The sequence below is a fragment of the Triticum aestivum genome, chromosome 4B, assembly GCF_018294505.1.
Source record: "Triticum aestivum cultivar Chinese Spring chromosome 4B, IWGSC CS RefSeq v2.1, whole genome shotgun sequence".
NCBI classification, from domain to species: domain Eukaryota; kingdom Viridiplantae; phylum Streptophyta; class Magnoliopsida; order Poales; family Poaceae; genus Triticum; species Triticum aestivum.
This window is the reverse complement of record NC_057804.1, coordinates 552,608,488-552,680,576: the sequence shown is the minus strand read 5'-3', so window position 1 is coordinate 552,680,576 and position 72,089 is coordinate 552,608,488. Positions and strand designations below refer to the sequence as shown.

Sequence of the window (72,089 nt, the reverse complement as noted above, 5' to 3'; positions counted from 1 at the left end):
GGAGGGAGAGGGTAGAGGTTCCCGAGACATTGAACGGTCAATGATGCATCCTCAATTACATGCAGAGGGAATTAATTGGAGAAGCAGAATAGAGCCAGCACGATGTGAATGCAACAGAGTTTGGACTCTCATATAATAAAGGCACCCCAGCACTCCAATCCATCTACTCCCAAGTCTCTGCACAACACTGCTCACTCCAATCCAAGACCAAGTGACCAGAAGACACAAGCACCTAGGTGATGGACGCGAGCGGTAGTCAGCTGTGCCAAATCATCCAAGACACCGGCCTACGGCCCTGCACCGCGCAGCGTTTCCAAACGGTGCTGGCGACCACTGGCATCGTAGCCCTCGCCGACACCGGCTTCGCCTCTCGCTTGGACGACATGATGGTCAACTCCATCCGCAAGTTCACAGCCATCAAGAAGCGCGCGAACGACCTTGCAGTACTACTCGAGCCCGCGCGCCCAGGCTCCTCATTGCCTGCCACCCTCATCGGCCTCTATGATGACAAATTCTTTCAAGCCCTGGTGGCCCTGTAGGTGCCGGAGGTCGCGACGAAGAATGTGCACCTCGAGGCCGCGCTCACCACGCAGCGCCTCGCCATGCAAGAAACCGTCGACCTACACATCCACGTCTACGAGGAAATCGTCTACATAGGCCACTACAAGGCAAGCAAGGACAGAAAGACGTTGGCCTTCTTCCAGCGGCTGGAATCTTTGGACACCATTGTTCAGAAGCACATCGACATGGCCACGAAAGCCACTGCTACTTAGGCGCCGTTCAGTAGGCCGACGCCCTGAGTCGAGGAGGTGGACATCGTTGATGGATGGATCTCTTCTTCTTGCCTCATGTAACCAGCATTGCATTGCCTCGTGGCCTTAATGTTTTATTAGTATAGTACTCCCTCCGTTCCCAAATATAAGCCTTTCTAAAGATTCCAGCAAGTGACTACTACATACGGAGCAAAATGAGTGAATCTACACTCTAAACTATGTCTACATACATCTATATGTTGTATTCCATTTGAAATAGTATCTAAAAAGGCATATATTTAGAAACGGAGGGAGTATATGGTATTTTTATTCCAGTCGTAACGTTTTCACTGTGAAGTGGGGCCACAGTTGAGCAAACCCACCCTGCCCACCGGGCGTCGGCCGAGTTTCGAATTAGAAGAGAGAAACGAGGGAGGAGAGCTAGCTGTAGCACGGACGCTGTTGTCAGATGGGACTTGTGTATATAGAATAGGAGTATTGAGCACTCGTGCCTCTTTTTTTAGGGAAAAATTAGTCGTATGTCTAGTACCACTAGTTGTGTGTGTGCGACCTATAGCTGTCGTCACTTTAGGTCTCCTTTTCGAACCGTAGCTACGCTTCACAGTTCATATTTTTTCACGCATTTATCCTCCTATATGTACTCCTAGGCTATTTCCACATGCTCCCATTCGCCGACATGTGGGACATAGAGCATCTGTGTCGTAGTGCATGCATGACTCAGAGCATATGCCGGGGTACTTTACATTTCAGACCTCACGAATTACATGCAAACCCACCGCAAAAGAATAAATAAATGAATGAATTACTACATGAAACCGGATTATTTTCGTAGAAACTGGAGCACGTTCATTAAATTTTGGACAAAACACGTTTATAAAAAATGACCGGACCTAAACCAGTCTAAGGGCCTCTTTGATTTTTCTTGCAAAAAAAGGGCCTCTTTGATTCGCAGGATACTAAAAACACAGGAATGGGGAAAGTATGATGGCGATGAACCGAGACGAGGAGAAGTCTAACTCAGTTAGAGGTTAGAGTTAGATTCTAACCCTGAACTAACTCTAAACCAAAGTGGTGTATGGATGCAGGGTTAGATTGACAATAAATGCTCTTTCTCAATCATTTGACTACTTTGGACCCTATTTCCTGCTGGATTTGGTGTGTCCGGCTCTTCTGTGGCCTCCTCCCGCTCACAATTGACATAAACGAACCATCTTTACAAATCAAGCATGCAAAACATGATAATTTTTACTTTGTCCATACAAATGAGATATCCCACTTAAACATACAAGTAGTCAATCAAGCTTCACAAAAAAACAGTTCATGAAACCAAGCATGAGCTAACTCATCACGGAAGTCATTCATGATAGGGAGGGAGCCCAGAGCCCCTCACGCACCGAGGGAGGAGCTCTCCATCGTCGCTCTGGAGGAAGGCTCTGTAGAGCCCAAGCCCCGGGAACCCCTCCAACGCTGGCCCTTGCGAGTTGAGGTCGACACCTGCATGGGTAGCAGGGTCGCTTGCCGCCGACTGGGAACTTAATCTTTGGGACTCTAGAAATAATGCAAGCCTGTAACTAAAATACCTAGAAAGGTGAACTGAATCTTTGGGCCTCTAGAAATAATGCAAGCCTGAAACTGAAATACCTAGAAAGGTGAACTGAATCTTTGGGTCTCTAGAAATAATGCAAGCCTGAAATTGAAATACCTAGAAAGGTGAACTGAATCTTTGGGCCTCTAGAAAGATTTATTACCTCCTCAAGCAGCATCAAACAATTCCAGGCGTGCACCACAAATCTATGCAAAGTTTGATTAGGATCTACTTTTCCAAATTAGAATTAGCGCTAGAGCGAGCAAGATAAATGATATGGCCGTGAGATAGAGAAGGAACGAACAAACTCACCCCTCTCGCGACCTCCCTGGTAGATGCACCGCCGCCGCGCATCACAGAGGGAGAAAAACGGCTGGTGAAGGGGGAGCGAGGCGACCTTTGAAGCCCGGAGGGAGAGGGCGGCCGGAGTAGGGCGGCAGAGGCCGGAAGGAGAGGGCGGCCGGAGGAGAGAGAGGGCGAGCGGTGCTTGGGCGGGCGGCCCTATGGGGAACAGAGAGGAGTCGTACGAGAGGGGGGAGCGATCTGGTGCGCGCATGGGAGATTTTTTTTAGTTCTCTTTTAGTGGGCCCGAGCATAACTAACCTAATTAGAACCTCTCCACGGGGCTAGTTTTTTTAGCTGGGTTAGAGCAAACTAGCTCAAACTAACCCCTCTTGTTTCGATAATTTGAGGCTATTTCAACCAAAACTAGCTCTAACTCAGGGATCCAAACAAAGAGGAGTGTTACTGTACATGCTACAGTGTGGACCGTAGCACATTTTTTTATAGCCATATCACCACATTGTTTTCTACTGCTGGTTCACTGGGCTACCGTGGTTCGCACTGCTGGTTCACTAGGCTGTCGTGGTTCGCACTGCTGGTTCACTGGGCTGCCGTGGTTCGCACTCCTCCGACCTGAGTAGTAGTAGTACTAGTATATACCACATCATTCTTTGCTCCTTCTTACTACTCCGACATGTGGGAGAGCCAACATCCGGGTCGACGTGTCATGCACCAGATTAGAGCGTGGAACGGAAGGGGGGCATCACCCCGGTCGAAGCGCCAGTAATTCATGACTATAGTGAGTGGTCATATGACAAGTCTTTCCAGCTGTAACGCGCCGTAAAATCGCACAGCCCAACCTTTCCAGCAGTATGTTTGAGAATCCGCCACTCGCTCACCCTCCTCGCCTCTCTATCAAACCGCCTACCCGAAAACTGCCGCGCGTACTGCCCGGGAAAAGCCCCACCCTCAACTTTTAACTACGCGAAAATAGTTCGAGCTTGTTCATTCTATATAAATACAGTACTTACTGTATGTTTATTCACCCGTGGGGTTGTTCAATTAATGGAGGGCGGGGAGCACAAGTGAACAATATTGTAGTACTACTAGTAGTAAGTAGGAGTCGTATAGTAGTCACCTTAAATAGAGAGTTTCTTTTCTTTAATGCCACGTACACAAATTGAAACGCTTGTTGTGGAGAGAAAAAAGATAATCACTCCACTATATATGTACGCAGGGGCCTGAGCGCTTGCTTTACTAGGATTGCTCTCTTCATTCTCTCATCCTCTCCAGATATAAACAAGACAGCGGTAGCGACATTTTCTCTCTGCTCACCGCTGGTCACAGATCCGGCCGGATCCCTTCGGCCGGTGTGTGTAGATGACTAAAAGGTGCATCATTCACGCGGTCATCGCCGCCGAGGGAGGAAACCCACAGCTGCCGGAGGGGCCCGATCCTTTGCCCGTGTTGTTCTTGTCGACATAGCACCGGCTCGGGAGGTCCTCCGACCCTTCTTCCTCCCTGCCGTATTGTCCGCAGATCCAACCTGCCGCCACCGACATCCCGGCGACCCTCAGGTATAAGTTCTTCGAAAGCGGCCTTTCTCTACTACCCCATCTCCCCACATGTCTGCATGTGCATCTTTTTCTACTCCCATCAGCTCTTCCAAAGCCACCTAAATTTTTAGTATTATTAGAGGTAAAGCTACTTCATGCATTGGAATCTAGGGCTTTGTTCAAACAACGAAGAAAGGGGGAAAGTTGTAGCATGAATCTAGGACTTGATTCAAAGAGGAAATAATATGGTGAAAGTAGTAGAGACCGGATACCCAACCGGTCTCTTGGTTGAAAAGGGAAATAATGGGAAAACACATTACAAACTGGATAAGGAACAGATCTATTATTGGTTGAAAAAGGATAGAAAGTCTCAGGATTAGATTTGTTGCCCTCACATAGTAAAAGGTCTCCAGGATTAGATTTGCTGCCCTCACATAGTAAAAGGTCTCCAGGATTAGATTTGCTGCCCTCACATAGTAAAAGGTCTCCAGGATTAGATTTGCTGCCCTCACATAGTACAAGGTCTCCAGGATTAGGTTTGCTGCCCTCACATAGCATGAACAAACTCGGCATCACCACTTTATGCCTCCTTGTAGGTACATTGTGCTGATGCGTCGACTGTCGCATGTCCTTATACCAGCCTTTTGCTGTTATTACATGTAAAATGTAGCGATCACACTGTTACCTTAGGGACATGTCTAACCAGTGTTGTTGTTAATCTAATGCCTCCAGTGATAAGATGCAATTAAACAATGTTACAAATGGCACTCCTGCTGTTTTCCCCAGTATGATAAGTAAGTTGCTCCTTTACGCTGCTGAGTGTCCTGGTGTCCCCACGGTCCCATGCCCTTAAACCAACTCTTTAGCTTCTATTGATTTACTGTGTCTAGTAAACAAGAAATGCCACCATTAAAGTAATCCCATATTTGAGGAATTTCATTGTTGATCGTAATGCTTCTGGTAACATGAAGCATTGCTGACGTTTTAAAATTTCTACTGTCCTTGCGTGATTGCCATGAACATAATTAAGATGCTTCTTTTCATTTTGTATATGTTTCGTATATTCTTATTGACCAGCAACTGTTTACTTTCTATCTTTTTGTGCAGATAGGGATATCCATTTCACCTTGTTGCTATTGTGACCTTTTGGTGAACTGCACAAAACACTTTTTTTGGAATGAGTGTCTTGTGCAGTTCAACTAAAATGTCACGTGGGCAACATCTCTCAATTTTGGTGGAACTGCACAAAATAGTGATTGGAGTTTCCAAAATCTACGTCAAGTTCTGCTGGTAATCTCGTGCAACATTTTGTTAGCCTTTGCAAGATGGAGTCGTCACTGTCACCACAATGGCACTTTCTTTTAGTGGAACTGCATAAAAGGATAAGAAAATTATAGTTGCACGTTACATGAGCCAAACAGCCAACCTTAATGTTCCTCAATTTTAGTGCAACTACTAAAGAAGAACCTGCCAGCTCATGAGAGCAAGTACTTCTTGCTAGTTGAATGATGCAATCTTTGCTTCATTTCAGGTGAACTGCAGAAAAAGGCACATGAATTGAATCATGGAACTCCAGGCAGACCTCATCCTAGTGGAGCTGCAGGTTGAGTTCAAGGAGGCCACTATTAAAGCGAAATCATGCTCTCCTTGTTTGTGCTGTGCGAACAGGAATACTCACCTACAGATGTTGTGACTGTCAAGAGCATTCACCAAGTTCTTCGATTGTATGACATGGCTCGCCAAGATGGATTGAATCCCGATATTCACTTTATCAAAAGGCTCTAATGGGTTGGTTCTGAATCTTGCAAGCTGGGAATCAATGAGATGTGTAGGCATCTTTGTTGTACTTATTATTTGAATCTTATTTGTTGGTTCTGAATCTTGCAAGCTAGAAATCAATGAGATGTGTAGGCATCTTTGTTGTACTTATTATTTGGATCTTATTTGTTGGTCCTGAATCTTGCAAGCTGGGAATCAATGAGATGTGTAGGCATCTTTTTTGTACTTATTATTTGGATCTTATTTGTTGGTTCTGAATCTTGCAAGCTGGGAAACACGGCATGATGATGCAGAGGACAACAACCATAACAAGCAGTTCAAACTTGGTAGTATTATCTTTGTGAAAGTGCGACAAATGTGCTGATCGTGTGCGTCCCGAGGAAAATAATTCTAATTGTTGTGCATGTTGATCATGTGGCACTGATAGAACGAGCCAATGCATTGCTTGTTTTAAGTATAAATTTCTATTAAAGCTAATTAAATTTAAGTAAAGTGACCACTAACTCCTGTTATTACAGTACCAATACAGACCCGCTCGTGAACCGACGTGTGGCCGGAGTAGGTTTCTTAATGGAGGCGTTTGAATGCGCCGAGGGTGCATCTTCTGCCGGGCATGCAGCGGACGAGGGAGGGGTAGTAACTGTTGTCGCCTGTACACACTCAGCTTATTATTGAATCCGGTTCCCCAAGAGCTGAAAATGAACTGCTGCCACCGCCTACACACTCATTCACTCGAAGAGACTCCAATGGTGATCCAAGGGGTGAGCCTGCTGGATATGGACTTCAGCAAGGAGTTCCCCTTTGAGTTTGCCGTTCAGTCCTATGGCTGCACCAAGTTGAATGTGATGTACACCAATGATTCGGACTCGGTCAAGCTCCACCTCGCCGAGTTCAAGCAGTACCCACAGGACGAGAAAGCACAAGGTTGCAGGACTAGACCTTGTGCCCATCCATTCATCTCCTGACAGGGACCAGCGGATCACCGTCGCCCAGGTATGTGTGCGGGACGAGGTTCTCATCTACAACTTCTGTAGGGCCATCAGAGGTTCTGGAGCATTCGCCCGTTTCATCGGCAGCGTCGACTGCACCTTCGCTGTGGTGGAGAGAAGGAAGAACGCGATGATTTGGCCATCTGGTGCAACAAGCTTGTCGACATCCAGAAGCAATACAAGATCATCAGCAATGGGCAGGAGAAGGACTCTGTGGTTGACCTCGCCGAGACCATCATCGCCCCCTGATATGCCAACATGAAAGAAGACAACGATACCAAGGACCTGAACATGTGGGAGGTACCTCTAAATCTAGCCTACATAACCTACACGGCCAAGGACGCATATGCATGCTTCGACACGTACAGGCAGATCTTGGACATGAGGGCGTGTCTACTTCCCGTAACCGACGAGTACATGGACAGCCGAAGCGTCATGATCAAGTGTGCCAGGAAGGTCTAGATGTTGTACTTTATCTGTTTATAAGCACCTTTATCATCTGAGTGTTTCATGCATTAGCTATGTGTCGTAATTATCTGTTTTGTCCGAAATATTTCTTTTAAGAACCCATTAACCTGATTGCTTTTTTAGTGGCTATTTGCTTATGTATGTAACTAGTTCACTTGTCCATTAAAAAAAACTAGTTCACTCGGCTGTCGTGCTTTGAATCTCCTTCATCCCAATATATTCCCCTCCTCGGGTGGACCCAGCAGGTCTCTGAATTTTCTCCCACTTTCTTTTTCGATGTAAACTGAGTTTTCTCCCAATACTTTTCCCTAGAACCAACTCAATTGTCCCACGTCTAGCCTAAAAAATAATAATACCCGATGCATGATTAACTCATGAAATTTAAATGATATTTTATTTTGTAAGTTGAAAGTTCTTACAATATAATAATAATAATTGTTTATATATAACTGGGCAAGTTAACTCCTAGTGATTGCGTACATAAGATTGCAAAGATTTTACTGACCAATGCAGTAATAGACGTGCAATCATGTGTTTATGTTTTTATAACATTTCTCCATCTAGCCCAACATGATATCATCACCCAGCCCAGTGAGTCCGCGGATTTCGAGAAAAATGCAAATGGAATTTAAACGGGCTGCATAGATGCTACATCATTGTTTCACCTAGCCCACCAAATGGACTAAAAAACAAATGGACTGGCTGGCATGTGGGCCAGTAGGTCGAAGCCTAAGAAGGCGTTGGATTTGCATCCAACGGCCGGCATTCTTCTTCAATCTCTCGTCTTCTTCCCCCAATGCTACCGGGACCGCCTGCTCCAGCCTTCGGCGTCCAGCGGCGTTGTTTTGCGCTCCTCAGCGAAACGCTACCCCGCCGACGGCCAGGCCATCCCTCCACTCTACACCTCCTGTTATTCTATGTCGAGTGTAGGCCCACCCCGCACCCAAACCAGTCAAGTTTCCCACTCCTCTCCGTCTGCAACTCCACTGCCGCGTCTTCCCCATCTCCGGGTTGTTCCAGTCTGGGGCCCCGCCATCGTCCATCGCCTCGGTGCGCTCGGCACGGCGTGGTCAACATACGAGAGTCATCGGAAGAGGACTGTACGTGGAGAGCCTGACGGCTGGGACCCACGAGGTCCATGGTTGCACGCAAGGAAAGTTCCTCCTTATTACGCACTATACATGGACTGTACGTGGGAAGGGCTTTTGTATTTCGCGAAAAAAACGTTCCCCCTGCTGACAGGTCGGACCCACCAGCTATATCTTTGCACGCAAGGAAGTGCCTCCTTATTACACACAAAAAAATGAATACCCCCTGCTAGCTGGGACCCACCATAGTGGGTGGCTGACTTGTGGGCCTACTAAGTTGACGAGGACGAAGGGCTTTGTCAACTTAGTCAAAATGAATGATTCTAGCTCTAGTGACCGTAGGATGTCCATCCAACGGCCATAGTGCTTCTTCAACCTCTGGTATTCTTGCTCCAGCCGCCCAAAGCAGCGCCGGTCGTGCCGCGTGCTCCTGCCTCTTGTGGCCGGCTGTGATGCCGCGGAGGCCTCACCGCCCTCTACTACTCCCATCGCTGGCCCAGGGCATCCTTCTACTCACCCACACCCCCTGTTATTCTGCGGTGACGGCAGCCTCACGCCGCAGCCGAACTAGTGAACCCTCATACTCCTCTCCGCATGGGCATCCACTGCCGCGTCTTCCCCGGCTCCACGTCGTCTCCTTCCTAGGCCTCGCCGTCGTCCACCGCCTTGGTGCTCTCGGCGCAACGTGGTCAATGTGGTCAACGACCGACTTCCATCGGAAGAGTACAGTACATGGAGAGGCTGACTGTTGGGTCCACGGCCGCAGCTGGGTCCATGGCCACAACCCAATTTTTTTGTGATTTGTCAAGTAAGTCGCTTTGTCAGGCCTGTTGGGCTGCAAATCTTTCAAGACGAGGAGAGCTTCATTCGGCTGGCCGAGAAAATGGCCTATCAGTAATGAGAAATGGGTTGTACATTTTTAAAACACATCAAACCGGCAATTAGTTTCAAATATCTTTTTTTTATTTCGAGATTTTAAATTGCATTTATTTTTATGCATGGACAATTTGTTGGATTTTATATTGATATAAATTTATTTTTAAAATCATTTTGAATGTGACTCAAAATTTCGGGATTAAAAATAGTTCGGACCGCACCAAAATATGCAAAATTTCGTATAATTTTTTAACCGTGGCCACGATATGGGCTGTAATGCTAACAAAAAGAATATGGGCTCCAAAAAACCTTAAGAATTAGCAAATGGTTGTAAATTATTAGAAATAATGGTAGATGGGTTGTATGATATTTTCTATAGATTTGAGGCTTTCCTAAAAAAAAGGTTGACGCACAAGCAGTGACTGTTGGATTTCCATCCAACGGTCGTCGTGCTTCTTCAATCTCTGCTCTTCATGATCCAGCCGCTCAAACAAGCGCCAGCGGGATTGCCTGCTCCCTCCTCCCCATGGCCGGATGTGCTGCTGCGCAGGCCTCACCGCCCTAGCATACTCCCATCGCTGGCCTAGCCATCCCTCTACTCACCCGCACCTGCTGTTATTCTCCGGCGATGGCAATTGAACCAGTAAACCCTCGTACAGTCATACTCCCCTTTGCGTGGGAAACAACTGCCGAGTCTTCCCTGCCTTCGTGTCATTCCCTTCCTAGGCCTCGTCGTCGTCCACGGCCCTGGTGCTCTCGACGCATCCTGGTCAACGTGGTCAACGACCGACATGCATCTGAAGTGGACTGTACGTGGAGAGGCTGACAGCTGGATCCACGGCTGCACGCAAGGAAATGCCTCCTTATTACGCTTAAAATAATGATTCCTCCACCTGACATCTGGGACCCACTGAAAGGGCCTCTGTATTTCGTGCAAAAAACATTACCGCCGCTGACAGCTTGGACCAACCAGCTATATCTTCGCACGTAAGGATGTGCCTCCTTATTACACACACAAAAATGAATACTCCCCCTGCTAGCTGGGACCCAGTATAGTGGCAGGCTGACTTGTGGGCTGATGAGTCTCCGTCATATCTATAATTTTTTATTGTTCCATGCCAATATTCTTCAACTTTCATATACTTTTGGCAACTTTTTATACTATTTTTTGGGACTAACATATTGATCCAGTGCCCAGTGCCAGTTCTTGTTTGTTGCATGTTTTATGTTTCGCAAAAAACCAATATCAAATGGAGTAAAACGAGATAAAATTGGACGGAGAATTATTTTGGAATATTTGGGATTTTTCGGAGGAAGAATCAACGCGAAACGGGGTCCGAGGTGGCCACGAGACAGGGAGGCCCGCCCACACCCCATTGGGCGCGCCTGGCACTCTCGTGGGCCACCCGTAAGGCGGTTGATGCCCTTCTTTTGCTGCAAGAAAGCTAATTTTATGAGAAAAATCTGGGCGAATAATTCACCCCAATCGGAGTTACGGATCTCCGGATATTAAAGAAACGGTGAAGGGGTAGAATCTGAGAACACAGAAATAGAGAGATAGATCCAATCTCGGAGGGGCTCTCGCCCCTCCCACGCCATGGGAGCCAAGGACCAGGGTAAACCCTTCTCCCATCTAGGAAGAAGGTCAAGGAAGAAGAATAAGAAGGGGGGCCCTCTCCCCCTTTCTTCCGGTGGCGCCGGAACACCGCCGGGGGCCATCATCATCATCGCGATCTTCACCAACACCTCCGCCATCTTCACCAACATCTCCATCACCTTCCCCCCATCTATATTCAGCAGTCCACTCTCCCGCAACCCACTGTACCCTCTACTTGAACATGGTGCTTTATGCTTCATATTATTATCCAATGATGTGTTGCCATCCTATGATGTCTGAGTAGATTTTAGTTGTCCTACCGGTGATTGATGAATTGCTATGATTGGTTTAATTTGCTTGTGCTTATGTTGCTGTCCTATTGTGCCCTCCGTGTCGCGCAAGCGTGAGGGATTCCCGCTGTAGGGTGTCGCAATATGTTCATGATTCTTTTATGGTGGGTTGCTTGAGTGATAGAAGCATAAACCCAAGTAAGGGGATTGTTGCGTATGGGATAAAGAGGACTAGATGCTTTAATGCTATGGTTGGGTTTTACCTTAATGAATCTTTAGTAGTTGCGGATGCTTGCTAGAGTTCCAATCATAAGTGCGTATGATCCAAGAAGAGAAAGTATGTTAGCTTATGCCTCTCCCACATAAAACTTGCTATCGGTCTAGTAACGTAGTCAATTGCTTAGGGACAATTTCACAACTCCAACCACCACTTTTCCACACTCGTTATATTTACTTTATTTGCATCTTTATCTAAACAGCCCCTACTTTTTATTTACGTGCTCTTTATTATCTTGTAAACCTATCCTATCACACCTACAAAGTACTTCTAGTTTCATACTTGTTCTAGGTAAAGCGAACGTCAAGCGTGCGTAGAGTCGTATCAGTGGTCGATAGGATATAAGAGAGTATTTGTTCTACCTTTAGCTCCTCGTTGGGTTCGACACTCTTACTTATCGAAAGAGGCTACAACTATCCCATACACTTGCGGGTCATCATGGGCCTACTAAGTTGACGGGGACGGAGCGCTTTGTCAACTTAGTCAATACTCTAGTGACCGTACGATGTCCATCCAATGGCCGTAGTGTTTCTTCAACCTCTGGTCTTCGTGCTCCAGCCGCCCAGAGCAGCACTGGTCGTGCCGCATGCTCCTGCCTCCTGTGGTCGGCTGTGATACCGTGGAGGCCTCACCGCCCCCTACTACTCCCACCGCTGGCCAGGCCATCCCTCTACTCACCCACACCCCCTGTTATTCTGCGGCGATGGCAGCCTCACGCCGCAGCCGAACCAGTGAACCCTCGTACTCCTCTTCACGTGGGCATCCACTGCTGCGTCTTCCCCGGCTCCGCGTCGTCCCCTTCCTAGGCCTCGCCGTCGTCCACCGCCATGGTGCTCTCGGCGCAGCGTCGTCAATGTGGTCAACGAACGACTTTCATCGAAAGAGTACTGTGCGTGGAGAGGCTGACAGTTGGGTCCACGGCGGCCGCAAGGAAGTGCCTCCTTATTACACGCAAAATAATTATTCCTCCACCTGATAGCAGGGACCCACCAGACGGTCCACCGTATTTCACGAAAAAAACGTTTCCCCCTGGCTGCTGGGACCCACCAGCTACACCTTCGCACGCAAGGAAGTGTGTCCGGGCAAAAAAAGCGATTCGCCCCCCTGACTGCTGGGACCCACAAGCTACATCTTCGCACGCAAGGAAGTGCCTGACAGTTGGGACCCACCTGGTCGAAGCGTACGTGGCATTGTCATTCTGGTCGCGAACGTGTACGTACATACTGGTCGATGTAGAGGCACGCACGTGTCGTAGTAGAGGCGCGCACGTGTCGTAGTAGAGGCGCGCATGTAGCATGTACATGTACGTACAACGGCCAGGGTGCAAGAAAGTAAATACGACCACCTACGTACATATGGGCGGGGTCACGAACGCCTACTCGCGCATACATACGGCCAGGGCTTGTTTACATGGCTGTGTCGGAACGGAGAAACAGCATCGTCGTCGTGTTCATGGGGAGGCAACGGAATGCGTCGTGTTCATCGAGAGGCAACAGAACGCATGGGAGACAACCGGCTTGGACGGAACACGCGATGGAAACGAGGCCTAGCGTACCAGAGAACGGAGGAAACGGCCTTGTGTTCGACCAGCCATGTTCGAAACGGGATCCTATTCATCGGGAGGGGTGTGGCGTACCGCAAAATGAAGGAAACGGACCTCCTACGGTCGAAACGGGGGTCCTGTTGATTGGGAGGGGTGTGGCCTACCGCAAAACGGATGAAACGGACTTGTGTTGGAGCGCTACGGTTGAAACGAGGGTCTTGTTCATCGGGAGGGGTGTAGCGTACCGCAAAACGGGACTCCACGAGATACTGTTCATCTCCACCGTCGACCTCCTCCAGCCTCCACGGGCTACCGTCGACCTCCTCCGGCCTCCACGGGCTCCTGTTCATCCAGCCTCCACCGCGCGCTACTCCATCGGCTACTGTTCAACCACCCCTACACGGGCACCCCTCCACCGTCTATTGTTCATCCAGCCCTCCACGGGGTCTTCCTGTTCATCCAGCCCTCCACTCCACGGGGTCCTGTTCTTCCAGCCCCAACCGGCTCGATCGATCGGGGCCCTATTCATCCAGAGGCAATGCCACCTCTCACTGTTCATCCACCCCCCCCCCCCCGTCCCCGTGCAACACTCACTGTCCATCCTAGAGGCAGCATCGATTGGCTTCAGTTAGCAGCAGTAGTGAAGGAATCGCTCGATCGGGTTCAGTTAATAGCCATCAATTGATCGCTCGGGTTCAGTAACGCGTAGCCTGCAGTACAATCGCTCGGGTTCAGTTAGAGCCCAACGCCTCGCTCGGGTTTAGTTAGAGCCAAAGCCTCGCACACACACGCGTACGTGTACGAGAGAAACGCGCATTGCTCGGCCCCCGACCACCCACCGTAACCGGGAACTCCCTAAAGTTTTCCTCGCCATCGCTTCTACCATGGTTTCTTCCGTCGTGGACAGCCCAAAGAATGTCATGCAGCTGCGTCTCTGGCCCGCCCAGGACGAAAAGCCCATTTTCTATCATAGAAGTAGGAGCCCACCACATCTATGATGATACCGGGTTTTGTCACAATTATCGTCATAGAAGTGTCATAAGTATGACAGAAAAAAGTTTCATTAGGCCCAAAATGTCACGGATGTGTCTTTTTTTGTAGTGTTGGGTGGAGGAGTTACCTTCAGTGATATGGAGTATCAATACTACCCCCAACATATCTACAGGTTACACGCCTTTCTTCATGGTATACAGAGCAGAGGCGGTTCTCCCTAGTGACATCCGTCACGACTCACCCCGTGTGGTGGCTTACGTTGAAGCTGATAATGAACAAGCATGTCAGGATGCACTTGACCTGTTAGATGAGAAGTATGACCTTGTGGCAGCCCGCTCAGCGACTTACCAACAAGATCTGCGCCGTTACCACAGTCGCCGGAAGTCCAGAACCTTTCAAGAAGGTGATTTGGTGCTCCGGCTCATCCATGATCAAACTGACATGCACAAATTATTGCCACCTTGTGAAGGACCCTTTGTGGTCAGCAAGAACTTGAACAACGGGTCATACTAGCTTATCGATATTCGAGAGTACAAGGACTCGCGCAAGTCGGAGGAGGAGACCCGCCGGCCGTGGAATATTGCTCATCTTCGGCCCTACTACACTTGAGCCATCGACACTTATGATGTACAAATTTTGACAATGTATATATTATGATGATTATAATAAAGCCGGCATCCTTGATAACGCAGGGCCTTTGTCGTTTTCATCTTCAATAATGAGTCTTCTTCATCATGATTTCAAGATCACTAGGGGGCTTGATCGTATTCGAATCACAACCATTAACCCTTTTGGTCCGGCTTCCTGATTGTATTCGAATTATAGCCGTTAAAGCACTTTGATCACTTAGGGGGTTTGGTCGTATTTGAATCATAGCCGTTAACCCTCTTGGTCCGGCTTCCTGGTCGTATTCGAACCATAGCCGTTAAAACACTTTGATCACTCGAGGGCTTGGTCGTATTCGAATCATAGCCGTTAACCCTCTTGGTCCGGCTTCCTAGTCGTATTCAAACCATAACCGTTAAACATCACAAACCACTTGGGGACTTTGTCGTATTCGAATCATAGCCGTTAACCCTCTTGGTCTGGCTTCCTGATCATATTCGAATCATAGCCATTAATCATTATGGTCACTAGGGGGCTTCTTGATCGTATTCGAATCATAGCTATCGGTACCCCTTTGATTGGTGCATTGCCAAAAACCATTCGGGGGCTTCCTGATCATATTCAAATTGTAGCTATTAACCCTTATGGTCTGGCTTCCTGCTCGTATTCGAAGCATAGCTTCGTTTTTTTCTCATTTAGCTTGATTTTCTGAAGATTTTTCTGGTTCTTCTTGGTACCATCTTGCCTTTTTTTTGGTTTCAAGTGATTCCGGCTCTCAGTGTCAAAACTGGTGGATCTCGGGTAGGGGGTCCTGAACTGTGCGTCTAAGGCTAATGGTAATAGGAGGCAGGGGACACGATGTTTTACCCAGGTTCGGGCCCTCTCGATGGAGGTAATACCCTACCTCCTGCTTGATTGATCTTGATGATATGAGTATTACAAGAGTTGATCTACCACGAGATCATAGAGGCTAAACCCAAGAAGCCAGCCTATGATTATGATTGTTGTTGTCCTACGGACTAAACCCTCTTGTTTATATAGACACCGGAGGGGGCTAGGGTTACACAGAGTCGGTTAGAGAGAAGGAGATCTACATATCCGAATTGCCAAGCTTGCCTTCCACGCAAAGGAGAGTCCCATCCGGACATGGGACGAAGTCTCCAATCTTGTATCTTCATAGTCCAACAGTCCGGCATAAGCATATAGTCCGGCTGTCCGAGGACCCCTTAATCCAGGACTCGCTCAGTAGCCCCTGAACCAGGCTTCAATGACGATGAGTCCGGCGCGCAGATTGTCTTCGGTATTGCAAGGCGGGTTCCTTCTCCGAACACTCCATAGAAGATTTCAAACACAAGGATCGTGTCCGGCCCTGCAAAACAAATTCCACATACCACCATAGAGAGTACAATATTCCACAAATCTAATCTGCTGACAGCTTTTTATGACATCACGCCACGGTCCGGTCATTATTCGAACCGTTTTTCACAACCAGCTATTGCACGTAATTAGGGATGAAACGGAGCAGAAACGGACGGAACTGAGTGCTATCATATTTGTTTTCATATTTTTTTATAGAAGCGGAAACGAATACAGAAACCCTGGAAATGAATACGGAAACAGATACTACCGGAAACAGACACAAAGCAAATACAAAGTGGATACGGAAACAGAAATAGGCATTGATTGGAACTTAAAAACCCCTTGAATCATAGACAAATACACACAAAAACAAACAGATTTAATGAGTTGTTAACATGGCTACAAAATAATATCATTACGTTAGCAACTTAGCGTAGTATTGTAGTAATACCGGACAATTGCGTATTAGGTTCAAGCTGAGTACATGTGTGGTAGTAGAAGTTGGGCCTTAGATCCATTCTACTAATTGTTTCATTGTGTTCTCTTTGGTGGTTGGGCTACAAAGCAGCTATAGGTCTATAGTAAAAACAGAAATTCCATATTCACGGAAATGGAAAGTTCCATTTCCATGCATGTTCCACCGGAAAAACCATCCCGTTTTTGTTTTCGTTTCCACATAAAAAATTCCTTTTCCACTTCCGTTTTGCAAATTTTCGTTTCCGTTTTCATATTTCCTCTCTGTTTCCATTTTTCCTCGGAAAAACGGAAAGTTTCCACTCCATTTTCATCCCTACACGTAATGCGAGGCGGTTTCCTTGACACGTCTTGTCGAAGCAGAGATCGTGTCCCCTTATCACGGGATTCTCATCAATACGGGTATGGGTAACCCAACCGCGCCATCAATCATGGCGCTTGGGAAATAAGCGATTTTAACGGGCAAGTGGGGAGGCGCACAGTTTCTACCACCTTTATAAAGAGATAGGGATTCTCCTCTTTCACCCACGCCTTCTTCCTTCTTTGCTCATCCATTCTCGCACGATCGAGCTCCAGCGCCCCAGTTCTCACCTTCTCCGTACATCCAAACATGTCTGGGGCGGGAGGCAAGTGGATGGCCTCCTCCGTCACGGAGGAGGACATTACAAAGCTTCGGGTGGCCGGATACTTGGCCGCATACATCGCGCACCGGCTCCCGGACACAGGGCAGATCATTCCAACTCCGGGACCCCACGAGAGGGTTGTGTTCCTTGCCCACTTCATCCGTGGACTAGGATTCCCCCTCCACCCATTTGTCCGCGGGCTCATGTTTTATTACGGGCTGGGTTTTCATGATCTGGCCCCTAATTTCATCCTCAACATCTCGGCGTTTATCGCCGTTTGTGAGGCTTTCCTCCGCATCAGGCCCCATTTCGGCCTGTGGCTGAAGATCTTCAACGTGAAGGCGAAGATTGTGGTCGGTCAGCAGGCGGAGTGCGGAGGCGCCATAGTGGGCAAGATGCCCAGCGTCACCTGGCTCGAAGGCTCCTATGTGGAGACCGTGAAGGGGTGGCAATCGGGGTGGTTCTACATCACCGAGCCGCGCGACACCAACTAGGTGGCGGCCCCCGAATTCCGATCCGGCATCCCCATGCGGCTCACCTCATGGAAGAAGAAGGGCCTAGCCTGGGGCATGCCGGCGGAGCTGACCGGACTCCAGAACTGCGTCAAAAATATGATAAGCAAGAAGATCAAGCTTGTCAACATGGTCCAGGTCATGCTATTTCGCCGGATTCTCCCGTGTCAAAGACGGGCATTCAACCTATGGGAGTTCGACATGGCCCAACACCAGACACTGCAAGAGCTCTTCGACACGGCGCACAAAGATGTCTGGAAGGTGTTGTTCAAGGCCAGCGAAGTTCCTCCTCCCACCCTCGAGGACCGAGGACTCAGCGCCAAGCGCCACGCCAATTCGGTAAGCATCCTACATTTTGCAAGATGTGCCTCTCCTCAGTATATTCATGGGAGGAACTTAAGCCACCATACTGATTTATCACGATTATGTGGCGACAGTGGAGCGGATCGACTGTCCGGCTCCATTGCCTGAAGATCCAGCAACCACTCTCCTGACAGAGATGCTGGTTCTGGCGCCCTATGAGGTGCCGGAGAAGAAGGCCACGGGGACCAGGAAAAGTCTCCGGTGCAAGGTGGTGTCGGACTCATCGTTCAGAGACACCGAGGTGCACTCCTCCAACGACAATGAGGAGGAGGAAGAGGACAACCCTCTCCCCCAAACCGAGGGGGGGAAGAAAAGGAAGGCCGTCCCTTCCGGGGAGGTGGAAGGGTTCAAGAAGGGAAGGACCCTCCCTCCGGACCACTCCGCAACCGCCGCCTACAGCGAGGAGGAGTGGCTACCCAAGGTCAAGCCCCTAACAAAGTCGTAAGTATCCGGATGCCATAATACTTCTTGCATGTTTTGGCTTTATGGCTTCTTATTATGTCAAGATATGTTTATGCAGTCCATCCAAAGCCCACATCGATTTATCCTCCTCGGATGGGTCCTTGAGATCGTCGGAGATGAACAGCTATTCGCTCCCGACGGCCTCCACTCCCCGGCCCACGGACGACACCGAAGTGTTGTCTCAGAGGATACCGGGCCAGGGAGAGATGGATCTGGAGGCGCCTCAGGGCGAAACCCCCAATGCCGGGCTCATGGGGGGAAGATCCCCATGGATTCTGTTGAGGGTGATCGCAGCAGGCTTGGCCCCCAGCCGGAAACTGCGCCGGAACCTCCAGTGGTTCTAGTTCAGGCAGGCAACCCCCCGCCAAGGGGGCGAGCTGCCTGTGCTGATGACCTCTTTCCATCCAGAGGCATCGGATAACTTGGTGGAAGCGCTTCAGAGCACTTCCCTTGATGAAGGACACCGTACTCTTATGAGTATGGTGATTGCGAAGGTTCAGTCCGCCAAAAGCGGATTGACCGAAGCCTGCGCCAGCCTCCTGACAGGCTTTGAGGTAAGTAATTTAAATTATGAGAAAGTATCACTGTATAGACTGTAGCCCCTGATGCTCTGTTTGTTGTTCGGGAAGAAAAGCCGAACATAGGATCAAATATTATTCCCAGGAGTCTAATCATATTATGTCTACGTGATTAAGCAGGGGTCTCTACTGGCCGCTGCCGCTACCACTGCGGAGGTCTCCGGACTGAGGCAGAACCTGGGGCAGGCCGAAGAAGAGCTCGGCCTTGTGAAGAGGCAACTCGAGGAGAACAAAGGTAAGTAATACCCCGTCTGAATGTTATATAAAGGAAAAAAAGAAATCGTTGATGCTAATAGAAGCACGATGAATTTAGTAGGGGCCACGACCGAAGTGGCGGCCCTTAAGAAGGCGTTGTCCGAGGCCGAAACAAAGTGTCCAAGGAGCGCATCGAGCACGAAACACAAGAGGCTCGGGTTGATGAGGTCCAGCAAGAGCTCCAAGATTCCGTCAAAAAAATTGAGTCCTTGGAGCGTGAGTCCAAGACGCAAGAGTCAGAGCTTGCGAAGGCCCGTCACAGCATGCAAGACGCCAAGATAGAAGCCCAGAAGGCCCTCCAGGAAATTGAGGCGGCCAAAAAGATAGCTGCGGGTAAGGCTTTCATTATGTAAAGCAAGCATGTGGAGGAGACTTTCCTTTTACTTACCCTAATTCGGAGTTCTCTAGGAGCATTCGCAGATCTGCCGCGTAGCATCTCTGATGCCGCAGAGTTCTACCGGGCCGAGGAGGGGAGCTCGACGAATAAGTTGTTTTGGTCCTAGTATATTGGGGCCGAGCATCTGATGCCCTTGAGCGACCAGCTGAAGCAACTGGTCGAACTTCACAAAGCGGTCGAACTGGCCATGAAGGACTTCATAGTCCGGCTGTGGCCTGGCAAGCCCCTGCCCAGCAGCTACTTCGGCCTTGTCAAGCGGATGGTGAATGCCTGTCCGCGGCTGGAAGTCATTAAGCAGTCCGTCTGCATTGAGGGTGCACGCACGGCCTTGGCCCGTGCGAAAGTGCACTGGGGGAAGATGGACGCCGAGAAGCTGGTGATAGAGGGGCCGCCAAAGGGCAAGGAGCATCGCCACCCCGAGTAGTACTATGACAATGTCATTAAGGGTGCCCGCCTTGTGGCGGATGAATGTACTAAGGATGTGATGTTTGAATGAATGTACTCATGTCATCTTGTATTATGAAAACCAGTTCATGTGCGCTATATAGCGCTTGTTAATTTAAAATATTACCTTCTGTGTGGCCGTTTACAAAATCTTGAGAGTTGGCCAGTCGTCGGCTTCTGCCCCCATGTATCTAGTACTGGGGTGTTCGGGATAAGTATAAACACTATTTATCCAAATTTTTGGTCCTTTTAAGGAGGTGTTTAGTGCCGTGAACGAGGCAATCGGACTATACGGCTTTATCGCTCTCACTTAGCCATAGAAGTCTACAATTTTAAATTTTTGCGAAGCCCCTAGTATACGGAAAGCCGGAATCAGGGCGCTATACACGCCTAAATCGGATGAGGCCGATTCCTCGCCTGAAGCGGAAAAAATCTTTAAGGATTTGAGACCTCTCGAACAGCGACCAGCTCTCACCTTATCATGACAGTCAGTTTTCGGCTTTCTCTACTGAGGTGCTCGTCCGGAAGAACTGGGACATAATCACAGTAGTTCTCCCTGCGCTACCATAGCTGATATAGCGGAACATAAGGTACCAAAACATAGGAGCCGGGCAAACCCAACTATTGACCCAAGACATGATTCGGAGTTGATGCTTATAGTGCTATAAGTTCGGGGTGCCGCACTGTCGAAAGTGTTCGGACTTTTCTTGCCGGGTTATGGGGTACTGAAGCCCCTGGCAAACTGGTCGTGCCAAAATGCACGGGTATAATAAATAAGCAGTAAAGGAAAGGGTTAAATAAAGGTAATAGCAAGTTGACGTTGTATACTATTTTCCCTTGTTATTCAAATGATACGTCAAAGCATACATATACAAGTAGTGCGATAAGCAAAATAGGATTGTTTGACACATCCTGACTAGGAGCGGGCGGTATGCGGGTATGTAAACCAGGTATAACGATCGTTATCAGAGACCACCTTAGGATTCCCTTGTACGCCAAAGCTTCTTGTCCTCCTGGTGTGTCCGTCCCGCTATGTGTCCGATAGCTGGTCTTTCGGAAGATCCTCCTGAAGATAGGGACCTGAAAGAAAAAAGGAGTGCAAAGATGCATGGGCCCCGGGGCGGTCGAACCGCATTGTGGACCGTGTCATGGTCGTGCCTCCGCCTATGCCTAGGGTATTTTAAGTGCGTAGTTGTGTACGCGCGGCACAAATTTTGCCGCTTGACTGGGACTAGGGCGGAGGCCGGATTGCTAGTCGAGCTCTGGACGTTCCGGATGATCCTGTTGTGGAGTACTCCAGACTCGCTTGACGGTATCCGGGTTCTTTATCGTGGAATTGGCTGTTTGACTAAGAAGGCTGTTTTGTACTTCCGCCGCGAGGGTCGTAGTGTGCTCCTCCATGCGGAGCGAGTGCTCTGTGTTTCCATTAACTATAATAACCCTGCGAGGTCCTGGCATTTTGAGCTTGAGGTATGCATAATGCGGTACCGCATTGAATTTGGCGAATGCGGTTCGTCCTAGCAGTGCATGATAGCCACTACAAAAGGGGACGATGTCGAAGATTAACTCCTCGCTTCGGAAATTGTCCGGAGATCCGAAGACCACTTCCAGTGTGATTGAGATCGTACAACAGGCCTCCACACCGGGTATGACACCCTTGAAGGTGGTTTTTGTGGGCTTGATCCTTGAGGGGTCGATGCCCATTTTGCACATTGTATCCTGATAGAGCAGGTTCAGGCTGCTGCCACCGTCCATGAGGACTCATGTGAGATGGAATCCGTCGATGATAGGGTCAAACACCAATGCGGCTGAACCGCCATGACGGATACTAGTAGGATGGTCCCTGCGATCGAAGGTGATCGGACAAGAGGACCATGGGTTGAACTTTGGGGAGACTGGCTCCATCGCATAGACGTCCCTTAGTGCACGCTTCCATTCCCACTTGGGACTATGGGTTGCGTATATCATATTTACTATTTTCACCTGTGGAGGGAATTTCTTCTGTCCTCCTGTGTTCGGCGGCCGGGGCTCCTCGTCGTCATTGATATGCAGCCCCTTTTCCTTATGCTCGGCATTCAACTTGCCGGCCTTTTTAAACACCCAGCATTCCCTGTTGGTGTGGTTGGCTGGTTTATTCGGGGTGCCGTGAATTTGACATGAGCGATTGAGTATGCGGTCCAAACTGGACGAGCCCGGACTATTTCTTTTCAATGGCTTTTTCCGCTGTCCGGATTTAAAGCCCTTGAATCCGGCATTGACTGTCGCCTCTTCGGCGTTGTCGCCATTGTTGCGATGCTTGTGTCTATTTCGTCGTGGCTTGTCGTTGCTGTCCCTGGCGTCTGAATCGCCTGAGTTTTTGGGTGTGATGTTGCCACGAGCCAGCCAGCTGTCCTCGCCCGCGCAAAAGCGGGTCATGAGTGTCGTGAGGGCTTCCATGGACTTTGGCTTCTCTTGGCCAAGGTGTAGGGCGAGCCATTCGTCACGGATGTTATGCTTGAAGGCTGCTAAGGCTTCGGCATCCGGACAGTCAACAACTTGGTTCTTTTTAGTTAGGAACCGAGTCCAGAATTTCCTGGCCGACTCTCCGGGCTGTTGGGTTATGTGACTTAAGTCATCAGCATCTGGTGGTCGCACATAAGTGCCCTGGAAGTTGTCGAGGAAGGCGTCTTCCAAGTCCTCCCAACTGCCAATGGAGCTTGCTGGCAGGCTATTCAGCCAATGCTGAGCCGGTCCTTTGAGCTTAAGTGGTAGGTACTTTATGGCATGTAAGTCATCACCGCGGGCCATGTGAATGTGGAGGAGAAAATCTTCGATCCATACCGCGGGGTCTATTGTGTCATCATATGATTCAATGTTTACGGGTTTAAACCCTTCTGGGAATTCATAATCCATGACTTCATCAGTGAAGCATAGGGGGTGTGCAGCGCCTCTATGACGGGCTACATCCCGACGTAGTTCAAATGAGTCTAGTCTGTTGTATTCGACCCGGCCGGACATTGGTTTATTGTATCCGGCGTGACGGTCATTGTCACGTCTTGTGGCGCGCCCCCGTGATCTGTAGATCGATCTTTACTGTCCTGCTTTCTTTTCCAATACATCTCGCAGGTCCTTCGTGTAGCCCCGGGCCTTAGTATTATCATTTGATTGGCGACGGGGTGCGGTCTGGACTTCGGGCTGGTACGCCGCTTTGTCGTGGCCACGGGGTGGCCGGTCAGCCGCATCATGCGCTGGTAGCGTGGGCTTTAAAGCCTCCTCCTCGAATTGAGGTAGCAACCTATGCTTTGGGTAGCTTATGCTAGGGCACTCGAGTCCGTATTCCTCGGCAGCCAGGACCTCAGTCCATTTGTTAGTTAGCAGATCATGATCAGCTTAAAGCTGTTGTTGCTTTTTCTTCAGGCTTTTTGCAGTGGCTATAAGCCGGCGTTTGAAGTGCTCCTGCTCGACGGGATCCTCAGGCACGATGAATTCTTCGTTTCCAAGGCTCACTTCGTCTTCGGAGAGAGGCATGTAATTATTGTCCTCTGATTCTCCATCTGTCTCCTGTTACTTAGGGCTAGCTTGCCCATCCTCTTCCTCGGCCTGCTCGAAGCCTGGCTGGGCAGGATTGTTTTCATCTTTGGCACCATCAGGATTGTTATCTCTTGTGCCAGTATCGCTATTTTTGCTGCGGCGGGGCTTGGAGCGGCGCCTATGACGCTGGTGCATAGATTGCTTCTCCAAGGGGTTATCGTCCGTTGTCTCATTGCCATTGCTTTCTTTGGGGGTGTCCACCATATATATATCGTACGATGAAGTGGCTGTCCAGCGCCCTGTAGGCGGTGGTTCCTGTTCTTCTCCTACATCGTCGTCCATACCATCGATGTCTTCGGAGTTGAAGTCAAGCACGTCGGTTAAGTCATCGACAGTGGCTATTAAGTGGGTGGTGGGTGGGAAACGTATTTCTTCGTAGTCCACTTCCCACTCGAGCCGGACATTGTTCGGCCAAGAATCTCTCGACAAGGAAAGAGACCTTAATGAGTTCAGCACGTCACCCAAGGGCGAGTGCTGAAAAATATCCGCGGCGGTGAACTCCAAGACTGGTGCCCAATTAGATTCGATAGGCAAGGACGCACGCGGTTCGGATCCTGTAGCCGGAGATGAGTCCGAGGGTCCGATGAATCCACCCTCACAAGAGGTCGGATCAGTGTTCGGCTCTGACGCCGATGAGTGTGCGGCCTCCATGGCGGGGTCCATCCACCCATCCTCGGAAGTCACGATCTGCTCCGGATTGATTCCCGGCGCCACCACAGGCGCGATCTCCCGAATACTGTCCAATGGCAGATCAAAGTCATGCCCGTCATGACCATTCGGCGCACCTGACATGGGCTCGAATCCGTCGAAGATCAAGTCTCCGCGAATGTCGGCAGTATAGTTTAAGCTTCCGAACCTGACCTGATGACCGGGGGCGTAGCTATCGATCTGCTCCAGATGGCCAAGCGAGTTGGCCCGCAGTACGAAGCCGCTGAATACGAAGATCTGTCCGGGAAGGAAAACCTCCCCCTGGACTGTGTCGTTGAAGATGATTGAGGGAGCCATCAAGCCTTATCACGACGACACATTGGAACTCTCAATGAAAGCACCAATGTCGGTGTCAAAACTGGCGGATCTCGGGTAGGGGGTCCCGAACTATGCGTCTAAGGCTAATGGTAATAGGAGGCAGGGGACACGATGTTTTACCCAGGTTCGGGCCCTCTCGATGGAGGTAATGCCCTACTTCCTGCTTGATTGATCTTGATGATATGAGTATTACAAGAGTTGATCTTCAACGAGATTGTAGAGGCTAAACCCTAGGAGCTAGCCTATGATTATGATTGTTGTTGTCCTACGGACTAAACCCTCCAGTTTATATAGACACTGGAGGGGGCTAGGGTTACATAGAGTCGATTACAGAGAAGGAGATCTACATATCCGAATTGCCAAGCTTGCCTTCCATTCAAAGAAGAGTCCCATCCGGACACGGGACGAAGTCTTCAATCTTGTATCTTCATAGTCCAATAGTCCGGCATAAGCATATAGTCCGGCTATCCGAGGACCCCTTAATCCAGGACTCCCTCACCGGCCATGTAGCGTTCAATATCACAGCTCATATTCGAAGCATGCCCGTGGTTTCTATTACCCGGCTTAAGGAGAGGTGACAAGTTGCCCATACATGATGATATCAAGTACTTGGAAGTTTTGGCTTCTAAAAGTTTTGGGGTTATCACCTTTACTGCACAAGTATCAGAAATCGACAGTATGATTCAATATCACAGGTATGATATTGTTATTATAATAATGTCTAAATTAGGTTTCAACCAGACCTATCTATAATTGTTTTAAAACATCAATGGTTATATGTGAACTATTATGACCCGCCCTGCGGTAAACCGCCAAAGGCTCTTGTGATCTACTTGTGTGAAGGATAATTCAAAAATTTCATCTGCACTAGTCAACATCATGATAAGTCTAAAAGGATAATTATCAAGTGGCCGCTTAACAGCGTTAAGCACAACATAAATGTGCACGATGGCACAGCAGAGCAAAGTTATTGCTACCCTATTACATGACTCAAAATAGTCAAAATGATTAACTATTTTTCAGAAGATGACAAATATGAACCGCCCAGCCGATCAATCTTCTTGGCTCTGATGGCCTGACGCTTCCGGGTCATCCCTCTCCGCTTCTTCGTCCTGTTCTACTTCCTAGAAGGTTGGTGATGACCAGTCAATGCCATTCAAAGCTTGGAATTCAGCTTCATCATCAATAAGCTCGGACGGGTCAACTTCAGGAGCAAAATTGTCCTTACGGATTAGGGGTATTAGATCCTTCACTTTTTAAGACGGCGTTGGCATCTTCTGATTTTCCAAGTCATAAGCCAGCTGATATTTGGTAAGGTTTGTCTCATTGGCAATCAGACTGACCAGGGGACGTATGATCTTCACGCAGGCGGCAAAGTGTTTCTTGTCAAAAGGGGTGTCGTCTTCCTTAAAGCTTGGATACCCAACAGATATATCGGTCGGGTCTAGCTTCGGTAACCATGCTTTGGCCCAGCTTAAAGCAGTCACAGCTCTGGCTCTTGCACATGATCGCTTCATCTCACTAAACCTTTTAGGCAGAATGGAAAGTTTCCTCAACACATCAACCAAGGGAGTGGGGGCTTGGTTAGATGGCGAAATTGTGGCCAACGCGCATTGAGACCCAGTATAAAGCTGCTCCACTAGTGTGTAAACCGCCTTCAGCTTCACAAGCATATCTTGGTTGAGATTGGTGCTCCTGGGGCCTGCATAATAATCATGGATGGATTAAAGGCGGTTCATATAATCCAGGAAGATATTCAAATTTGACAATCATAAGGTGACTTACCAAAGATAGCCGAAACCATCTGAGGCACATGGCGTTTTAAGCCGGAAAGTTCAGTGGTCACCTCCTCAAGAGCCGCCTCTGCCTTTTCAGCCCATTGTGTCAAGGCAATCTTCTCTTCAGCACAGGCGCTTTTTTCAACTTCAAAGCCGGTCTTAAGTTTTTCTGCTTCAGTCACGCTGAAATTCGAACTTTGAGTTCGCCTTTCGGGTCTCAGTTTCTTGCAGCTCTAGACGAGTCTTCAAGTCAGACACCTCTGATTGAAGTTGAGCAGTGGTGGTCTATACATACACCGGATCAAAATCATAATTCAAATTTCGCTAAAAACATGAAGTCCCAAGCCTTTTGCAAGCAACAACACTTGGTACTTGGGGGCTAATGTCTGCCGAAAACTTTATTCATGCAACGGCTTACGTGAATAAGTCCCAAGCACTTTGTGAGCAAGAGTACTTGGCACTTGGGGGCTAATGCATATTACTTGCTTTTGATACAAACGGCCGCAGTTAGCTCATGAGAATTGCACAAGTAAAGCATTGAATTATAAAACAATGATGCAAATGACCAGCTCATTCATACTGATTAAACCGGCCCTAGTGGGCTGCGGATTCCGTGTTAGTCATTACAGATCTATTTTAAACTGCATGCTTTAAGCCGGATTTTGAAGAAGTCTGATAAAGGGTATTGTTTATGCTCATGATTACTCTAAGTATACAGCATATTCATCATAAACAGTAGACTTGGGGGCTGGCAGGAGGTGCATAACTTAATAATGGAGGATCTCATACCTCAAATTTTTGGTGCATCTGCTTCACCATGTCAACTTCAAGTTCACGGCTGTTGTGTACTTGACTGAGAAAGCTGGAATATATTTCAACAATGCTTAGTTGAGAGTAATTGGCGACATCAAATCTCACTTTGCGCTGTTCAAGGTATTCTTCCTTGGCAGAATGCTTGGCCAGGGCAGTGGGTCTTCCCGGCTCTCTAAAGCCACTGTTGGTAATCACAACATCGTCATTATGTGTGTTGGCTGGCTTAACGAGGATTGATGCTTCAAGGTTCAAAGGGTCATCACTAGCTTGATCAAGGAGGCTCAGAAGTTACTAGTGGAATGTCAAGAACCGGCTCCGATGATTGAGGAACGGAGACCAAGAAGATCTCAGGTGCTGGGGTTTGTTGCTCTGGCTTATTGACTTTCGGGTCTGCAGCGGGCTCAGTCACCTTTTCCTTCTTGCTAGGCTTGGCTTTTCCACTGCGTAAGTCATGAGAGGTCAGTATAAGTATAAAGAATCATAATGAGCAAATGATAAGTAGTTGTTATTACCCGGGCGCGGTCTTGAAAGCCGGCAGATGAGATTGAGATGAGTCGCGGGAGGAGGAACGAGATGTTTCCTGATAATTTGAGTCGGAAGAATTAAGTGGTTGGCGGATGAGACCCGCCAAAGGATAAAAAGAGTTTAAATTGGGGGTGACCTTGTTTCGATGCTTCTTCAGAGTGTTCAGTAAGCCGGAGGACAATTCTTCATCCCTGCTAGTCCGGGTCTATCGCCGGCTCTTATGTTGTTGTTGCTTCAAAAGAAAGTGAGGATCCAGATGAGCTAAGGGGTGTGAAAAGCTTACTTTCCGGGTTACTCTTCGAAATTTCTATCTTGGCAAGGGCTCGGAGTCAGAGGAAATGATAGTTACCTCTTCTTCGATTGCTTGACTGGTCCTCGTGTCGTCCTAATGATAATCAGTGTCAATAAGATGGTTGAAGAAGGAGCCAAGAGAGTCAAGGGCTACCTCCGACTCAGAGCTGTCGTCCAGTTCAAGCATATCGGAAGCATTGGGCTTCTTTCCCTTCTTCTTAGTGGTTCTCGTGGCGGCTTTCTTGGCCTTCCTAGCCCTTTTGGCAGCTTCATGATCATATTCCTTCTTCCAGAAGTCATCAGCGGCCTATCAAAGTCGTCAAAGTTGAGTTAAAACAAAATATTAAGGATGAAGGTAAAATAAGTAATTTGGCAGCTTACTTCTAGTGCCTGGTTAGATTTGCAGAAAGGGCTTAGGCCCACCTTGCTGCAGTCTAACGGGCTTTGATGCAGAAGAGACTTCGTCATCTCGTTGATGGCGTCATCAGTTAAATCCTTGGAACTATGGTGCACTGGATCCTTTTTGCTACCCGTGTAGGTGCACATTAAGCTGGTGCGGCGACTCAAGGGAATGATCCGCCATGCAACCTAGCATCGAACTAAGTCAATGCCAGTTAAGCCGTTTCCCAACAGATCCTTAACCTTGGCAATGGTAGGGGCCAACTTTTTGCGTTCAACAGCTGTCATCTTGTGAGGAAGAGGATGATTTGATTCAAGACGTAGGGTACGAAAGCAGGGCAGTCTGTTCTCATCAGCCGGAGAGGTATCCTTGCAATAGAACCATATCTGATTCCAATCCTTGGGATGACTCAACAGGCGCGCATAATGGAAAATAGCATCTCCCCGTCGCTAGATTGAGATCCCACCAAGTTCCAAGTTGGGTCCATTTGAGTACTTGTTCTAGTGGTTCAAATAAAAGTACTCTCTGAATAGCTCCACATTGGGCTCCTCTTGAAGATACACCTTACAGAAAACTTGGAAATTGCATATATTTGACACGGAATTCGGTCCAATGTCTTGAAGATGAAGATTAAAAAAGTGCAGAACATCCTGGAAGAATTTTGATCCGGGTGGTGAGAAGCCCTGGTTCATGTGATCAGTAAAGACAATGACTTCATCATCTTTTGGTTGAGGTTTCTCTTCGTCTGGTTTGGGGGCGCGATAATGCATGACAGTCTTCTTTGGTAGATAGCCGGTTTTCACAAAGTCCTGGAGTATGTTCTCAGTAACAATGGAGGGAACCCAGTTCCAGGAAGTGGCTGTCTTTTGGACCGTTGCAAAGAAGCCTAAAAAAGAAAAGAACAAGTTTTCCGGTTTAAATTAAGCCGGAGGAAGAGCATTCTAACACCTATTCAGACTGGCGGCTTAAAAAGTCGCCTAATGGTATATGACTAGCCGCAGCGAGTTATGTAAGCCGCCATGAACAAGTTAAAAATCTATTAAAAGGTGAAGCTTGCTAAAGTTTTAAATCTAGTTACAGTCGGTGGTGTAAGCCGCCATGACCAGGTGGATCTATCAGGAAGCAAATTTTTGCTAAGTACTATATAAACAGGTTTCAAATATTACAACTATTATTCTGGATCGGTGGCAGTTCAGAAAAAGAAAATAAATAAAAACCTAAAAGCAGAACAAGGGAGTTCATAGGTTCTGAGGAGATCTTGTTTCAAGGAAAAAGGGGCCGCTGGTATTGAAAGCAGGGGCAAAACTACTACCGCGCAAGTTATATGCTATTTCTAGATCAAAGGATGCTAGGGGTTGAAGATGAACTACGAACAAAGACGAAGAACACGAAGAACTACTGAAACCCTAATGCGATCTGGAACATGGAAGGAGGAAATCTTACAGAAGCAGAGGAACTACGGAGAAGTGCTGCTGTTCTCTGGTCCGTTCAGGTTGATGCAGCAGTCAAGGACAAGGAGGACGGAGTGCTTCGCGGTGGCGGTGGAGCTCGAGTGACAGGAGAGTCATGTGAGGAGGAAGACCAAGGAAGAATGAGAAGAGGCAGTTTGACCCTATTTATAAGGAGAAGGCTAATAAGTGGGCGTGAAAAACAAGGAGGCCAAAACATGATTATCCAGTTGCTTGGGCGCCTCGATTCTTGGGACAACTATTAAAGCTAAAGATACATTGATATATATTGTATATTGTGTGAATTAATGACAGGTGACGTCATGGCGGGTTATCACAAGTCCAGGAGATGACATCATGGCGGGTTATGAATTCTCGCGCAAGTGAAGAAGGGAGGATTTTTTTTAAGTGTTGAAGATTGAAATGAACCAGTTCAAATCAACCTGGGGCCTAATGTTGGGGATATAACTATTAGGTATGACCCGCCCAGGAGGCCGGGTTATACCTATAGTGATTTCATGATATGAAGCCCACGAGGATATTGAAGATGGCGGTTCACAAACAAAGGCCCAAGGCCCAAGGCGACTTAAGGCCTGTAGGAGTAAACCGCCATACATGTAAGACTTGTATTGTAATGCATGTTTAGATAGTCACCAAGCCAGACACGTTGTCTATGAGCCGGCCGGGACTCCGTGAGCCGCTGGGCGTCAACCTGTGTATATAAAGGGACGACTCGGCGGCGGTTCAGGGCAAGAAAGAACAGATCGAAAGCTAGGTCAAGAGGATTCGTTCCCTGGTAATCGAGACATAAGCAATACCACCTCAAACTGGATTAGGCCTTTACCTTCACCGCAAGGGGCCGAACTAGTATAAACTCATGTGTCCTTTGTCCTGTTTAACCCCTTTAAGCTAACCTAGTTGCGATGGCTCCACGGCTAAGTCCTTTCGCTAGGACATCTGCCGTGACTATTCCACGACACTGCATATGCTCAATCAGGCCCAACTGGGACAAGTATGCAAAGTGGCAAAAAATGGTGCACGTAACCAAACACGCCCTTAATATCGCAGCAGCCCAACCTACCCGCCAGCTAGATGTGTGTATTTTCAAAACAGTCCACCAGGCACATGACGTGCATGCATAACCATGTGTAGCCGAGAGTGAACCAACCTATGGTTGGATGGTTAGAGGGACTGTGGTATCCCCAGCCCACCAGGGTTCAAATCCTGGTGCTCGCATTTATTCCTAGATTATTTCAGGATTTCCGGCGATACGCATTCAGTGGGAGGAGATGTTCCCGTCGATGACGAGGTGCCTACAGTGACTTCGTAAATTTTAGGATGATATGCCGGCTCAGTATTTCGGAGGTGCTCATAGGGGTAGGGTGTGCATGTGTGCGTTCATAGGGGTGAGTGTATACTCATGTATATGAGCGCTTGTGTATGTACTATGTTCAAAAAAGACCATGTGTAGCCGAGGCCCATGTACAAAGGTAGCACCCCAGCCCATGGCACCACTATATGTCAACTTAACAGCCACCATATACCTGCGAGAAAAAGTAGCAGCACACATTGCATCGCAATATTTCACGGCACATCTATCGGCTAGTTCGGCCACCAAAACGCCTCTCTCCACATATGATCTATATAGAGATATTTTAGAGTGTAGATCTATATAGACACATTTTATAGTGTAGATGGGCGTTGCTATGTGTCAGTTGCTTTCTAAAAGATCAGGTCACCTTCTACCATTGCAAACATGTCGTGTCTGTAACATGAAGTTTTTTTGCAACATAGATCAAGTTGCAGATTATTTTTGCAACAGATGTCTGCAACTTTTATGCAACAAATGTATGCAGCTTTTATGCAACAGAAGTCTTGTTAGGTCTTGTTTTTTCAACAAACAAAGGTCTTATTGGAATTTAATATTTTGTAGCAGAGGTCTGATATAGTTTTCTTTGGTAACAAACACCTTGTTATAGAAACTTGTTGTAGCTGTGTGACGGTGGACGCAGCGGTCTATGGTGGACACAGATGTCGGTGCTCCACCGGGACGGCAGACACAGATGTCGGTGCTTCACGAAGATCTGCATGCCACCATGCAGGTGCTTGCTTAGTTGGCAGGCTGGACGCTATGCTGGAACGGCTGTGAGCTGGCGAAACCTTGTGGGGTGCGGGCCTGGCTATGGCCCCGCAATTGTCCCCGGCAAGGGTCTTGCCGGGGGCCTCGCAGTCGTCCCCGGCAAGGACCTTGCCGGGGGTCTTTGTCTTCTGGCCTCCACGTAGCCCTGCAGGCTGACAGTCTTCACAAAAGATCTGCATGTTACTACACTCGCGCCCCCGAGTCTTGGCCTTGACGTTGTCGATGGTGTTAGAGCTCTTAGCCTCAAGGGGGGTGGCCTTGCTGGTGCTTCGCAAGTCTCCCGGGCAAGGCTCTCGCTGGGCTACCTAGGCCGCCCTGGCAAGGGTGTTGCCAGGGGAGGTCTAGCTAGTCTTCTACTCTTTATTCACTAGCTTGAATGCTTGTCCTAGTAGTCTTGTATTTTGTCTTCTACTGCCCTACCAAGACTTGTTGCAGGTGTGGCTACGACTGCCCGTGCACAAGTAAGTGGTACCGAAAAGCCCTTACTTTGGTACACCAACAGGAGCCCCCGGGCTTGGGCCACACATAAGCCGAAGCATCATTGGCCCAGGCCCAAAATAGTGCGCGGGCACGCGTGGTAGAGGTTAAACGTTGTAGTCTTCCTGTCAGTTGCGCTTCCCCATGATCCGCATTGAGTGTGTGACGTGGGGGTCGTGCGTGGAACGACCGCAGCACGCCTGCGACGCCTCATGTTGAGCAGTAAAGAGGCGGCCCGTACCTTCCCCATAAAAAGAGGAATCCGCAGGGACGCTGCTCATTTACCCTTCTTGCCTTTTCCATTCTAGGAACCGCCAATCCCCTCTTCTTCCTCAAGTCCAATCCAGAGCTCTAGCCTATGCTCGCCGCCGCCGCGCTTCCATTGCTCTTGATCCCTCGCCCCCTCTCGGCCGCCATGGCGCCCAAGGAAAGGAAAGGCAAGGGTGTGCCCAAGGCCACCGAGGGGAAGGATGTACCGGAAAACAAACTGGTGAAGCTGCAGAAGAAACACGCCATCTTCACCTCGACGATCGATGCGCTCACGCTTAGGGACCAATTCCAGTGCCTGTGGGGGCGAGAGACGATGAGGCATCCCGCCACGCACATCATCCGTGCTTCGTTCGTCGAGCCTGGCCCAGATAAATATCCTTTCTTCATCGATTACTTCTACTGCGGGCTCTACCCCCCTTTCTCAGATTTCTTCAACCACATCATGCACACCTATGGCTTCTACCTTCTGGATTTCACGCCGAACGTCGTGGCGTGCATGGCCCTCTTCGCCTACCTTTGCAAGGGATTTGCGGGGGTACATCCCAACACGGTGCTCTTCCGCCATTACTTTGTCCCTCGCATCCAGCCAGGGAATGCCACCTCTGGCTGCATCACTTGGATCCCATGGGCTTTGAGAAAGAGCACGTACCCGGAGGGGTCCCAAAAGGAGAAGTGGGAAGAATGGCGGGGCCGGTGGTGCTGAATCATGGAGAAGGAGCCGCGACCATTCTTTCAGGTCTGTCAGAAACCGCCGACCCACGGCAAGCATTGGGGCGACTTTAACATTATGACGAGAAGCTTACGATCGCTACCACAAGAATCCAACGCCTCAAATCATCCGGGCTCACGCTTGAGATGGTTGGGGCCGACTTCATCCGCTGCCACATCGCTCCTCTACACAACAAGGGGAGGCCGTCCTGGGACTTCAAGAATGCGGCAGACATCATGAGGCTTCGCCCCGGCCTGAATTACAACTTCACGGTAATGCAACATGCATCTCTCTGCCAAAAGCTTTTTTAGCTCAAGATTGACAAGGCCGGCAAGGCCGAGAAGACCGGCAAGGCTGACAAGACCAGCAAGGTCGACAATCCGTTCAGGTTGCCGGCAGGGGTGGTCCCATTGAGCAACAACTCTTGCCTGACCTCCATCATCGCCATGATGCCGGTGTTCAACGCCCATGGCCTGGACCCGACCTGGGATGAGCCAGAAGCGGTGCTGGTGCAGGGATTCTTCAACAACTTGTCAGAGAAGTACATTCGCAGCGAGCCGCTGCTCATTCAACCCACCACTGACGAAGAGGTGGCGTACATCGCCACCGGGGCGGAGCAGGCATCACTTGCCGAGGAGGCCGGCAGCCTTGGCACCGTGGAGGACGAGGACGAGGAGGCCGACGAGGAGAAAGAGAGTCTGTCGGGGCGCACGACGGAGCCGGCGTCGGGGTTCCCCTTGCTGAAGAGGCGACCGAGGAGACATCTGAGGTGGATGAGCCTTCAGCCCCAAAGATGAAGCGTATCCTGCAGCGGGCCAGCTTCGACGAGCCAGTCCGGCCGGCAAGGCCATGCAGCGGCAAGAGGCCCAGGCACAACCCGTGCGTCAGAAGAGGCGCGCGACCGCGGTAGCAGCGAGGGAAGCTGCGGCAGCGAAGAAAGATGTGGTCGCTGCCTCCTCCTCGGCTAAGCGGCCCAGGACTCCATCTCCTCCTCCTCCCTTCGCGGACACCGTCTCGGCAGCCGACTTTGACCTTGGGTCCTTTAGCCCGAAGAGGAAAAGGAGGCCAGCCAGGGAAGATGAGTAAGCATCTTGCCTCCTTATCCATTCCTTGATCCTTCATTCTAGTTATGTTATCTTGACCCGATCTTGTCTTCACAGTGATACGAAGACGCTAGCTCAGAGGATGGTGAAGAGAGCCAAGGTCTCGACGGGCGACGATCCCCCGGCAAGCACTTCATGTGCGCCGGGGATGATCATAATCAGCCCAGACACTAGCCCTCAACACAGCCCCCATTCCAGCCCCCAGCGTGAGTCTATTACCCATTTCCCACTAGCGGGCATCGGCATGTGCAGCTTCAGCGCTTACCTTGCCGGGTTTGCAGGAGGATAGCGGCGACAGGAGGAGCCGCTGAGGGCCACCCCCGACACGCCGCCTCCGTCGACAACGCCACCCAGAGGAGGGTCCCCAGCAAGGGCATCCACCGACGAGCCCACGCGCATGAAGGAAGGAATGGCGAGCACAGGCGCCGACAGCTCTACCCCGACAACGAGTGTTGCCGGGGAGGGAACCACTCCTCCTCACCCTGTCATAGGTAAGCCACCTGCCTCTTGTCTCCTTCCGTCTTTGCCATGCGATTTTCTTTCTTTTTATTTCTATTTCTCTGTTCTGAGCTTTGACTTTGGTTCTGCCTCATTCTCCTTTTTGGTTTCCAAACCCTCTCTCGACGGACCAGACGGATGTCGACGCTATCATTGAGGAGACCGCCAAGGATGCCTAAGATGAGGCCGCCAAAACGCAGCCGAGGAGGCCGCCAAGGCTGTTGCCGAGGAGGCCACCAAGGAGTCTGCCAGGGAGGCCGGCAAGGAAACCGGTGACCGTAATGACGGCGACTTTGCTGCAGGAGCGCCTAGTGTTGCGCCGGCTCCGGAGCCCTCAACTGTCAGGGAGAAGGCGGTCAATGACCAACCCTCATCCTCTACAACCCCCACCTCAAGCAAGTACTTGAAGGTGGGCGACGATCTGTTCGTCAGCATCCCAGGGAGGGCAAGCATCAGAGTGCCAACCGGAGGGGAGGTGTTTGACGATGAGGTCCTCACCGCTGCCGGGCTCCAAGTTGTCGGTGAGCCAAGCGCCAACAATAGCGGTTCCAAAGAAGACCAGCTCCTCCAGGCCATGAGCACCAAATTCCAGAAGCTTAAGGCGCTCTACCGCACCCGTAAGGATGAAGCAGACTCCAGGATGGCGGCCGTGAACAAGGCGGAAGCAGATTTCCAAGAGCTTGTCGCTCAAATGCAAACCTGGTTCACCGAGGCCCAACAAGATCTGAAGGTCACCCAGGATCAGCTAAGCGAGCGCTAGCAAGAGCTCCTCCTGAAGCAGGCTGACATCAAGAAGGCCCAAGAGGTGACTACTACGCAGGCCGACAAGGATGAAGCTGACCAGAGGCAACGCGAAGTTCTGCTTGACGCCCAAGAAGAAGACCTGGTTGCCCGTGAAGGGGCACTTGCCGCCAAGATTCGCGGCAAGGACGAAGAGGTTGAAAAGCTTGTCGCGCAGCGGACCCAGGAGCTGAAGCAGGAGCGCAAAAACACACTTGATGCTCTGGCCCTGGACCATGCCGGCAAGCTGAAGGAGGCCGTTGACGGTGCTAAGACCGCAGAGGTCGCCAAGAACGAGCTGGCCGGCAAGGTGGAGAAGCTGGAGCTGGAGCTGGAGGAGCCGAAGAAGGAGATCTTGACGCTGAAGAACAATAGGGACATGACTGTCCACACCTTGGCGGATTTGCAGGTCACCATCTCTGACAAGACTAAGCTGCTCTCTAAGGCCAACGATTCCATCGCCGATCTGAAGCTGAAGCTGGACACCTTGGAGGGCACACTCACGGAGACTAGGGCCCGTGAAAAGGCTCTGGTCAAGGACCTCGCGGATGAGAAACAGTTGCTGCACAGTGCCACCGCCACCCACAACGACTTTGTGGACGGCATGAAGCTCTGGTCCAACCGCCTTATTGATGTTGCGGAGAGGCTCACCATGCAGCTGTCTGTCATGGGAATGCTGAACTTCAGGTTCTCCCAGGAAGTGAATGTGAGCCAAAGCGCCAGGCTAACCCTGTTCTTTGAGGGCGTCCTCGACGCCCTGGTGCTGCCCCACTCCAACCGAGTGACTCATCTGGCCAACGAGGCCCGGAAGCTTTGTCGGGGCACCCTTCTCAAGGTGCTCACCAAGGTGGCATACTGGAATCCCAGCGTCGACTTCGCCAATGCGCTTGAGAGCTTGCCAGAGGATGCGGACCTCAAGGCGCTCAAAGAGCGTGTCGAGCCCATCATCAGCTGCGTTGATGGGGTCAAGAGGTTGGAAGGCCAGCATCGGGACTAGCCACTCCATTTCTCATTGCCGCTGCGAATCCGTACCCAAGACGATTTCATCTCAAGTTAGAAATGCGACAACTATTGATGTAATATAACTTGCTGTGCTTTGAACTAAACACATGTTATCTTCCTGTTTGATCTCCTCTTGTATGTACTATACCTTACGCTTAGTTGGATAGGCTTGCTGGTGCGCGCACCCTTGCCGCGAGCGCTTTGAGAACGGATCCTTAGCAGCCTGCCGGGGGTGTCATTGCCGGCAAGACACCTTGCCATTCTTAGTGCAGCCACTTGAGCTGTTGAGCGGACTCGAAACAAAACAAGGGCGCTACCAATTGTGGCAGGGTTCCTTCCCGTGCATGTTTTCCATACAAGAACTGAAACCATTCGAGGAAAATAACCTTACAAAAGGAAACCACTCAAGGTTTGGCGTGACTTAGCTTTTTGTTGCCACGCGGATCGTTGTCGCGGCTGTAGACGATACCGCTCGCCTGGCTACTGGTACCAGAATGATGTGGATGGTCTTGATCTCCACCGCCACCAGCGTCTGCTCCGTCGGCCGTTTGCGCCGGCACAGGCACACTGGCTCCAGACGAACCGATCGCCATGATCGTCTTCTTCTTCGGAGCCATGGTGATGAAGAAAGTGACACACTAACTAGTAGACCAGATTTTTACAACTTATGCCCCCTACCTGGCGCGCCAAAGATGTCAGGGGAAATGGCACCTATGGAATCACGAGGATCCCTTCTACGGTTGGCGGTGAGAGAGTTGCACAAAGAGCAAGTCTGGTGATCAGAGTGAGGGTTTTTTACCTAGGTTCGGTCCGCTGAGGAGCGTAAAACCCTAGTCGTGCTTTGGGTGTATATTTAGTGTTCTTGAGCTCTTAAACTAGCTGCTATGCATGCCCAGTCCAAAAAATCTGAATCCTTCTCCAGTACGCCTCGGGCCTCCTTTTATATGTCAAAGGGGTCGCCACAGCGGCACACATGAGGTGTAAAGTAGCTACAGTGTACAAGCTTATCGCTGACATCGTAGGACAAACGCATTGAATGCGCTGGTTATGTGCCCTCCAACTTTATCGGGGACGGTAATAGAACCTGGCCCGTCCGTCGCCGCCTCACCCCGTCTTGACATGCGTCCAGGCTGACGAGGCATGCAGTGCTAGGCTGGCTGGCTGGCCGCTGTGCTGGCGCAGTGGCAGGGCCTTCACGAAGATCTGCATGCCACCACGCAGGTGCTTGCTTAGTTGGCAAGCTGGTCGCTGCTCTGGAACGGCTGTGAGGTGGCGAAACCTTGTCGGGTGCAGGCCTGGCTGTGGCCCCGCAATTGTCCCCGGCAAGGCCTCGCATTCGTCCCCGGCAAGGGCCTTGCCGGGGATCTTTGTCTTCTGGCCTCCACGTAGCCCTACAGGCTGTCAGTCTTCACAAAGATCTGCATGTTACTACGCTTGCGGCCACGAGTCTTGGCCTTGACGTTGTCGATGGTGTCAGAGCTCTTAGCCTCAAGGGGGGTGGCCTTGCTGGTGCTTCGCAGGTCGCCCTGGCAAGGCTCTCGCCGGGGCTACATAGGCCGCCCCGGCAAGGGTGTTGCCAGGGGAGGTCTAGCTAGTCTTCTGCTCTTTATTCACTAGCTTGAATGCTTGTCCTGGTAGTCTTATATTTTCTCTTCTACTGCCCTGCCAAATCTTGCCGCAGGTGTGGCTACGACTGCCCGTGCACAAGTAAGTGGTACCGAAAAGCCCATACTTTGATACATCGGCAGGGAGCTTGGGAGGAGCAGGTGATGGCTGCTCTCATGAGGATCCAGATGCAGATCCCGCAACAGATTAGGTGTTGCGGTGGGGAAGATTGCAACAACCACTCCATTGCAAGAACTAGTTTAGGTAATACGTTGCTTTTAGCCAATTGCAAGAACTAGTTTAGGTAATACGTTGCTTCTAGCCATCTGATTAAAATCTGGTCCTACGGTCACCAGGACGGCGACGCATACGTGGTTATCCGTCGGGTGATCCTAATCATTTCACATGGTCTTGTATTTAGGAGACAAACATGTACGAGTATTTATTCACTTATATCCGACCGACATGACGAGGAACACGGGGGGAGTCGGGCCCCGGGCGGCAAGTGAACGGCATCCCAATGTAACTAGAGAACTTTGGCCTCTGGATTCGTTGCACCATCCGATCCTTGTCGTTCCCGAGGACGAACTTACGGGAACCCCCGGCAGGGTGCAGAATGTCCCAGCTGCCAGGACAGAACGCGCAGCTCTTCCTGTGCCGGCCAAGCGGCTCCTCTGCATGCATGCATGTCATCAAACACTAGAGAATCATCACCAAAAACTAAACGAGCCAGTTGATCAGACAGGAACTAGCAAGACGCAGAGAGACGGCGATCGATGCGTACCGATGATGACGCAGACTTCAACGGCGGCATTGCCGTGCTTGTAGCGCACCTCGGCGAAGAAGCGCTTGACCCTGCTGCTCTTGCGGCTGCGGGCCCAGAAGTTGACGTGGGCCCACAGCTGCTCCTTGAAGGTCGCCGTTGATGCCATCAGGGGCTTCACGGCGTCGTACTCGTCGCCCTGCAGAAATCATACTCCCTTCATTCGGAATTACTTGTCTCGGAAATGAATGTATCTAGAATTAAAATACATCTAGATACATTCATTTCTATGACAAGTAATTTCGAACGGAGAGAGTACATGCCAATGTCATCATGTCACCAAGGAAGCACGCAGAAGGATCGCTGGCTGTGAACTTGTGGTGAAATGATGAAGAGAGAACTGCGTGTTTGCTTGATTACCGGGTGCCTGGCGTTGTAGTGGTGGCGGACGTGACGCATGATGGCGGTGTCGCGCCTTCTGCATCATCAAATGCAACTGGAGTAACTTGTCTGAATTTGTAGACGGTTGATTACCGGGTGCCGATGCAAATAATGAAGAGAACTGCATGCGGTCGTTTAATCATACCACTTATCTGAATTTTTGTACATCTAAATGACAGTCGTCATAGCGACAGTTTGTAAACTCTAAACATTGAACATTGAACATAACTGAATTTTTGAACACTGAAATTATGATACTATCCTGCCTGAAATTTTTAACATTGTGTTGTCTGAATTTCTTCGGTCTTACATAGACTGAATTTAACTAATTTTTGTAGTAGATGTTGACGATTGACTAGTCTGCATTTGCAGTTATAGTTAGTAAATCTATTTAGCAATTTCAGAAAAACTTGGCAACCTTTGCACTCTCATTTACAGAAATTAAGTACATTGCCAATTGCTAATGAATTTTGATCTTTGATGGTTTATTTACCATGGAGTTCACCAAAACGGGTTTGCCCCTTAAATGCAAGCTTGGGGATCATAAGAGTGATTGGATGTGACTCACTTGGTTGCATGAGAATGCTATGTATAGAATATTTAACTTCCCCTTAGGCCTTGTACAATGCTAGATGCTTAGGGAGGTGCTTAGAAAAATAAATCGGGTTCTTCTGAAGCATCGGTGCCAATTTCTAGAGCAGAGACGCCTAATTAAGCGTCTACCCTGCACAAATAAGCACCGATGCTTAAGAAAAAACAGGTTTATTTCTTTAAGCACCTTGCATTCTACAAGGCCTTAGGACATCCTCGATTGGTATATGACAAAAAATATACACTACAAGGCTTTTTTTTCCTAAGGTTTCTATCAATTTTATTCCAATCGATTGTCATAGAATAAGCCGTCATTCTAACACGGGGCAACCAATGAAAATCCGTATGAACTCTATGCTGAAGAGTAAACATCAACTAAGGTTGGTCATAGTGGGGAGTAACATAGACTAGTAACATGCATATGTTACTTGTCTATGTTATTACCTTCATAATGGGTAGTAACATATGGATGATAACATGCAAGCCTTTATTAATTAAGCTATAGACTCATTTTACCTCGGGGTGTTATGTTACAGTAACATATTATGTTACCACAAGCATCTCTCTCCTCGTTAATTCCATGCCACATAAGTAAAATTATTTTGGAATATGTTATGTTACTATCTAAGTTACTTCCACTATGACCAGCCTAACAGAGACAACCTTTTGTTTGCTCTAAATAGATCGCATAATCAATTTCACCTACAGTCCCCAACACACTTTAGCATCGCACCTTTTATTAAGCTAATTGTTGCTCAATCATACCCTTCTGTTAGCTCTAAATATAAACTTGTTTCGTTGACCTTAAAAATATGGAAACCGGATCCTCTAACATTAAGAAGGAAAGTTAGAGAAGGTACAATATCCTAATTTTCCTTCTTTCAATCCATATGATTATGGCTAAAACGACTTAAATTAATTTATAAATTGATGATCTACTGTGGACATTTATAGTAATTACATACAAACAAATTGATGGTGAAATAAAATTAATTTTAAACTATTTACATCTATAGTAAATACTAACAATAAACAACATGCTACTAGCAATCCCTAACTTTCCTTCTTCATTTTATACTAGACTAACATTGTAGCACGGTGACTTTACTTCTCAGTGTTAGAGGATCCGATTCCAAAAATACGAAGTGTTGAGGCGGGCGGGACATACCTGTTAGCACATGAACACGTCGACGTGTACCCTCGATGCCGGTGATGCACCGCAGCTCACGTCGAAGGAGACCCGCCGGAAGCGCGGTACACAAGACAATCCGGCGGGCTCTTTTGTAGACCCGAAACCCCACACGCCCGGGAGGGACCCCGTCAGGGCGCGCGGCGGCTATGGGCTGCCCTAGGTCGACCTGATCGCCCCTAGGGCCTCGAGGTTCGCCACCCCGCAACAAGAAGAACACATGAAGAATGAGGAAGAAGAAGAACTAGGGTTAAGGAGAAAAAATAAAAGATAAAAAAGTGGTAGATGATTTGTTCGATTGTGTTTTGTTCAATCGGTCGTCACCCCTTAGGTATATAAGAGGCGGTTGGACTTCCCGTGCAAGAAAAAGGCTTAGATTCACGTCCAAAACCCTAGTCAAATTTGGATTGATTTTGTCTGAACTTTCCAAAACTGTCCAGTTTAAATTGGCTGCACCTTGTGGGTCTTTTTTGTGGTGGTAAATAGCTTTGGATCGAAACGAGTCCAAAAGCAATCTTGACTGTTTCGCACTTTAATGTTGAACGTGTTTTGGTCAGAGGTCATCTTGAGAGTCAAATTGCTTGCGTAAAACAGGCTATTATTCGCGCTACCCATCAGACAGGGTGTGGTGGGGCGTGACATTTTTTGCCTCGTGACAGGGTTGTATTTGAATGGCTCTAACTTTTGCATATGAACTTGGATTGGGGCATTTTCTATATCAAAATGAGCGTTTCAACGAGACGCACAACTTTCGCGTTGAATCTTTTTCCATCAGAGGCCATCTTGGTGGCGTACTCAGCCGAATATTGTTCTAAATACAAAATCTCAGTACTTCAAACACAATTCCGGCATTAGAAATGAGATCAGATGGCTATGGCCCAAATATCAAAATTTCTCCTGTTGACGATATGGAACTTTCTCACTTCGATCACTTTTCTATTTGAGGCCTTCTTAATTACGTTTTTGATCATGCCATAATCTGGTGTCAACACATGCCCCCCTGTTTTTCGGCAAAACTTGTGTGCCGAAAAATAACTTGCGCGAAGTTTGTTCTAAGCACGATGTCAACACTCCATCGGCCATTTTTTACGTGCTTTGGACGATAAGTATATATCAGCCATTTAGATTAGCAACAAAAGTGAAGCTAATTGAACATATAATGATTTGGTAACACCCTTTCATGATGTAAGAAATTATATTGAATCCATGGATTAAAATAAGCCCATTGAGGATAACCAATCATACTTGATGAAGAATTTGATGGCATAGGCGTTAATGGCATAGTTGAAGAATATGGATAATGTGTAGACTGAATATGTTGAAACCTTCGGCTTGGTCCTTCATAGTTTTGACCCTTTTCCTTCTTCACCTTCATCGCACTTCTTGTAATGGAAGCTTGCACATAATTATTTTTTTGAGTACTTCCTTTGAGAACCCATGCCATGTTCCTTTCTTGAAGTTCTTGTGCACTAAGCTTTTGTAACTCCTTCTTTTGCAAATACGATCAGCCGAGTGAGCACCTCGACTGTGATTTTGTTTCAACCAATGGCAACTCTTTTTGGGCCTTGTGCAGCCTTAACTTCTTTTTTCAGATTTGACACTCTGATTTTTATCAATCGATTGCTTCACTTCTTTGCCTTTTGTAGCCAATGTCAATACTTTAATTGGCTCTTTGTTATTTGAGATCAAATCTGAAGTAGCACACTTACAATCATCTCTTTTCAGGTGGTAAACTTGCTTTACCACCTCTTTCTTCTTCTTGAGCTCTGGACTGATTCCTTATGATTGAAACGGTCTTTGACGCGTGATTCTTCAAATGTTGAGCTTTTTGGAGCTGTATAGTATTGGTGAGATGGTCTATAATAAGATGGAGAATGTGCCCTTGTATCATACTTGTCCCATGATGAATATGGATCTATATGAGCATAGGGAGGCATCCACGGCATTGGCATTGGCGGCCCAAAATAAGGATATGGATATGTTGCATTAAAATTCTCACTTTGCCAATACCAATCCTCATATTTGTGCCTTGGGGGTGATCTTGGTTTCTTTGCATGATTTAGCCGATAAGCATTCTTCTCTTCACCCTTCTTTTGATATTTATCCAATAGTTCAGCGAAGGTGATTTTTGATCTCTTACATTTACATTTATTTCGACCTTTGTTTTCTTTTGATTTGCTTTCATCGATCATCGGTTTTGCTTGCTGTCCCCTAGTCCTTGGCGTCTTCATTCTAGCTTCGATGAAATTTTCGCCCTCAAGATTATGTTCATTGTGCTCTTCAACAACTTCATTACTTGAAAGATTGATCCCATCACCTGCAATTTTTACCTTCTCTTCAAATGGACCGGCTTGAAGTAGCCGATGCAAAAACTTTCTACCATCGGGACCAATCGTAATAGACTAGTCATCTCTTAGTGTCTCAACAAAATTCAATCGTCCTTTATCAATGGTCGAGTTAACTATTTGACGAAACATTTTGCAATCCTTAAAATTATGCTTGGACGAATCATGCAACTTACAATACATCCGTCCCTGGACGATGGCTCACACATGGTGATCAAGATTTCTAATATAATTATTTCTCAACAACAAATCAAATATTTGATCACACATGTTTGAATTGAAGGTAAACTTTTTATTCTCTAGTCGATCTTGCTGCGAGAACGGCTTTGGAGTTAAGCAAACGAATAGTTTAGATTTTACATTACCCCATTCGGCTATGCATTGTGTTTTGCACTCTATCTCCGATGACTTTGAAAAGGTAATTATACTATCATCGGTTTCCTCAACAGAGTATAACATTGGCTTTAAATTTCTGAAATCAAAGTAGTTAGAACATACATGTCTCTATTGAGCACATGCGTAAGCCAAGTATGAAGCAAGCAAAGATACCAAATTAGATATGAACTTTAAATAAAGCAACGAGAAAAGCTTTGGTTGCAGTAATAAGTCACTATTGGTCTTTTTAAATGGTACAATATATTGACCGATATGCTTTGTGACAATTTTATTGCTAACAAGTAAATGTTCCTTCATCATTGGTCTTTCAAAATTACTTATAAGATCTTTTCTAATAGATGTATCAACATTAAAGTTGCGACCAAATCTGAAAATAAGTAAATCACTTACTAGACATACCTCTTTGAATATGCTGGGAGAGCATGACAATGGTGTAATTTGAATGATACTTTGTTCCGCTTTCAGTTGGCTCCCCAACGCCTTGGCATCCTCTTTTTCTTCAATAGATTCGGCAGATATAATATTTGATTCAGCTTCTTCAATAACCGAATTTGCTTTCTTACCCGAATCAATACTTTTATCTTTTTGAATTTTAGGCCTCTCGCTCTTGTCTAATTTTAGCCGACATCTCAGCTTCGCGAGCTTTAAACTTGTTCATCTCAATTTCCATCCACTCCTCATGAGATTTCCCCCCAATACTTTGAGACTCTTCCGACAATGAGGTGCCAAAAACTTTGCAATTGTTTAGGGGGTACACTGTGTGTTTTAACACTGGGCGAATGCATCATTTGCACAACTCTAGCTTATACAGAAGCAAAATCATAAGGCTTTCCGTCTTCTATTAGTTCCTGTCGAATGGAGTTGCACAAATCCCAAGAAAATGTAAACTTGTTCTCAATTACCCAGTCTGGATATGGTTGCCCCCAATGCTTTTAGACTCTTTCGGCAATGAGATGCTACCAAAATTTCGTAATTGTGCAGGGGGAACATGATATGCCACGGTAGTAGGTGAAGGCATTTGTGCTCCTGTAGAAGTTTGACTTATTCGGCCATGACCATGAAGGTACGGAGCCGAATTATGGGCATCAACAGTTGCGTATGGTGCCAAAAAATTAGTAGCATGAGGTGTAGCATATGATGTTTGAGGGTAATTGACCGAATAACTAGTAGTAGCCTGGCCAATTCCCCTATCCATCGGCACGTCTCGATTAACATACTGCAAGTTATTTGCCGATGAATAAAAAGTTGGAACACTTTGTTGTATACAATTGGAAATTCCTATGTGAGGTGTTTCAACTTGATTAACCGAACTCATCATGTTTTTCATCGGCATATGAATTTCTGGGGTTGCCGATGCATGGGAGTTGGAATACATATGATGCATGTTGCTAAAATTTTATGAGGTAGAAGCATGAAGATTTTTTTGTTGCATCGGCTCTTGCACATAATTAGATGCATGATTGATAAAGCTAGGGCTAGCCGATACATTATGCTCATTAGATGATCTAGCAACAACATATGCATTATTTGCATCTACATATGTGAATTGAGTGTTCATATTATCTTTATAGATTGCAAACCCTAGATGACGATCTCTTCGTAGCAAGAACGGGCCGGAGACCGTTCAAAGCTTCATCCCTAGTGGAGTTGCCAAAAAATGTGTTGGCACATGAACACGTCGCCGTGTACCCTTGACGCTGGTGGTGATGCACCATAACTCACGTCGAAGGAGACCCGCCGGAAGCACGGTACGCAAGACAATCCGACAGGCTCTTTTGTAGACCCAAAACCCCACACGCCCGGGAGGGACTCCGTCAGGGCGCGCGGCGGCTATGGGCTACCCTAGGTCGACCTGATCGCCCCTAGGGCCTCAAGGTTCGCCGCCCTGCAACAAGAAGAACAGACGAAGAACGAGGAAGAAGAAGAACTAGGGTTAAGGAGAAAAGATAAAAGATAAAAAGTGGTAGATGATTTGTTCGATTGTGTGTTGTTCAATCGACAATCACCCCTTAGGTATATAAGAGGCAGCTGGACTTCCCGTGCAAGAAAAAAAGGCTTGGATTCACGTCCAAAACCCTAGTCAAATTCGGATTGGTTTTGTCTGAAGTTTTCAAAACTGTTCGGTTTAAACTGGCTGCACCTTGCGGGTCTTTTTTGTGGTGGTAAACAGCCTCGGATGGAAATGAGTCCAAAAGTAATCTTGATCGTTTCGACGAGACATACAACTTTAATGTTGAACATTTTTTGATCAGAAGTCATCTTGAGGGTCAAATTGCTTGCGCAAGAGATGCTATTATTCTTGCTACCCATCAGACAGAGTGTCTGGTGGGGCGCGTCATTTTTTGCCTCCTGATAGGGCTGTATTTGAATGGCTCTAACTTCTGCATATGAACTTGGATTGGCGTGATTTTTATATCATAATCAACCGTTTCGACGAGACGCACAACTTTAGTGTTGAAACGTTTTCCATCAAAGGCCATCTTGGAGGAGTAATCAGCCGAATATTGTTCTGAATACAAAATCTCAGTACTTCGAACACAACTTCTGCCTTAGAGATGAGATCGGATGGCTATGACCCAAATATCAAAGTTTCTTCTTTTGATGATATGGAACTTTCTTGCATTCATCATTTTTCCATTTGAAGCCTTCTTAATTACATTTTTTACCATGCCAAAATCTGATGTCAACAATACCCTTCCGTGGGCCCAAAATCGTCCCACAAACACAAAGGTGAAGGAGGACACTTCCTGTTCCGTCACCTCGGGAGGCGATCATGCTCGCGCAGGTGGCCCTACAGTCGCCCCTGCTCCTCGCTGGACAGCTGCGGCAACAGCTCCTCCAGCGACGGCGCCGTGAACGGCTCAAACTCCCGCATAAGCGAAGCCGGCGCAGATTCTTCCATCGTGGATTTGGTTTGGCGATCGCAATGCACCCCCGACTGAAGGTCGCTGATCTGTAGAAGCCGAGCAGACGTTGAGGCCGGGGGAGGGCGGAGGGCGGCGCGCGTGCGTCGGGGGAGAGGCTAGGCGTTGGAACAGGACGTTCGTTCGTTTGTTGTTTCGTGTTGGCCTTTTATCATTTTTTTCTTGAGGGCGCGGCCGTGATACGCTCGGTCGGTCTCAGGCCCACGGCGCCAACGTGGGCCTTAACGGTGGCCCAACACATCCACCCACCGGACAGGACCAAACGCCAAAACAATTTATGGCGTCGGACGGGGCAGACAGAGCACGGCTGCACGGGACGCGGATCCTGTCTCTTCTGCCCCCGTTCGCCCAAGATACGTACGGCCGCTCATCCTGTGCCCTCCCCGATTTCCATGGATCCGGCGTCCACCAGCCAGCCTGCAGCCACAACGATGATCGAAATATATTTAATCCGGCATGCACAAACCAGGGGACTCTGTCAGTGGGAGTGAAGTCCTGCTTGCTAGCTGCTGCTGCCAATTCACTCGCTTCAAATTTCAAAAGCACAAATTCGAACACCCGGCCGGTTGAAGTCGTGAGCTCCATTACTCTGCAGCAGTATGCTACTGTGCAAAATATTGTCGTCAGCGATGCGCCCATGAAACGGGACGGACGGGAAATAAATGAAACAAAACACGATTAAGTTCGATCCCGGCAGGCCGGCCAACACGCTTGTGCGTGGGAGGCGGCAACGGCATGGCGGGATCGATCGATCTGGTCGGCCAGATCCTCCAATCCAATCCAATCTACTCAATCAGCGACTTATTATTGAACATATGGTACAATGCTGATCACATCACATGCATGCACAGCTTGGCCTGTTAGACTGTATATACGTAGCCTCTGTAAATTTGTATTGTAACATTGTATTGTACTCTTTGGGTACCTCTATATAATGAGATAGCCACACCCGAAGTTAGGGGTGTCGAGCAGTTCCCAAATCATATGTTTCACATGGTATCAGTTTAGGTTACGATGTCTTCCGCTGCTCCCGCCGCCGCCGCCGTCGCGCCGGTTCTAGCCCCTACGTCGCCGTTCCTCGCCTCCCGGCCTCTCGCGGTGGCCTATGGGGCCCCGCCGCCGCCTGGGTCCCCGATCGGATCTCATCCGCATGGCGCAGCCCCGGGTGACCTAGCCTCGACCGCGGCCGAGGTTGCTGCGCCGCCGTCCTATGGCGCCGCTGCACCACCACCGTATGGCGTCACCTCCCTGATGCCCTACGGCGTCGCCGCGCCCTCGCCCTACGGCCATCACCAGTACGGCGCCTCCCTGATAGCCCCTGGTGCTCCGCCGCTGCCGCCCTCTTCGTGGCCGGCGTATGGTGCGCCGCCTCCTCATCAACCTCATGCGGCGCCGCCGAGCCACTCCTACGGGCCGCCGCTGTCGCAACCGTCATACTCATCGCCTCCTCTGCAACCCTACGCGCCTTACCCAACACCGCATGGGGGTGCAGCCTCCTATCCAGGGGGTACGGCTGCCTCGCTGCAGCCGCCCTACGGGGCTGCGGCCACTTCACAGCAGCAGCCGCACGGGGCCGCGGTCGTCTCGCCCTATGGGGCTCTTACCGCGCCGGACTACGGCGCCTCTGCCGCTGGTCCTCCCAAGTTCTACGCACCGTATTCGGTGCCTGCTGCTCATGCCGACCATGTCGCCGGGCCGTCGCCGTTCTACTTTTCACATCTGCTACCAGTGAAGCTTGCGCCGGATAATTACTTGTCCTGGCGTGCTCAGGTGTTGCCTCTCCTGCGGAGCCGCTACTTGGAGGGATATGTTGACGGATCCATCCCGTGTCCGCCCTCCCACCACCCGGCATACCACATCTGGGTGGCTCAGGATCAGGCCATCCTCTCCGCCATCCAGTCCTCGCTCACCCCGAGCGTCTCGTCACTGGTCATCTTCGCCGCTACATCCCGGGAGGCGTGGGCGGCGCTTCACACTAGTTTTGCCTCTCAGTCTCAGGCGCGTGCTCACTCTATACGCACTGAGCTGGGTGAGACGAAGCTTGGCGACCTCAGCATCACCGACTACTTCAACAAGATGCGGGGTCTCGCCGACACGTTGGCCTCAGTTGGCCAGTCGCTGCAGGATGAGGAGTTTACCACCTTCGTGCTGAATGGACTTGATGATGATTATGACAATCTCATCGAGAATGTTCATGGTCGCGATGACCCGCTTCCACCTCGTGAGCTCTATGCCCGTCTGCTTGGCCGTGAGCAGCGCATTAAGGCGCGCCGAGCCTCCCCCAGTTTCGCCTCCGCCAATGCCGCCACTCGCGGCAAGCCTCAGCGGTCCTCATCTTCAGGAGGCAGACCGGCGCTGCCTTCATCACCAGCCTCGCGGGGCAGCGCTCCGACCATCACAGGTGGTAACCGGCCGGTGGCGTGTTGCTCTTCTTGTGGTGCCCAACAGGCCTGCCAGTTGTGTGTCCTGGAGCGCCACATTGCCTCTCGCTGCCATTGTCGCTACAAGCAAGACTTTCTGGGCCTCGACAACAACGGCAAAGGGAACGACAAGCAGACCGCCACTATCGTGACGAGTCATGATCATGGTCGTACTCCGTCCTACTCCGTTGATCCTGCATGGTACATGGACACTGGAGCTACCAACCACCTCACCGGTGAGATGGGTAAGCTCTCTACTCAGGAGCCATATCGCGGTCATGATCAGGTGCGCACCGCCAGTGGAGCAGGTATGCGCATCTCCCATGTTGGTTAGGCCTCTCTTCTTGCACACAATTTTCGCACATTGAATCTCTCTAATGTCCTTCGTGTTCCTTCTGCTATGCGTAGTTTGTTGTCCATTCCTCAACTTACTCGTGATAATAATGTCCTTACTGAGTTTCACCCTTTTCGTTTCTTTATCAAGGATCGGGACACGAGGGCCGTTCTGCTTAGTGGTCGTCTTCGCCATGGCCTGTATGCACTTGATGCGCCGCGCCCACCTTCCATGTCGTCTTCTCCTCAGGTGTTCAGTGGTGTTCGTGTGTCGCCTACACACTGGCATGCGCGCCTTGGTCAGCCGGAGGTTCCCATAGTTCAACATGTTTTGCATCGTCATGATCTACCAGTTGTGTCCAATAAAACTGCTGAAACTATTTGTGATGCCTGTCAGCAGGGCAAGAGTCATCAACTTGCTTTTTCAGAGTCTAGTCGTGTTGTGAAACATCCTCTTGAGCTTGTGTTTTCTGATGTATGGGGTCATGCCCAGACATCCGTTAGCGGTCACAATTATTATGTCAGTTTCATTGATGCTTACAGCCGTTTTACTTGGTTATATCTTATTAAACGTAAGTCTGATGTGTTCGATGTCTTTATTCAGTTTCAAGCACATGTTGAGCGTCTTCTTAAGCAGAAAATCATCCATGTCCAATCCGACTGGGGGGGGGGGCGAATACCACAACCTCAACTCGTTTTTTAACAAACTTGGGATTTCGCACCGCGTGTCATGTCCTCATACACATCAGTAGAATGGTACTGCCGAGCGTAAGCATCGCCACCTTGTTGAAACTGGTCTAACTTTGCTTGCTCATGCCTCCGTCCCGTTTCGGTTCTGGAGTGATGCTTTCTCCACCGCTTGTTTTCTCATAAACAGGCTCCCCTCGAGACTTCTGAAAATGCAAACCCCTCTTGAGCTTCTGCTTAATGAGATTCCAGACTACACTTTTTTCAAAGTGTTCGGTTGTGCATGTTGGCCTCACTTACGTCCATACAACAAACGCAAGCTCGAGTTTCGGTCTAAGAAGTGTGTTTTTCTCGGGTATAGTTCTCTTCACAAAGGGTACAAGTGCTTGCATGTTCCTACCAACCGCGTTTACATCTCTCGTGACGTGGTGTTTGATGAAAATGTTTTCCCTTTTCGTGCACTTCCGACTAACCTTACCACTTCTACACCAGCGGTACCTGTGTCCACACCTACGCCTGATCAATTTGTGGATGTTGCATATGCCCCTGCGTTGCTTCCTAATCATGCTGCAGGTATTGGACGGGGTGCCCGGCTCGAGCTACTTGATGATCAGGACACCGATGAGCTTCCTGGTCGGGACGTGCATGCACCATGCATGACGGGCGGCACCCGCCAACCCGTCCACGTCTCGGCCGTGGAGTCCCCCCTGACTGCCTCGCGGGCGACGGGTCAGCCCGGCTCCACGCGGGCCCCGTCTGGCCTCCCGCTGGTCCCACGGGTGCTGGGCTCACTAGCGCCAGCCTCGCCTGGCTCGCTGGCCTCGTCAGCGTCAGCGGCCTCGCCAGCGCCCGCTTCGCCTGGCTCGCCTGGGCCACTGGCGGGTCTCTCACCCGGGCCGGCTACTGCTGCCGCTAGCCCGGAGGCCCCGTCACCTGCTCCGGCCCAGTCCACCTTGGTGCCAGGGTCGCCAGGGTCGCCGAGCCGCTCTGCTTCGGTCACCGGTGAGCCCGACTCGCCGGACTCGGTCTCGGCCTCGTCAACATCCTCTGCTGCACCGTCTTCGCCAGCTGAACCTGCTGTCACACTTCAGCCTCGCACACGGAGCCAGTCCGGTGTTTTTCGTCTGAAGGAGTGGACGGATGGCACGGTTGCATGGCTTGCTGCGTGCATGGCTCACACTGCTGGCGATCCCACTGCAGAGCCTCGTCACTTTCAGGCTGCACTAAGTATTCCTCATTGGCGTGCTGCCATGGAACAAGAGTTTCAGGCCCTCCAACAGAATGATACTTGGCGTCTTGTTCCTCCAAAGTCTGGCGTCAATATCGTTGATTCCAAGTGGGTTTTCAAAGTCAAGAGACATGCTGATGGCCCCATTGAACGCTACAAGACGCGGTTAGTTGCCAAGGGCTTCAAACAGAGGTATGGTCTTGATTATGAAGACACTTTCAGTCCAGTCATCAAGCCTACTACCATTCGGTTATTGCTATCTCTTGCGGTTACTCGTGGATGGTTCCTTCGCCAGCTTGATGTGCAGAACGATTTTCTACATGGCATTCTGGAGGAGGAGGTTTATATGCGTCAGCCACCTGGTTTTGTTGATCCGACACGACCTCATCATCTCTGTCGTCTGGTCAAGGCACTATATGGACTCAAACAGGCCCCTCGTGCATGGCATGCTCGCCTTGGGTCTGTCCTTCGGGCTCTTGGGTTTACTCCCTCCACTGCTGATACGTCACTGTTTCTCCTCCAGCGCCCTGAGCTTACAATGTATATCTTGGTTTATGTTGATGATATCATCCTCATCAGTTCCTCTGCTGCTGCTGCTGATCGCCTTGTGATTGCTCTCCGTGATGATTTTGCTGTCAAGGATTTGGGTGCTCTTCATTTTTTCCTTGGTCTTGAGGTTTCACGGTCCTCTGCTGGTTTGACTCTCACTTAGAAGAAGTACTCCTTGGACTTGTTGCGTCGTGCTGGAATGCTCAAATGCAAACATGTTAACACTCCGATGTCTGCCACTGATCAGTTGTCTGCTCTTGATGGTGACTCTCTCTCGTCTGATGATGCTACTGAGTATCGCAGTATCGTTGGTGGTCTGGAATATCTCCCTATTACCAGGCCTGATATCTCCTATGCAGTTAACCGTGTATGTCAGTTTTTGCATGCTCCCAGGACGTCTCACCGGTCAGCTGTGAAGCGTATTTTGCGCTATGTCAGTCTTACTGATTCCTATGGTTTGCTTCTTCAGCCTGCACCGTCGTATGAGCTCTCGGCTTTCTCTAATGCCGATTGGGCTGGTAGTCCGGATGACAGGCGATCCACAGGGGGTTATGCGGTATTTCTAGGTCCTAACTTGATCGCCTGGAATGCTCGCAAGCAAGCAACTGTGTCTCGCAGTAGTACTAAGGCTGAGTACAAAGTTGTTGCTGGTGCAACTGCTGAGATCATATGGGTACAGTCTCTGCTGAGAGAGTTGCGTGTTCCTCAAGCTCGTCCTCCGGTCTTGTGGTGTGACAACATTGGTGCTAGATATCTTTCTTCTAATCCGGTGTTTCATGCGGGGACAAAACACATTGAGGTGGATTATCACTTTGTTCGGGAACGTGTTGCACAGAAGCTACTCTGTATCAAGTTCATCTCATCGAAGGATCAACTTGCTGACATCTTCACGAAGCCTCTTCCACAACCACAGTTTGTAGGCTGTAGGCACAATCTTAACTTGCTTTGTACTTCAGGACATAGTTAAGATTGAGGGAGGGTGTTAGACTGTATATACGTAGCCTCTGTATATATGTATTGTAACATTGTATTATACCCCTTGGGTACCTCTATATAATGAGATAGCCACATCCCAAGTTAGGGGTGTCGAGCAGTTTCCAAATCATATGTTTCACATGGCCCCGGTACGCTAGCTGATGGAAGCACGTACGCATGCATGCACGACTCAGTTCCCAAATCATATGTTTCACATGACCCCGGTACGCTAGGCGTTGGAACAGGACGTTCGTTCGTTTGTTGTTTCGTGTTGGCCCTTTATCATTTTTTTCTTGAGGGCGCGGCCGTGATCCGCTCGGTCGGTCTCAGGCCCACGGCGCCAACGTGGGCCTTAACGCTGGCCCAACACATCCACCCACCGGACAGGACCAAACGCCAAAACAATTTATGGCGGAGGACGGGGCAGACAGAGCACGGCTGCACGGGACGCGGATCCTGTCTCTTCTGCCCCCGTTCGCCCAAGATACGTACGGCCGCTCATCCTGTGCCCTCCCCGATTTCCATGGATCCGGCGTCCACCAGCCAGCCTGCAGCCACAACGATGATCGAAATATATTTAATCCGGCATGCACAAACCAGGGGACTCTGTCAGTGGGAGTGAAGTCCTGCTTGCTAGCTGCTGCTGCCAATTCACTCGCTTCAAATTTCAAAAAGCACAAATTCGAACACCCGGCCGGTTGAAGTCGTGAGCTCCATTACTCTGCAGCAGTATGCTACTGTGCAAAATATTGTCGTCAGCGATGCGCCCATGAAACGGGACGGACGGGAAATAAATGAAACAAAACACGATTAAGTTCGATCCCGGCAGGCCGGCCAACACGCTTGTGCGTGGGAGGCGGCAACGGCACGGCGGGATCGATCGATCTGGTCGGCCAGATCCTCCAATCCAATCCAATCTACTCGATCAGCGACTTATTATTGAACATATGGTACAATGCTGATCACATCACATGCATGCACAGCTTGGCCCCGGTACGCTAGCTGATGGAAGCACGTACGGGAGCGGCTACAGGTCAATCGACTGATTGTAGAATGTGGTCAGTCGATTAGTACAACAAAGGAAAAGAAAAGAGGACAGAAGAAAACTGACTGACACAAAGTTAGTGTCAGTCGACCAGCCCAACAGCCAAACTGGCTGAAAAAATTCTCTTGCCTCTTCTGCCTTCTGTCCAGCCCAAAAAAAGGGCCTGACAATATGTGACGACCTGACAATTTGGTGTTTTGATTTTGATTTTGATATCTTGAAAATTCTCCTGCCCTCTTCTGCCTTCTGTGTTTTGATTTTGCTGCTGCATCTTATGTGACGACCTGACATATTCAGAATTTTAAAAAAGAACACCTCCCTAAAGGCATAATTTAAAAATTCCAAGAAGGAATTGAATTTGCATATTCAGAGAACTAAACTTGATGTTGTTTACCAAAAGCAACATACAAAGAAGTATAGCGCTAGCATGCATACATATGTACAAAAAGCAACATGCAATATTTTGTGGAACGACCTCCCTAAATCTTTGAAGATAATTCTGAATTTTATGTGACGACCTGACATATTCAGAATTTAAAAATAGAACACTCGCTAAAGGCAGAATTTAAAAATTCCAAGAAGAACACCATCCTGAAATCAGAACCTAGAATTTCCATGCATATACTGAATTTGCATATTCAGAGAACTAAATTTGCAGTTGTTGATTAAAAGCAACATACAAATAAGTGTAGTGCGAGCATGCATAGATATGTATAAAAATCACCTGGTAGTACTAGAAAAATTGTTAAACTACAGTTAAGGCTGAACACCTCCTTGAAGCCAGAATCTAAAATATCCATGAACAGACTAAATTTACATATTCAAAAAACTAAGCTTGCGGTCGTTATTGAGTAGCAACATAGAAGAACTATACTATGAGCATGCATACTACATTATCTTGACCTGCTTGTGCTAGAAATTATTTAACTACAAGTAAAATCAGAACAACACCCTCATGGCAGAATTTTAAATTTGCATATTCAGATAACTAAACTTCCACTTGTTCTTCAAAAGCAACATGCAAGAAGTATAAATACGAGCATGCATACATACTTACAGAAATATAACTATCACATCTAGGGCTAAAGAAGTTGTCAAAGTAAAAGTTTAGGCAGTACCACTCCCTAAAGAAGTTGTCTATGTTGGAATTAAATTTGCATATTCAGAGAGATAACCATAACTAGAACAAATCTACGCAAAAAAAACCAAGAAATATAGAAAACAAAGGATGTACTTGCAAAAATTTACCTAAACCTAATTATTACATTCTCATTGCTGCAAGTAATAAAATGCACGAGCATGACTATGAGTACAACTATAATTACAGCAAAAGCCTAAATCATAAATTCAAAGGCTACAATTAAAAATTGTATGTTCATCATACTAAACTTGCACACATTTTACAACAGCAGGACACATGTTAGCGTTGCTGATATGCTGATTTAGGGTTTATTGGAAGCAGATACATTGATATGTACAAAAGAATTCAAGCTATATGTAATACAGAGTACCTCACTGTATTCGCGATTATAACTATACTTGCATGAATTGATCAATATCAACTGGATTTAGATCATGGAAAGACAAAATTATAGTTCCATCTATATAACTAATTACAAAGACAATCGAGACATAGGATGGGGAACAACACCTAAAGTACACAGGTTTCATATTAGCCATGAAAAAATGCAGTGGCAAAGTAAACACATACACATAGATTGATATCTACAAAATAAGTCAAACTACAAAAGAAATGATTAATACAACTAACCATCCTCCTGAAGCAATCCTCATCAAAGACAACATAAAAAACTTCAAGTACTTCATCAAAGTCGGAACCTACTACATAGTCTGAAGAAACTAAGCATAAACTAAACATAAACTAAAATCAATAGATAAAGATAAAATGCAAAAGAAAATGACATAACAGAATTATTATTTTTATAGAGGAATTAATTTTGGGAAGCATGTTACCCTTCCAAATGCAAAAGATAGAATAGAATGAAGTTTTTCCACAGTTGAATGAATTTTGGGAATCCTATTACCCTTCCAAATGCAAAAGAAAGAATAGAATGAAGTTTTTCTATAGATGAATGAATTTTGGGAAGCCTATTACCCTTCCTGAAGATAAAAATCAAAATCATAAACATAAGTGTAGACACAAATTTTGTTGTCGTAGCTATTATTCCTATTACAGTATCCAGCTATTATAACTACAGAAAAACATACTGCTAATGAATCTGGTTATCTTAATTGCTGATGCACGATAAAGAAGTTGCACAAAATAAGTATCAACAACAACACCAACATGTAGTAGCAAAACATATTATCAACGAGGAGATGAACAGAGTATAAAATCTTGCTGACAAACACCACTGTTGCGTCAGCAGACAATTGCAATAGCCAGTGTTTTCGTTGTCATGGCTGCCAACCATTAGCATTACGATTAACTTCCACATGATGACACTAATTATATCAAAATTGCATTTGCAGGATACAGAGATTCAAAATCAGAAGGAACAACTACACTTGATCAAAAAGAATTCTATACAAGGTAAGCAATAGTGGTATAAAAATAGTTGTAGAGACATAGGTACTTTGCATGCCATGGAAGCCATTATGCTATCATTGCATCAATCAGTACTATGCTTTCATGTCATATCAAGATATTAAAAAGATAATTGCATATGCAACCTAAAGAAGTTGCACAACTTCATTATGAGCAACAACAACTTCATGGTGGAGCAGACCATACTGTCAACAAGGTGAGGAACACTGAATAAAAATGGATGCGGAGGCAGAAGTTTCAAAACTCTAGTTTAACTTACCCCAAAAATAACTAATAATCTGAAATTGCTTACGTAGGTGCCAAAAATTACACAACGGGAATATCAGCAAGTGCATTCTCATAAAGGACAGACCCAGTGCATAGAAGCTCCCACACAAGGTGGGGTCTGGGGAGGGATTATAGGAACCTAGTCTTACCCCTGCAAAGTGCAATGCAGAGAGGCTGGTTCGAACCCAGGACCTCTTGGCACAAGTGGGGAGGACTTCACCACTGCGCCAGGCCTGCCCTCTAAGTGCATTCTCATGATACAACAAAAAAAACACACAAGGTAAGCATTAGCAATGACTATAATTTAAGGAATTAGATTTGCACGCTGAAGTTGCTATCAACAAGAAAAACCATTGTTATGGTTGCAATATAATAATTTTGAAAAACAAAATTATAAAACTAAGAAGTCTGAATATTGCATTTGCAGGTCCCAAGAGTTGTACAAATAGATAACTAGCAGAAATGATTAGTGGAGAAAGTTGTCGCCAAGGGAAAATCAGTTGCTCAGGTTGTGGCACTATCATAACATTACATGTTGCACACATATCAGAAAAGAGACATGAGAGAAAACAAAGAAGGAACATAAACATTACTATGGGAAGTAACTATGAAGACAATCAGTAATCTGCGTTGTAAAAAATATGAATTTTAAGAAACTATAAACGACGAAAATACCTATAGGAAGTGGCGTTCCACAAAATATTTTCTACATTGAATTCCAACTTATCTTCAAAGATTGGAAGAAGGCACTGTGACCTGCAACAAAACAATATTAGCAAGCTCAAAATCTAGTTGTAGAAGTTTGAAATAAACACAAGGAAAGATTACATGTTCAAATTGACAAATATAGGGACAGAGTACCCCAACTTTTCAAATTAAAAACAAAGAAGATGACCACTACATAGACTACAAACAAATTTATAATAGCCAAATAACAAAACAGCAGACCAAAGTTTCGCCACTAATTTCAATGATATTCAGTAGTGGTTGCAAACATTGCAAAAGTAAATTCAACCTAGGTAACTAAGAGGTGGCAGTTCAACTTGACAACATGGGACAAACTACTACAAAATCTAAAGACGACATCATACTAGCTGCTTATAAGGCATACAGTTCCAAAAGCAGACCCAATATGTCTTAAAACCGAGCTTGAACCATACGCTTCAAACAGAGCAGGAAGCCGCAACAGCACCAGCATCACCAGATCCACCAGCATCACCACCAGATCCACTAGCATCACCACCAGGAGTGTTAGTGGGGACTACACAGAACACCACGATGTCCGATGGAACAAAAGGAACTCGAAGCTGGGATCTTGTCACTGTTGATATCTTCAAGACCTTGGGAAAACTAAACATAAAAACTAATCAAATGACATGAAAATTGCACACCAACATAACTAACAAAAAAAGACGCCACACCAAGTTTATATCATTTTGAGATGAATAATGTTATTTATCCTCAAATAGAAGAGTTGAGATACCACACCAAGTGGCCAAATGACACTTTCAGAGTCAAGCAAACCCACCTAAATTCAGGCTAAACTATGAATCTAGTTGTACATCCATTTGGTTGAAATCTGTCAAGTGCAGACAGTTTGACATTGACGAGGCTCACAATTGTACATGTTAGTATCCTAGTTGCAGTCAATGCTAGCTTCGGACAAATCGTACAGAGTTGCAGAATATGTCAATTCAAAAGTTAAACGCCTTAAGTCAGATAGAAATAGACAAAAAAAAAACCCTGAACCATGCATCAGAACACACTTGATTAAGAGAAGGGACTGCAATTTTATTCCTTAAACAAAATCAATATTGGTTCAGTCTTCAGGCTGGTGATTTCAACGGCTGTTCTCAAAGCCTCTTGTATACCTAACCAAGATCTATAAATCATAGGGAGAAATCAAAAGCAAAAAAGAAATGGAAGAACACATACCTAAAGCCTCCCCTAGCGCACCTCACAGCAAGCAGAGAAAACCCTAACCAGTGACACCTCGAAATCCTTGCAAAATAGATATCAACAGAAACAACAAATGAATAACTTAAAATAGCAAATAAATCATACAGAAAAAAGAAATGGATTGGGAGTGGGGGGGGGGGGGGGGGGAGGCAATGAAGCACGAAGCCTCCATGGTCAAACGTGGGGGGCAAAGAGCAGCGAAGAGAGTGGATAAGAGAGGAGAAGTGCAGTGAAGCAGAAGAAGAAACGACAGAGAGAGCGGCTCTTCTATACGGGCTGGGCTGCAGCTAAACGGGTGAAAGAATAGGATATCGTCTGGGTCGAGGCCTCGGCCCAATAATGATTCGACTGACCCACTTCAAGGTTCAATCGATTTTTACACAACTGAAACAACTCATGGTACAGAACGAATCACAGAACAAAATCAACGGCTGAAAAATCGATTGACCCAAAAAGGAAAAATCAGCTGACTGAAATGTAGCTAACTCGAGCACGTACGCATGCATGCACGACTCAGTTGCTTGCGTGCGTTCCATGCCCACAGAGCACAGGCCACAGCCGCCCATGCAACAATGCTGCGTACGTTACTGCTAGCTAGCTACCATCTCAAGCATCCACGGATCAGATCTACACCTTGTACGAATGCAGGCAACACGCTGGCCTTACTAGCCACCGTACCTAGCAGACTGACTGCATGTGTCCATCTCCTAGCTAATCCACGCAGCTAGCCAAGTGATCGAACGCTAGCTAGCGGTACAGTGTGGCAGTAACTTCACCAGCTACAGTGGTCGATGGAGATGTGCGAGCCGAAGGGAGCTAGACGGCATCACGTGTGCGTGGACGGGGACCGGGCGTCGGCTCCATGTTACGCATCCGTGCGCGCGTACACAACCAAAACAGCTACGTGACGTGCCTGCGTGCCTCTCCATCTCTATCCCGATCTCAGCTATCTGTTTCGGCTATTGATGATCGTGATGGAAGCAAATGGTCCCTGTGAGACGATCCATCTCCCGGCCGGGTGCTTTGGGGGAGCCGGGGAGGCGGATCATAGCGGTGCTCGACCTAATCCGCTTTGGGAGAAAAAAAAATCGTTGCATGTTGCTGTCCAATCCGTCGGTCGGTTGCTATAGCTTCGTGGCCTGGCGACAGCGAAGTGTACTTGTGACAAAGCCAGAAGACACTGTTCATTGCTGCCGTACAGTGTTTTTTTTACTTCTGTTAGTTTTTGGTGACAATGTGATCTGCGTACCCCATGACCATGAAAGGAAGATGTGTGTGTGCGTGAATCGACCGCTCAGGGCATCAGTAGTGTGTAGAGGCCACACTGCCTCTAAGGTGGGCCCTCCACCCCAAGGCCCTCAAGAGATCATCGACTTGGAAGTAGAGTAAAATATCTAGGTCAACCTTGAAACAATGGACGCTAGCTAGTGCATGTCCAGCCAAATGTACAATCACCGTGTGTAGGGACACATTTTTGGTTAACATTTATGTACTCCACATGCAATGTATGCACTATCAGCAGTAGCACTTTAGATCTTCAATGTGCGCTGTTGCATCCGGGTTGCACGGTGGATCATGTGAACCATGACATGCATACGCACCACCAACCAGGCTATAACGTACGTGTAAACGTGTGCACCCAACACCACATATATGTTTGGTCTCTGAGACCATCTACAGCCGGACGCCTCAAACCATCCCTCATACGCCTGTGAAGACTGGATAGAAGAGAAAAGAAAAAAAGTGACTCAACCGGATCCCTCATGTCATCCCTATACGTTCGGGCTATCCGCAAACCCTTATATCCATCTCAAATATGAGGGATCGCGGACGCGCCCAGGAATTCCGCCATGTAAAACGCAACCCCACCTCGGACCACCTTTTCTATATCTTTGTTCAGTCTTGTATTTCTCTCTCTTCATCTTCACCAATCACATGCAATTAACCAGACATATGAGAAAGAAAATGAGCATTGTGGCTGCGCGACTCAAAGTGTCTGCAGGCATTTAAGGGATTGAATTAGTACGTGGCTGAAGATGCTCTGACTCTCTGATTTCTTTTACTAGACGTACACTTTTACCTCCGCCTTTTCCTTGTGCTTGGGTACCACCGGTGCTAGAAGACGACGTTGCATGCACGAGGAGCAGCAGTAACCCGAGCGACATCACCATGCAGTACGACAACGCATGGCAAATCATTGGAGCCAGGCCGGCTGCCGGGTTACGCCGCTGTGGCATATTTCTCTTAAGATAACAACGTGAAGCTAGCTAGCCACATAAGGTGTGCTCACGAGACAATGACAAGAGCAGCAGCAGGTCCACATAGCGGTGCTCCCAATTCTTTTATCTCGTACAGTTGCAAAAAAATTGGCCCATGCAGGTCTCGAACCTCGACCTTGGCCTTATTAGGACCACGCTCTAACCAGCTGAGCTAATAGGCCAGTTTAATTACATGATTAATGGATTTTTTATTAAATATTGTTCAAAAATAAAAAATAAATGACTACACCCTTCCCCAAATATATATGGCCTAATAAGCCTTTCGAGATTGCCTTTGACCCTGGGTTGGAGTAATAATACAGACATGCATATTACACAAAGCACATCGCTAAATTCGTATGTGAAAGGAGCTTTTAATGATATAATGTTTATATCATGCATCTTATATATTATTAATTTTATCAATAATAAAAGACAACCTCGAAAAAGGTATTAACCCCTATATATTGGGATGGAGGGAGTACCAAACTAGGGCAATTTCAGCTCAAAAAATATTAGGGCATGCAGTTTCAGTGCAATATATCATATCTTTTTTAACAAGGTACAATGCAAACACTCATATATACACACATGTACTCATTCCTATGAACGCGCGCACAAACCCTAACCTTATTAGCACCTCCGAGATACCGAGCCGCCATATATAACGTCTTAAGCTATATATCTAGTTGCATTAAATAGATGTTAAGATATAGTAGTCCCGGCCAATATTGTTATAGCTAAAGCAACATCATTTAATATCTTTTTTATGAGATATCATCGATTTGGTGCTAAGATCCATATCTAGACTAAGATATGATTGTTCTTTTTTCCTCATCAAAGAGGGTGCCACATCAGATTTTTACTTAGTTGGCGTAGCTAAGATATGCACAATTGCATTGGAATGCTCTTATACAAAATCTTAGGCTAGTCATACTTGGCAGTATCTTAAACTAGTGTCATGCATATGTCAGTAATCTATGTTAATTCCTTTATAGTGTAAAGTATCATAGAGATAGTTTAATAGATGGTTGCATTTTTACCTTGTAGACTCATTTTTCTTGAGTAGCACTATGTGATGGTGACATTTTTTTCGATAAAGGGCATTTTATTACTTAAATTTTGAAGTATTACACCCGGCCTCTGCATAACTGGGATGCACACAGCCATAACCAAATCCAAATGTGATGGTGACATAAGAGCAAGTATAGTAAAAGCAAGTCTAATATGGTACAATCAGTGGGCTATAAGGACTAAAGTATTATATTTTTGCTGAATTGGACGAGAGAGGAAAGGAGTGAGAAGGGAAGTGGGCTATACATTAACATCCAATTGCAACATGGACTTCAAGAAACCATATGAGAGTGTAAGGTTGCGTCATGTATTAATAAAGTAGTACTTCTTACTAACTAGCTGCTACAACCTCCGTCCTGGTTTACTAGTCCTCCTCGGATTTTAGATCATTTTTCTAGAGCATCAGGAAGGTGTCAAAGCCTCCCCAGTTCCATTTTCATTAAAAACAAAACCAGAGTAATGGTGACATTGTTCGCAAGCATACGCTCATCGCATGTTCAAAGAACAATTCTTTATTATAGACATGCTTTTTAAAAGAGAAATGAAATAACTAAGCTAGAACAACAGCTAAAGACAACAGCTAAACATGGAACATTAGGGGGCCGGGCAGCCCCCAGATCCATCTCACTGTCGTCGCGGGGCTTCAGCTTGCTGTTCTCATCTCTCTTCACCACTTCTAGCCTGACCGCTCGAAGGGTGTGCAACAGCTCACTCTTGATCTTTTTCGGCGACTGTGGTGGGGAAAGAGGGGGGTCGAGGGGGTAGGGGTGCTTGGGCTTGTCATTGTAGATGCTTGCAACTTCCAAACAAAACCAACCGGAGGGGGGGGGGGAAGCGAGCCTCTCAGGGCGCCAGACTTCGTTTCATCCTTTTCCCGCACTGATTTAGTAAATCCTGTTGGTTTATCCCACCTTTAGTGTTTACACCCACAATCTTTACCCTAGCTGAAAGGGGGAGCTGAGGATTTGTGTGATGTGTCCTAAGATTTTCTTCATTCCCATGAGTGGTTCCTCTTTGAACATGATCAACAACTAAAATATAGGTTCTAATAACAAAAAAATAATTGAAAATTGCATTCAAATACGAATCCAACAATATAATTTTTTTGATTGCTACTTCTTGAGCTTGCGTTGATTTCTCCCTTGAAGAGGAAAGGGTGATGTAGCAAAGTAAAGATAAGTATTTCCCTCATTTAAGAACCAAGGTATATTTCCCGCAAAAAAAACCAAGGTATCAATCCAGTAGAAGATACAAGCAAGTCCCCAATCTATGCACCTGCACAAACAATCAAACACTTGCACCGAACGCGATATAGGGGTGTCAATCCCTTCACTGTTACTTGCAAAGGTGAGATCTGTTAGAGATAGATATAAAAGATTTCTAAAACGTAAAATGAAATAAAAGTAAATAAAACTTAGCGAGGTATTGTTGGGTTTTTTGGTTTATAGCTCTGAAAATATATGAAGAAAAATAGACCCGGGGGCCATAGGTTTCACTAGAGGCTTCTCTCTTGAAAGAAAATAATATGGTGGGTGAACAAATTACTGTAGAGAAATTGATAGAAAAGCGCAAAGTTATGAAGATATCCAAGGCAATGATTATGCATATAGGCATCACGACTGTGTCAAGTAGACCGACTCCTGCCTGCCATTTGGGAACGTAGCATGCAATTTAAAAAAATCCTACGCTCATGCAAGATCTATCTAGGAGATGCATAGCAACGAGAGGGGGAGAGTGTGTCCACGTACCCTCGTAGGCCGAAAGCGGAAGCGTTTGTTAACGCGGTTGATGTAGTCGAACTTCTTCTCGTTCCGACCGATCAAGCACCGAACGTACGGTGCTACCTCTTGAGCATGCGTTTGTTTTCCCTTGAAGAGGAAAGGGTGATGCAGAAAAGTAGCGTAAGTATTTCCCTCAGTTTTGAGAACCAAGTTATCAATCCAGTAGGAGACGATGCACAAGTCACCGAATACCTGCACAAACAACCAAGAACTTGCAACCAACACGATAAAGGGGTTGTCAATCCCTTCACGTCACTTGCAAAAGTGAGATTTGATAGAGATAGTAAAGTAAATATTTTTGGTATTTTTGGTTTGTAGATTGGAAACTAAAGATTGCAAAATAGTAGATTGGAAACTAGCAAGATGTAAACAAGATTCAATAATATGGAAAAGAGAATCGGGGGCCATAGGTTTCACTAGTGGCTTCTCTCAAGATAGCATATATTACGGTGGGTGAACAAATTATTGCCGAGCAATTGATAGAAAAGCGCATAATTATGATGACATCTAAGGCAATGATCATGAACATAGGCATCACGTCCGTGTCAAGTAGACTGACTCTTGCCCACATCTACTACTATTACTCCACACATCGACCGCTATCCAGCATGCATCTAGAGTATTAAGTTCATAAAGAACGGAGTAACGCATTAAGCAAGATGACGTGATGTAGAGGAATTAACTCAAGCAATATGATGAAAACCCCATCTTATTATCCTCGATGGCAACAACACAATACATGCCTTGCTGCCCCTACTATCACTGGGAAAGGACACCAAAAGATTGAACCCAAAGCTAAGCACTTCTCCCATTACAAGAAATATCAATCTAGTAGGCCAAACTAAGTAGATAATTTGAAGAGACTTGCAAAGATATCAAATCATGCATATAACAATTCAGAGAAGAACCAAATAATATTCATAGATAATCTTGACGATAAATCCACAATTCATCGGATCTCAGCAAATACACCGCAAAAGAATATTACATCGAATAGATCTCCAAGAACATCGAGGAGAACATGGTATTGAGAATCAAAGAGAGAGAAGAAGCCAACTAGCTAATAACTATGGACCCGAAGGTCTATGGTAAACTCCTCACGCTTCATCGGAGAGGCAATGGTGTTGATGTAGAAGCCCTCCGTGATCAAATCCTCCTCCGGCAGATCGCCGAAAAAGGCCCAAAGATGGGATCTCACGGGTACAGAAGGTTGTTGACGGTGTCAAAACCGGTAGATCTCGGGTAGGGGGTTCCAAACTATGCGTCTAAGGATCGAAGGTAACAAGGAGTCAGGGGACACGATGTTTACCCAGGTTCGGGCCCTATTAATGGAAGTAATACCCTACTTCATGCTTGATTGACTTTGATGAATATAGGGGTTACAAGAGTTGATCTACCCCGAGATCGTAATGGCTAAACCCTAGATCTCTAGCCTGTATGATTGTGATTGCCCCTATGGACTAAACCCTCCAGTTTATATAGACACCGGAGGGGACTAGGGGTGTACAAAGTCGGTTTACAAAGGAAGGAAACTATACATCCGGATGCCAAGCTTTCCATCCACGCAAAGGAGAGTCCCTTCCGGACACGGGAGGATGCCTTCTATTCTTGTATCTTCACGACCCATTAGTCCGGCCCATGTCACATAGGCCGGCTCCCTGAGGACCCCATAATCCAGGACTCCCTCAGTAGCCCCTGAACTTGCCTTCAATGATGACATTGTATTCGGCTTCATGTCTTTGGCTTTTGCAAGGTAAGTTCCCCATTGTGTTTCATATAGTTCGGCTTTACATTAAATACTATACTCTCTAGCTTCTGTGCCGCTGCCGCCTCAGCTTCCATGTGTCAGATGAATACGAAGGGTCTAAGTATTTTTACAAATAACCCCTTGACCATGTAGATAAGGCACTTATAAAAGGGAGATCGAATCTCAGATTCCATTCTTCACCAAACAGAAATCCTCAGGGCTTGCCATAAGAAACTAGCCAAAGATGGCCAACGCTCCTTGCTCTTCCTTGCATCCCCAAGGCCCTCAAGAAGGAGACTGGGAGAGCTGCTCGGTGTCCCACGCTTAATTGGCCAAGCTGCAGGTGTAGGGATATCTCCCTCCATCGGGTCTGGTCCCCGTTCGGGCGGGATTAACCACCTACAATGGCGAAGCCCTGGCGGAGAAATTCCCCAATCCCAATCAAGGGGAGCGGGTGTGCTTTGTTTCCTTCTTGCTAAGGGGTGTGGGATTTCCAATCCACCCTTTCCTCAGAGGTCTTCTGGAGTACTATGGTCTCCAACTGCACAACTTCACGTCGGGCTCCATTCTACACATCTCGGGCTTTGTTACTCTTTGCAAGATGTTCCTAGGTTGCGAGGCCCATTTCAATTTATGGAGAAATGTTTCTTCCTCGTCCCCCGCTCCCAGAAGGGTTCTATTTTTGAGGTGGGCGGTGCCGAGGTATGGCGTATAGGCGGAACATGATACCTGCCCGATACTCCAAAGAAGGCATCCGAAGAGTGGCCTTCGGAGTGGTTCTATATTGAATACGTTGTCCTTCCGGACCCTATCTGACAAGGTCTTCCCGATTTCTCCTACGCTCCTTTAAAGAAGCGCTCCAGCTAGCGTCCCCGAAGCTATGAGGAAGAAGATAGTGCGGAGGTTAAGCGGCTAGCAACAAGGTCCGGATGCTTGCCCACTCCGGACTATCCATAGTTGAGGTAATGGTGATTTCAATAACACGATGCATTTAGCCGCTTGAATCTAGGGGGTTTCCCATGTGGCATTACAATGGTGAGGATGACACCTCACGTTGCAGGCACAAGGGTCCGGCTAATTTTGCCGCGCTGGCTGCCACATTGGCTGACCTTTTCAAAGGGGAAAAGGAAGACTTCGCTCGCCTGAAGTGTCGAGAAGGTTTCTCCATGTATACCCCCATTGACTGGGTGAGTCTTGGATTATAGACCTTAATTGATCTTCTTTCCCTTGACTATAGCTGAATGTAGTCCGACTTTCTTTAACAAGAATGGAGAAAGGTCGTCGAGGGGATCTACAGCCCCGCCCCGCATCCGGAGGACCATAATCGAGACCTTGATCCTGGATACAAAGAAGATCTAGACATATTCATGGATTTTGAGGATGGAGTCGACGAGCTATGACGGCATGGAGGTGGCCATTATGGCCGACTACCCTGGCTTCTTCCTTCCTCCCACGTAAGTACCCAGGAGACATCTCCTCAAAAAGAGTTTTTCCCATCATGACTCACCCACCGCACTGTATTATGATCCCAAGGGGCGACGCTCGCACCAACGTAGTACAACAAAGGCGTCCTCTAAGAAGACGACACTTGCGCAAGGTGCCTCTCGAAAAAGAAAGGCGAACAATGATACAGCCGGGCCGTCCTCGGCGTCGAAGAGGTATAATCCTTTAGCATGCATTCAGTGGATAAACCGAACAATGACGTTCCCTGCGGTGCCATATTGCAGGAGGAGTGTACGCCGGACTAGAGGGGATGTGGGAGCAATGCCGGATTGTCATCTCCCAAAGGATTCGGATAATGTATCCGTCACAAATTCCGAAGTGGAGAGTGCGACGGGTCACCGTCGGCGGAGAGCGGCTATGCGCGACACACATTTTACCGAAGAGGCTTTTAATGCTCTCAGCTCGGCGGATGCTTATATCCGAGCTGCTCGTGATGGAGTTGCTGGAGCCACTCACCAGCTTACAAAGGATATGCGGGTAATTTTTTTTGCGCAGATTCAATAATCATATGCAAGTAGCCCTCGAGTCTTGAAGTAGTTGTCCCAACTGATTTAAGAGTCATTTACATTGCTAGGTACTCACAGAGAGGAGTAAGAAGTTATCGAAGGATCTTGAAGAATGCCGAACAAAACTGTCTGCTGCCACTGCCAAACTCGAAGATTTAAAGAAATCCAAAAAGGCACCTGATGGTAAGTGCAACAGCAGTTCGGAGATAAGGCTCCGTGAACACAACGAGGTTTCTTTATTATGCTTTTGTCTCGTTGGTAGGCTCGACAGATCAGTTGGAGGAGAGGCTAAGGGCTGCTCAAGCAGATAAGCAACATGCTGATGGGCAAGAAGCTGCTGGTCAACGTGTTTTGACACGGACCATTAATGAGAAGAACAAACTTCAGGATGCAAACATCAAGCATGCCAAAGAACTGAAGGATGTGAGATCCCAATTATTAGATGCTTTGAAGGAGAACAAGAAATTGAAAGGTGGCATATTCAGTATGCTATGTAACCTATCTGTCAAAACGGTCTCCGGTTTGAATTTTTGACAAGTTTGCTTCAGTAGGTGTGCTAACCGGACGTCCCGAAGGAGAAGTGTCCGGATTCCAAGGTGACTTTGCTACAAGAGTTGTCCAAAGTGCACGAGCGAGGTCGGAAAGCAATGAGGAACATGGCTAAGGCTTTATGGCCACCCAATTCCCTTCCAGGAAGTATGGATGAGCTTGCGAATTTATTCAAGGGAGCTCGTTGCCGTTTGGAGCTATGGAAGATATCAGCATGTCGGGAAGGGACTTGAGAGGCCTGGGCCATGGTGAAAACACGGTATACCAAGCTTTATCCAAATCATATGGACCGGGTCGGACCTCGGGGACCAGATGGACAAGAAATTCCTATTAGCTTAGTGTATGACCAAGTGAAAACAATAGCTAAGTTTTCTCAACATGATTGTAAACTAGACAACCTACTAGAGGGTCTAGAGGAAGAAGAAGTTTTTGAGTCCAAGTAGTAATGTACTTCATCAACAAACTTTTCTCCAGCCGAATTGTAAAACGATTGTCATGGCAGACCTTCCGCTTCGACCTCCAGAACCCGAGGTTTGGAGTGTTTCCGGATATTTTAAACCATTGGTAAACACCAAGGTATGTTCGGAAATTGGGCAGTCCGATCATAGTTGCTTGAACAGACAAGTTGTATTCGGGGAGTTATGTTATATTACATTCGATTGTAAGAAACATCTTCCAGAGAGAATAGTTCTGTTAAGGGTTCCTTTCCCTGGGCCAGCATGAGTTTTTGTGCATACAGAAACTGTGATGTGAGAAATCACAGTACACTTTATAATTTGGGGGCGTATATTGCAACGTGGGCAGTTCGTCTCTTGTCCGCCGACCGATTCCCTTAAAAACGCTAGCTTTCGACTTCACCCGTTTGAGGTACACGTCCGGATAACCCGGCTGTAACAATCGCAGAGGTGCTCCCTTTATGCCCTAGCCGAACAAGAGGGAACATAGGGCATAAGCACAGGAGCCAGGCAACCCAGCTTGGCAAAAACTTATGTCATAAAGGTGCATATAATGGCGAAGACAGGACACATATGAGTACACAACACATATATATGGTGAGCTTGACGCTCTAAAATAATGATCAGAATAAGCTTCTCTAAAAAGAAGCTCCCAGGTGATAGGGGGTACGTACATTTAATGATGTATATCCCTCGAGTTTGCGGTTGATCCGAACACTGGTAGAAGTTGTAAAAAGTGAAAAAGAGAAAAAGAGGGGTGAGAAGGAGAAAAGACAAAAATAAGCTACAAGTGTGGATTTAGGCGTAGAATCTGCGGAGCCGAGCAGCGTTCCATGGGTTTGGCTCCAAACGATTATCCGAAGCGTTAAGAAGGCGATAGGTTCCTCCAGTGAGAACTTCATCTATGATTAAGGGACCCTCCCATTTGGTCTTGAGCTTGTCCTTTTTCTTCTCTAGTAGGTGCAGGACGAGTTCATCGACATTATAAGTCTTTGCCCGTACTTCCCTGCTTTGATATCGCATGGCTTGCTGTTGGTAAAATGCGGAACAAACCTTCACGACGTCGCGCTCCTCCTCCAAGCCATCCAGATCGTCCTGTTGATCCAGCTCATCCTCTCTCTCTCTTCGTACATGCGCACTCGAGGTGAGTCATGAATAATGTCATAAGGCAGTACTGCCTCGGCGCCGTACACCATGAAAAAAGGTGTGTATCCGGTCGTGCGATTGGGCGTGGTACGCAGCCCCCAGAGTACGGAATCGAGTTCTTCAACCCAGTGCTTGTTTGATTCGTGCAAGGATCGTACTAGTCGGGGTTTAATGCCGCTCATTATCAAGCTGTTGGCCTGCTTGACCTGACCGTTTGTCTGAGGGTGATATACAGAGGCGTAATCAAGCTTAATGCCCAAATTAGTGCACCAGGTTTTTACCTCATCGGCCGTAAACTTAGAACCGTTGTCAGTAATGATACTATGAGTGACACCATAACGGTGCACCACAGTGGATATGAAGTCTATAACTGGTCCAGACTTGGTCGTTTTGACTGGTTTGGCTTCTATCCATTTAGTGAATTTGTCGACCATAACCAGTAAATATTTCATCTTATGGCTTCCTCCTTTAAGGGGTCCGACCATGTCAAGCCCCCAGACCGCAAAAGGCCACGTAATGGGGATTGTTCGCAAAGCAGTGGGCAGCATATGGCTTTGATTTGCGAAAAACTGGCATCCAACACATCGCTGTCCGAGGTCTTGTGCGTCTGCTCAGGTCGTGGGACAAAAGAAACCCATACGGAAGGCCTTACTTACAAGGTCCCGGGCGGCGGCGTGATGGCCACCAAGACTGCATGTATTTCGGCCAAGAGCTACCGTCCTTCTTCTTCAGAGATACACCGGTGTAAGACTCTAGTTGTACTTTTCTTGTACAGTTCCCCCTCATGGACTTTATAAGCCTTCGAGCGTCGAACAATGTGACGGGCCTCTGTCTGATCATCAGGGAGCTTGTTCCTAGTAAGGTAGGCAAGTAAAGGTTCGGTCCATGGGTTGATTATAGCCATGATTTCATGGGCCCATGGTGTTATCTCGGTGCCCAAACCCCCGATGATATCGGAGCTATGTTCGGAATAAGAAGGTATGGTCGTCTCTGGAAGAATGTTGCCGCTGCCATCCTGCCACACTACGGATGGCTTAAAAAGCCTCTCTATGAAGATGTTAGGTGGGACGGGGTCGCGTTTACCGCCCATGCGGGCAAGTATGTCCGCTGCTTGATTACTCTCTCGAGCCACATGATGAAACTCGAGCCCTCCAAATTGGGCTGAGATTTTGAGTACGACATTACGATAAGCCACCATCTTCGAATCTTTTGCGTCGAAGTCTCCATTTATTTGAGATATTGCGAGGTTGGAATCCTCACGCACTTCAAGGCGTTGTATTCCCATGGAGACGGCCATCCGGAGACCATGCAATAAGGCCTCGTATTCGGCTGTGTTGTTAGAATCTGTGTACAGTATTTGGAGCACATAACGGATTGTGTCTCCCATGGGGGATGTCAAGACGACACTGGCCCCTAATCCGGCTAACATCTTAGAGCCGTCAAAGTGCATCACCCAGTTGGAATATGTGTCGTATTCTTTGGGGATTTCGGCCTATGTCCATTAGGCGACGAAGTAAGCCAACACCTAAGATTTAATAGCTCGGCGTGGCTTGTAAATTATTTCAAATGGTAAGAGCTCAATGGCCCATTTGGCAATCCGGCCGGTGGCGTTGCGATTGTTTATAATACCGTTAAGTGGTACTTCGGAAGTGATCGTGATGGAGCACTCTTGAAAGTAGTGCCGCAACTTGTGGGATGCCATGAAGACTGCATATGCTATCTTTTGGTAATGCGGGTATCGGGATTCATATGGTGTAAGGACCATTGATACATAATATACTGGTT

The 72,089-nt window shown here is 47.6% G+C and overlaps 1 long non-coding RNA gene, 1 other non-coding gene and 1 pseudogene across 4 annotated transcripts; all 3 read right to left on the bottom strand.

Moving 5' to 3' along the window:
- Positions 1–38,882: 38,882 nt before the first annotated feature.
- On the bottom strand, positions 38,883–47,231 carry LOC123090207 (uncharacterized; annotated as a pseudogene).
- Positions 47,232–54,377: 7,146 nt separating this feature from the next.
- Positions 54,378–59,451, bottom strand: LOC123093218 (uncharacterized). 3 transcript variants are annotated; one of them, XR_006445172.1, is made up of 4 exons: positions 59,262–59,451; positions 58,454–58,676; positions 58,002–58,082; positions 54,378–54,774 (listed from the first exon to the last, which is right to left on the bottom strand). It is a non-coding gene; the product is annotated as an uncharacterized lncRNA (long non-coding RNA). The 3 variants fall into 3 exon arrangements; XR_006445171.1 differs by having other exon boundaries at positions 54,378–58,082; XR_006445173.1 differs by having other exon boundaries at positions 54,378–58,082; positions 58,487–58,676.
- Positions 59,452–61,652: 2,201 nt separating this feature from the next.
- Positions 61,653–61,725, bottom strand: TRNAI-AAU (transfer RNA isoleucine (anticodon AAU)). Its single transcript has one exon. It is a non-coding gene; the product is annotated as a tRNA-Ile (tRNA).
- Positions 61,726–72,089: the final 10,364 nt, after the last annotated feature.